At 45.0% G+C, this 72089-nt stretch overlaps 2 protein-coding genes across 3 annotated transcripts in view; one reads left to right on the plus strand and one right to left on the minus strand.

The window, feature by feature from the left end:
- LOC110520495 (cystathionine beta-synthase) overlaps nucleotides 1–554 on the plus strand; it is a 20166-nt gene extending 19612 nt beyond the window's left edge. The window contains exon 14 of the mRNA XM_021597866.3: nucleotides 1–554. This exon is cut by the window's left edge and continues 1054 nt beyond it. The gene's annotated coding sequence lies outside the window, so the exon portion shown is untranslated.
- Nucleotides 555–30952: 30398 nt separating this feature from the next.
- sik1 (salt-inducible kinase 1) lies at nucleotides 30953–44010 on the minus strand. Of its 2 annotated transcripts, XM_036975048.2 has the most exons (11): nucleotides 43657–44010; nucleotides 42805–43004; nucleotides 42493–42609; nucleotides 40231–40294; nucleotides 39714–39875; nucleotides 38979–39103; nucleotides 38719–38842; nucleotides 38251–38477; nucleotides 35418–36138; nucleotides 35080–35275; nucleotides 30953–34967 (listed from the first exon to the last, which is right to left on the minus strand). In XM_036975048.2, the coding sequence occupies exons 2-11, from the start codon at nucleotides 42955–42957 to the stop codon at nucleotides 34388–34390; spliced, it is 2469 nt and encodes an 822-aa protein (XP_036830943.1). In that variant the 5' UTR covers nucleotides 42958–43004; nucleotides 43657–44010; the 3' UTR covers nucleotides 30953–34387. The 2 variants fall into 2 exon arrangements, with proteins under 2 accessions (XP_036830943.1, XP_090086398.1); XM_090230272.1 differs by lacking the exons at nucleotides 42493–42609; nucleotides 42805–43004; nucleotides 43657–44010 and adding an exon at nucleotides 42300–42355.
- Between the last annotated feature and the right edge of the window lie 28079 nt (nucleotides 44011–72089).

Consider the following 72089-nt stretch of genomic DNA (forward strand, 5'->3'; position numbering starts at 1 on the left):
CTTGTATTGAAACAAGACATTGAATAGTTGGCTGGTTGAAAGTATTTAAAGTAGCCATACAGTGCAGGTCTTTTATATCGGCCTGTCTGGGGCAGGTTGTCTAAGTTGGGTTGTTTTGACCTTTTTTTTTTGTGCTACTTTTCTGTTCTGTTTGACTTCCTGTTTTAATCATGACTGTGTTATGTTATATGCGACAATGGACCCAGAGCTGTTATGATCTATTCATTAACTTACATCCACTAGCAGGGATGGAGGTGTAAGTATGACTTTAGTGTCATATTTGCGTGAGGTGGAGCATGTTATGGTTATGAAAGTGATATTTGAACAATATTCCCTGTCATTATTTCCACTCTGGGTTCAGCTGTTCATTTCATATTTCTCTTGATTTGTCGATTTCAGGTTATTTTGTGACAACTATTATTACTGGCTTCCATTAAAGGCCCTTTCTCTTGAGCAAGTAGTATTAGTCATACTGTATGTACGTGATCAGTGGTGACCAGTCATTCAGGCAAAATGTTTTGAGTTAATAAAGCTGCATACAAGCATGGTCTCTATTTTGTGTTTTGTTTTCTTAAGGCAGCTCCAGAATGCAGGTGTTTCAGCCTAGCTCAGTGCCTTCTGTGTTGGAGGGGCAGCCAGTGGAAAATACAGAGCGTAGGGGTTGGTTATTGCGCCGTGATTGGCTCACTTTTCTTTTACTCATGGGGACACTGTTACCACAAAATCTACAGGGAGAGCTAGAAAGTTCAAGCCCCTTGGGTGCTGCCATAGATTTACATTAGAAGTGCCCATCCAAGAAGGCTCAAGGTCATTGGCCACAGATAAAATGACATCAAATCATGTTATATCTACCGTAGCCTTGATTGGACTGATAATTTCAAAATCTTAGCTAGCAAGCTAGACGAGCAGTCATCTTCATGAATCATGTCGTCAATCTACTGGAAAATCCTTTTCAATCCTTGTCGTATGAAAAATTATAGATAAACTTATCAGTGCTCATCGGCCATTGGACATAAACATTACCCAACAAGTTGTAAATTGCAAATTCAACAATGGGTGGTTTGGAAGGAATCAGTGACTAACTGCAAGCGTTGCAAAGCAATCACTATTTTGCTTGCCCTGCTATTCATTGGAAAGGGTGTATGGTCCAAGTCTGGGTTTAAGGCTCTCTTTTCCAAGTTTAAAAGGATAAACATTCACATGCAACACCACGGGCCAGAGAAGGTTGAATACATTGGCCATGCTGTCAATCAGTGAGTTCAAGACAACTGGGAACTCTGGGGCTCTGTAAGAGCTTTCATTGTCTGCTTATATACCCCCTTTATTTATCCTACGGTTCTGACTTGGTGTACAGGGAGAATACTGTAAGAACGGCCCATATTCTGAATTCTGTCACTGTATATTTTAAAAGTGCTGAACAAATTGTTTTATTGACTATGTCCGTCTTAGCTCATTCATATCTTCATCGAAATTAGTGATTGCCTCTTATGCGCTCATCATTCCCTTATGCCATTGTTTGTACATCTCAATTGTCAGTAGAAACCACATTTGTTTAAGCAAGTCAGCCATATCAGCTATGTTTTTTAATTAGGCAGTAAATGAGGCTGAATGAACTGTTTCGCTGACAGAAAAGGCTTTGCTAATAGCCAGGTGTAGTGGCACTAAATAGTGCTGAAACTAAAGCTCTGCTGTTGGGAGAGCTTTGTGTAGGTCCTAACAGTTTTTGGGCACCGTTTGTGACCGTTATAGTGCAATTAATGTATTGGTTAGTGTTGTGTTGTGTAGTGGCTTGCCCCACCAAGATTTATGGTAAAATCGCCACTGTACGGGATACACATGGTATACACCGTCCGACAGAATGCTTACTTGCAGGTTCCTTCTCGACAACATAACAAGAAATAATAAAAGATAAGAATACAAACAAAAAGTAAATGGCTCAGTAGAATAGAAAACATTTTAGCATAAGTATAATACAGGAAGGCACAATTTATTGTCCAATGTTTACATGTTTTGGGGAAGAGGGAATTGGGGGGGAAGTGTTTAAATTGCACAGTATTTAGCAATAAGAGTCTGGTACCAGCAGAGGTGTATGTGTGTGCTAAGGTGTGAGGGTCAGTGCAGGTGGTCAGTCCAGTTCAAGTGTTCAGCAGTCTGATGGCTTGTAGATAGAAACTGTTGGTATCAGACCGACCGTAAGGGAGTGAACAACTTGTGGCTGGGGTGTGTCGGGTCCTTGATTATGCTGCAGACCTTCTTCAGGCACTGCTTCAAGTAGATGTCCTGGATGGGTAGGAGCACGGTCCCAGTGATGAACTCGGGCATCTTCACCACCCACTAGAGGAGGGCCTTGCGGTTGTGGATGGAGCAATTCCCGCATCAGGTCGTGATGCAACCGGTCAGGACGCTCTCAATGGTGCAGCGGTAGTATTTGGAGAGGACCTGGGGTGGCATGCCAAATTTTTTCAGAGGCCATAGGAAGTAGAGATGCTGTTGCGCCCTCTTGACAAGAGTGATGGTGCTGTTGATACATGTCAAGTCCCCATGATGTGGACGCTGAGGAACTTAAAACTCTACTGCAGTCCTGTTGATGTAGATCAGGGTACGTTCCATGCTATGCTTTCTGAAGTCAACAATCAACTCCTTTGTTTTGTTGAGAGGCTGTTCTCCTGACACCATAATGCCAGTTCACTTACCTCCTTCCAATAGGCTGACTCATCGTTGTTAGTTATCAGGCCTACAACCGTGGTGTCGTCAGCAAACATGATGACGGGGTCCTGCAAAGCTACGCAGTCGTGGGGGAACAGGGAGTACAGCAGAGGACTGAGGACACACCCCTGGGGGGCCTTGGTGTTAAGAGTCAGTGTGGAGGAGGTGTTATTGCCAATTCTCACAGCATGTGGTCTGCCCATCAGGAAGTCCAGGATCCAGTTGCAGAGGGTGGCACTGGGATGATGGTGGTCTCCTTGAAGCAGGTGGGGACTACAGCCTAGGACAGGGACAGTTTAAAGGTGTCCGAGAAGAAGCCCACCAGCTAGTCAGCACACACTCTGAGGACGAAGCCAGGGATGCCATCTGGGCCGGCGGTTTGTGAGTATTCACTCTTTTGAGAGTTTTGCTCATGTTAGCCTCGGAGAGAGTGAAAGCACCTAGTCATCCAGAGCAATGAGAGGTTCCTGGATGGCAGTGTGTGGTTCCTGGATGGTGGTGCATTGAGTTAGCGAGAGAGCTATTGTGCATATGTGTGGATATGTTTTCCTGTTTATCACAGTTTTGCATGTGCGTAGGAGGTGTGTATGTATATATTATGGTCATAGTGGGAATTCCGACACGTGTTTAGTGAGCGTTAAACGTATTTGCCTTTTTAATTTACTTTTCTATCTATGTGTATTCTGACCTTGAACTTAAGCATGAGAATGATATTCTATTCACCCGCTCGCTATTCTTTTGGGGTGGAGATGAAAGAAATGAAGGTGTAGTGGAGGTGTTTCTACATGGGGAGTGTTGCTGCTCAGCTATTTTCAGGTCTCTCCAGAGATGTCAAAATCAAACTTTATTTGCCACATGCACCGAATTCAACAAAAAGTAGACTTTACCGTGAAATGCTTAACCAACAGTGCAGTTCAAGAAGAAGAAAATATTTACCAAGTAGGCTAAAATAAAAAGTCATAATAAAAAGTAACACAATAAGAATAGCAAGGATATATACAGGGGGCACTGGTACCGAGTCAGTGTGCAGGGGTATAGGCTAGTTCATCTGTACAGGACATGTAGGTGGGGCAAAGTGACTACGCATAGGTAACAAACAAACAGTGAGTAGCAGCAGTGTACAAGGGGGGGGGGGGGGGGGGGGGGGGGGTTTGAGAAGCTGTTGAGGAGCCTTTTGGTCTTAGACTTGGCGCTCCAGTATCGCTTGTCGTGCGGTAGTAGAGAAAACAGTCTATAACTTGGGTGACTGGAGTCTCTGACAATTTTATGGGCTTTCGTCTGACACCGCCTATTATATAGGTCCTGGATGGCCGGAAGCTTGGCCCCAGTGATGTACTGGGCCTTTCCCACTACCCTCTTTAGTGCCTTACGGTCAGATGCCGAGCAGTTGCCATACCAGGGGGTGATGCAACCGGTCAGGATGCTCTCGATGGTGCAGCTGTAGAATCTTTTGAGGATCTGGTGGCCCATGCCAAATATTTTCCGTCTCCTGACAGGGAAAAGGTTTTGTTGTGCCCTATTCACGATTGTCTTGGTATGTTTGGACAATAATTGTTTGTTGGTGATGTGGACACCAAGGAACTTTAAACTGTTTGATCGGGTTCAAGTCCCGGGCTCTGCATGGGCCACTCAAGGACATTCAGAGACTTGTCCCGAAGCCACTCCTGCATTGTATTGGCTGTGTGCTTAGGATCGTTGTCCTGTTTGAAGGTTAAACTTTGCTCCAGTCTGAGGTCCTGAGCGCTCTGGGGCAAGTTTTCATTAAGATTCTCTCTGTAATTTGCTCCGTTCATCTTTCCCTCGATCCTGACTAGTCTCCCAGTCCCTGCTGCTGAAAAATATCCCCACAACATGATGCTGCCACCACCGTGCTTCACCATAGGCATGGTGCCAGGTTTCCTCCAGACGTGACGTGACGCTTGGCATTCAGGCCAAAGAGTTCCATCTTGGTTTCATTAGACCAGAGAATCTTGTTTCTCATGGTCTGAGAAACTTGAGGTGCCTTTTGGAAAACTCCAAGCGAGTTGTCATGTGCCTTTTACTGAGGAGTGAATTCTGTCTGGTCACTCTACCATAAAGGGCTGATTGGTGGAGGGCTGCAGAGATGGTTGACCTTCTAGAAGGTTCCCCATCTCCACAGAGGAACTCTGGAGCTCTGTCAGAGTGACCATCAGGTTCTTGGTCACCTCCCCAACCAAGGCCCTTCTCCCCATTTGCTCAGTTTGGCAGGGTGGTAGTTTGGTGGGGGTTCTAAACTTCTTCCATTATAGAATAATGGAGGCCACTGTGTTCTTGGGGACCTTCAATGCTAAAGAAATGTTTTGGTGCTCTTCCCAAGATCTCTGCCTCAACTTTTGACCTCAATTCCTTTGACCTATAAATGTAGCACTGTAAAACTGCTGCCATTTCTTCCGGTGCCATTTTCAGTTCTCATAGCTTTATTTTTGCTCTAACATGAACTGTCAACTGTGGGATCTTATATAAACAGGTGTGTGCCTTTCCAAATCATGTCCAATCAATTGAATTTACAACAGGTGGACTCCAATCACGTTGTAGAGACATCTCAAGGATGGTTAATGAAATAGGATGCACTCAATTTCCAGTCTCATAGCAAAGGGTCTGAATACTTATGTAAATAAGGTATTTCTGTAAAAAAATAAATATACAGTTGCAAAAATGTCTAAAAACCCGTTTTCATTTTGTCCTTATGATCAATTTTAGAATAAGGCTGTTATGTAACAAAATGTGGAAAACCTCTGAATACTTTCCGTATGCGCTGTACGTGGCTTTCTTTCATTGATCCCTAATATTCTGAACCATTTTCTCCATATATTCTAGTGAGTCTGTCAAAGTGTCTAGTTAAAAGGTACACCTAATTTAAAGGGATGGTTTTAGATAAATGTACTGAAATCCCTCACAAAGTTTTCATTTAGGGTATCTGCTGGCCATCAAGTGGGAGGGTTTTCAGCTGTTGAATTACATTTACTCAGTGCGCACAAGGGAACCACACCTGCAAAACCCGTTACGCACCGGCATTAAGTAAGTCTGAATACCAACTACTGAGGAGTGCATAGGAAAGGAGTGCGTAGGAAAGGAGTGCGTAGGAAAGGAGTTCATTTCCTAAATCTAAATCATCCCATCATGCTTGTGAAAGAATTTCAGTGAATGACTGTCAGTATGCAGTTTCCACACAAGGGGGCAGTAATAGCACATGGGTCCACTCTTCCATTGATGTGAAGACTCATTGAAGACTGGCCCTTATGATTTTTCCATGCTACAGTGGACTTGCTGTCTAGAATGCTACTTGGAACTACAAAACAATTTTAACCCTAACTCTTGGTCTAACCTTTACACCTAACCCTGAATTAAAAACAAACATCTGACGTAGGCTTCTTTTTCAGCTCATGATTTTGCCTGTAATTACTCTGGAGCATGCACGAAGACTCAAGGGTGACCGACTGACTGACTGACTGACTGACTGACAACTTTCTTCAAAATCTGTTGTTTAAGCGTTACTTTAACCTACCGATATCCTGAAAAGTGAATTGTTTTGCTCATTGACAGAATAATCTAAAGAGGATGGATGGTCATGGAGTTTTGTTCAGGTCAACGAATTACATTCAATGCGTCAAGAGGAAGTTTTAAGTGGTTTGTGTACAGAGAAAAGCACATTTTCATTTATGTTATTTGGCCATGGTCATTTGATCTTTGCTCAAAAGGACAGAACAACCACATGATCGCTAATCCCTCTCCCCTCCTTTTCTCTCCTCCTTTCATTCTCCCCCTCTCCAGGCCTGTGGGTAATCGATTATTTACCCAGGATTCAGTGGGAGGAGGGTGACATTGGTTTGGAGTGATTCAGTGTTTAAGCCACTTTAATATCTGTCTCATATCTGCTCTGTATGTATGTTCCCCGGACAGTCGGATACGCTCTGCTCTGTTCCTCCTGCTAAGAGGCTGCTTTACTCAAGCTTGTCCTCTTACTGACCCCACATACAGTAGACAGATTACATTGTCTGGATCCCTGACCCACTAAGCTTCCCCTATGTCATATAGTTAGATTGTTCCTATGACATTTAGTTCAGTTGTCCATAGGACATGTAGTTAGGTTGTCCCTATGACAAGAAGTTAGGTTGTCCATAGGACATGTAGTTAGGTTGTCCCTATGACAAGAAGTTAGGTTGTCCATAGGACATGTAGTTAGGTTGTCCCTATGACAAGTAGTTAGGTTGTGTCCCAATCTTCACAGAGGAGCTCTGGAGCTCTGTCAGAGTGACCATCAGGTTCTTGGTCACCTCCCTGACCAAGGCCCTTCTCCCCCAGTTTCTCAGTTTGGCAGGACGGGAGTATTGGTGGGGGTTCCAAACTTCTTCAATTTAAAAATGATGTAGGTCACTGTGTTCTTTGGTACCTTCAATGCTGCAGAAATGTTTTGGTACCCTTCCCCAGATCTGTGCCTCGACACAATCCTGTCTCGGAGCTCTACGGATAATTATTTCGACCTCATGGCTTGGTTTTTGCTCTGAAATGCACTGTCAACTGTGGGACCTTCATATAAACAGGTGTGTGCCCTTCCAAATCATATCCAATCAATTGAATTTACCACTAGTGGACTCCAATCAAGTTGTAGAAACATCTCAAGGATGATCGATGGAAACAGGATGCACCTGAACACAATTTAGAGTAGCAAAAGATCTGAATACTAACGTAAATAAGGAATTTCTTTTTTTAAATGTATAATACATTTGCAAAAATTCTGAAAACCTTTTCACTTTTTCATTATGGAGTATTGTGTGAGGAAAAAAATGAATTGGATCAATTTTAGGATAAGGCTGTAACGTAACAAAATGTGTAAAAAGTGAAGGGGTCTGAATACTTTCTGAATGCAGTGAATATTGTGTTCCCTATAGGTTATAGAAAAGAGCAGTCCTACCTACCTACTACAGGTTACTGACATTTTCCCTTTAGTATTTGTCCAGCAGGTTTCCTGAAGGCGAAAGCCCCCACTTCTATGTCAAAGATTATAAAACAAAAACACAATAGTAAATGCTACAGTAAATACTAAAGTAATGTCTGATAAAACAATACAGTAAATACTACAGTATACTACTCTGTAAATACACTAAAGTAATTACTCTAGTATATACTATTTTGTTACTACAGTATTTATACTAAACTGTAAATACTACAGTATACTACAGTCATGTCCGCAACACCTTAGTAAATGTTTTTGCGGACTACAGTAAAGTCAGCAAAACGCTACAGTGAATAAGATAGTATTCATACCATAGTATGTGGATGTACATAACACAATGACTGAGTTGTGACGAATGGAAAGTAGCAGACAAGTTTTGCTCCCCACCACTAACCACTTGGTGTCTGTTCAACTGAATGTAAAGTGTGACGCTAACCCTAACCCTAACCCTAACCCTGACCCTAACCCTAACCTTAACCTTAACCCTAACCCTAACCCTAACCTTAACCTTAACCCTAACCCTAACCTTAACCCTAACCCTAACCTTAACCCTAACCTTAACCTTAACCCTAACCTTAACCCTAACCCTAACCTTAACCCTAACCTTAACCCTAACCCTAACCCTAACCCTAACCTTAACCCTAACCTTTCCTCTAATCACTCAAAACTAATTTCCTCTAATCCTTCCTAACGCTACGCCATGTCCACTGACATTAGTTTGGTCTCCGCAATGAGTCTGGATCTGAGTAACTCCCTGTTGCTTTCTAGAACGCAAACACATTCTAACCGTTCTGATTGGTCCCAGAAATCGTTTTGGAAAACACCCCTCATTTTGAAGTCACCACAAACGACTTCAACAATGATAGTCTCAGACTGAGGTATGTAGCGAACATAGAGCTGTGGGAAGAATTCAGTTTAAGTCGCCGGGACATCTGTCCTCTTCCCTCCCTTTTACTTGAATGACTGATTGTGGAGAACTCCACTTCCTCTCCTCCATCAACATCATTCATGTCAGCAACTCTTCTACATGTTCCTGTTCATCTTCCTGTTCTCTGTTTGAGTGCCTTCCCCTCTTCCTCCTCTCTTTCCTGATCTCCCCCATCTTTCGCAGAGCTCGTAATCACACTGGGCCTTATACAAAAATGCGTTACATACACATAGGCTTGGACGTACACAACCTTCTTTATACAGACAGACAGACATAACCCTAAAATACAGACTCTCATTCATGCTCACACCATGGGCACGAAACACGAGAAAGAGATAAATATATATATTTGACACCTGTGAGAGGGAGAGAGTCAAGACACTGTATTCATAACAGTAAATGTATAACAGAGCGAGCGAGAGAGATGCGCGCACACACACACACACACACACAGGTGGTGTGGATAACATGTCCCTGGGGTGTCTCTTGGTTGCACTAATTGAGCGCTATCAGTTTCAGCACTGGCAAAGGGGTGTAAGCGATGACGAAGAGTGCTCGTAACTGGGCCCTCGGTGTCGGTTATGTCACCCGGTTAGACGCAGGCTACCTGTCCCTGAGCGCCAACCCCTCCGGTACACCTGATCACCGCCTCAGATCTGCGTTAGCTCATGCCAGAACAGTCACATGATCTTACCACCAGGGTCACAACGCCTGTTACTGTGCCTGTCATTGCCATGTACACGCTGTAACTGACGTACGTCATGTATGATGCACTGAGGACAGACTCTGATGTTTGTGATGCTGTTCTTTAAAGAAGGCATTGATAGAATCAGAATATTCAGTTTGTGCATTAGAGGATGAGACAGGGTGTTGGTGTAGAGGGAGACGGAGAGTGGAGAGATGATGATGGGATGTAATGTGAGCACCAGACTGTGCTGTCTGTCTCTCACGGGTCAGTGGGCCTCCCTTCTGCCACCCAAACACCCCTCCATCCCACCATTCTACCCTCAGGGAAACGGAACAGCCTCAGGTGATGATGTAGACCAGTGTTTCCCAAATTCGGTCCCGGGACCCCCCTGGGTGCACATTTCGTTTTCTTGCCCTAGCACTACACAACGCATTCAAATTTGTTATCTGACTCAGTTTGTTATCTGAATCAGCTGTGTAGTTCGAGGGCAAAAACCAAAACGTGCACCCAGGGAGGGCCCCAGGACAGAGTTTGGGAAACTGATTTCGAGTGTGAGGGTGTTATGTGTGTTGAGGTCTGACTGTTTGCCTTTTTTTTGCCTCTGTTCTGTTTGTGAGAAGTGTGTCTGTTTGCACGCGTGCGCCCGGCCATGTGCACACCTGTGTGTGTCTATCTCTATGGACACTGGCCAGTTTACACATACTGTAGGCTACAGTCCTTATCTGTCAATCATCATCAGAGTAACCTTTTCCCTTCACTCACCTCCCTCCCTTGCTCAACATTCAGACATCACGTCCACCATTTTCAGGGGCCAATCCCTACCGGGAAATGGCTCTTTAGCCAGCAGGAACAGGGCACAATGGAGCACGTTGTGTGAAATCACAGGATTTTTATAAGGACAGACCAGGAAGCAGAGCAGGGGAAGAGAGCATGTCTTTGGTTTTCTTCACCCCCCTTTTGCGTCCTTCCCCCTCAGTCAAAGCATATAAACCAAAACGCCACATCTCATGCAACGTCACCCTCCCTTCTCCACCTCCTTTTCTCTTCCTTCTCTTCCTCCTCCTTCTCCACCTCCTTCTCCTTTCTCCACCTCCTTTCTCCAGTTCCTCCTCCCTCAACCTCCTTCTCCATCTCATTCTTCTCCTCCCTCCACCTCCTCATTCTTCTCCTTTCTCTACCTCCTAATTTTTCTCCTCCTTCCATCTCCTCATTCTTCTCCTTTCTCCACCTCCTCATTCTTCTTCTCCTCATTCTTCTTCTCCTCCCTTCTCCTCCTCCTTCCTCCTTCTCCTCCCTGTCCTCCTTCTCATTCTTCTTCTCCGCCCTTCTCCTCCTCCCTCCACCTCCTCATTCGTCTTTTCCTCCCTTCTTCTCCTCCTCCTTCTTCTCCTCCTCCTTCCTCCTTCTCTTCCTCCCTGTCCTTCTCCTCCTCCCTGTCCTCCTCCTCATTCTTCTTCCCCCCTCCTTCCTGTCCTCCTTCTCCTCCCTCCTCCCCATTCTTCTTCTCCTCCTCCCTCCACCTCCTCATTCTTCTTTTCCTCCCTTCTTCTCCTCCTCCCTGTCCTCCTCCTCCTCCTCCCTGTCCTCCTTCCTGTCCTCCTTCTCCTCCCTCCTCCCTGTCCTTCTCCTCCTCCCTGTCCTCCTCCTCATTCTTCTTTTCCTCCCTTCTTCTCCTCATCCTTCTTCTCCTCCTCCCTGTCCTTCTCCTCCTCCCTGTCCTCCTTCTCATTCTTCTTCTCCTCCTCCCTCCACCTCCTCATCCTTCTTCTCCTCCTCCTTCCTCCTTCTCCTCCTCCCTGTCCTCCTCCTCCTCCTCCCTGTCCTCCTTCCTGTCCTCCTTCTCCTCCCTCCTCCCTGTCCTCCTCCTCCTCCCTGTCCTCCTTTACACCACCTCTGTTTTCTCTAACTGTACAGAGTTTGACAGGGTTCTGTAAGACAAAGAGGGAGAGGGAGTGAGTGAAAAAGCAAGACGAGAGAAGATAAGCAAGAGAGTTACCACAGATAGAGAGAGAGAGAGAGAGAGAGAAGAGAAAACAGCTGTTTTTAGTTTACTCTCATTTGCATGTTTGTGTCAAACACAGGCCCTTGGGGCAGAGACGAATAGCTAATATCTAACCTCTGAACCTTACAGTGGGAAGTGGGTTGGCTACTGCAGGGATGTCTACTACAAGTCTGTATACTGTTACCTAAAGCACGACTAGCACACACACCTCCTCCCCACCACCTTCATTCTGTGTGTCTTCCCAAAGGCCCTCTCAACGCCTGTGACCTGTCTGCTCTGTGGAGTGACCAGGGGAAAACGGAACAAACCACTAAGTGGCCATGTTAATAACCTCTCAAAGGGATTCTCACTGACCCATGAAGATTGACCTTGACCAAATGTGGTCATACCATCACAGAGGGCATCTAGAGAAAGATTTGACCCCAACCCACACTGTTCAATAGAAGCTGAGGTGGCGAAAATATACTCTTTGTTGAAGCATGATGCTCAGATTAAATTAATTTAAAGTGCAAATGTAAAAAGATACACTGCACAATGTTTTTGCCTAGTTCAGATATATTATGGTTCACAGATATCTCTGTTAACATGATAGAACTTTGTTAGAGAGAGAAAGTGAGAACTTTCTGTCTCTGTCTCTCTCTGTCTCTCTCTGTCTCTCTCTGTCTCTCTCGGTCTCTCTCTGTCTCTCTCTGTCTCTCTCGGTCTCTCTCTGTCTCTCTCTGTCTCTCTCGGTCTCTCTCTGTCTCTCTCTGTCTCTCTCTGTCTCTCTCTGTCTCTCTCGGTCTCTCTCTGTCTCTCTCTGTCTCTCTCGGTCTCTCTCGGTCTCTCTCTGTCTCTCTCTGTCTCTCTCTGTCTCTCTCGGTCTCTCTCTGTCTCTCTCTGTCTCTCTCGGTCTCTCTCTGTCTCTCTCTGTCTCTCTCTGTCTCTCTCGGTCTCTCTCTGTCTCTCTCTGTCTCTCTTGTTCTCTTTCTGTCTCTCTCTGTCTCTCTCGGTCTCTCTCTGTCTCTCTCTGTCTCTCTCGGTCTCTCTCGGTCTCTCTCTGTCTCTCTCTGTCTCTCTCGGTCTCTCTCTGTCTCTCTCTGTCTCTCTCGGTCTCTCTCTGTCTCTCTCGGTCTCTCTCTGTCTCTCTCTGTCTCTCTCTGTCTCTCTCTGTCTCTCTCGGTCTCTCTCTGTCTCTCTCTGTCTCTCTCGGTCTCTCTCTGTTGAAACAACAGTAACTGGCTCACAGGCCCACAAATGCGCACGTAGGGGCATACACAAAACACACACACACAAAACACACACAAAGCTGCTTCCGTGGAGAGTTTGATGCTGATGAGGGGTGAGAGGCAGAGGTGGTGGATGAGAGAGAGTTTAGTTCTGTCTGTCATGAGTCAGACTGGTTGTACTGCCAGCTCAGACAAACACTGTACTCTGTTCTCTAAGGGGTAGCATCATCTCTCTACATCACAATGCCTCTGATTGAAGGACAAGCTCTTCCATTGATGCTCAATCATAATTCAATCACCATAATAATTGCTTTCCCAAAACAGGATTATTACAGGGTTTAAAATTAGCATGCAATTAATGCAAATGTTAATATCAAAGTTCAGTTCATAATAAGATGCTGCCCATGACATCTAAAGTAACAGTGATGACCTTTCCCATAAACACTAGAGGTGTTCTGTGTTCACATTCTGTTCTCAGACAGAAAATAACCCTTTGATACGTTGTGAAGCCTTAGAATAAATGGCAACTGCCTAGACTCCAATGCTTTGTTGCAGGGTTGTAGCGCTTGTTGTCAACCTCATTTAACCCAATCAATTCAGGAAGTGAACTGAAATTCAACTCATGGATTCATGTTCACATTATTGAATTCTCTCATCGATCCGGTTTCTAATAGCAATGCTAACCTGTGTGTAAGTCTAACACACATCACAGGTGCTTGATCTCTGCCATGCTGTGTACCTTAGTTCCTCTGCTATCTGTGACCTTGCATATCATACCCCAATGTTATGTAAGTCTCCTTTCACTCAGGTGTAAAGTGGGCTGCTGTCACTGGAGAGCAGATGAGGCTGGTGGAAGGAGCTATAGAAGGATGGGCTCATTGTAATGGCTGGAATGGAATTAATGGAACTGTATCAAACACATAAAACATATGGAAACCACATGTTTGACTCCGTTCCATTTATTCCATTCCAGACAGTGCAATGAGCCCATCCTACTATGGCACCTCCACTGACGTAGAGGCAGGCAGGGCTCCATCAGGGCCAGAAGGTCCATAGTACTGTGTGACCTAGTACTGTGTACTAACTAACTTACGACATTACCAGGCCTCTCATTTACCTCTTCTGATTATCTGGTTAAGAGCCTGTTTGGCGTGTTACCTCACAATCTTTATGGTTGTCTTTTGCATAGGAGAAGCTGATTTTAGATCAATTTGGGAAGAATTTCTGATGAAAAGTGGCAGGAAGGTGTGAGAAAACATCTGAGCCAGCCACCTCTTTGTGCTCTGGAGACACTGATAGAAGAGTTTCTCTGTGTGTGTGTGTGTGTGTGTGTGTGTGTGTGTGTGTGTGTGTGTGTGTGTGTGTGTGTGTGTGTGTGTGTGTGTGTGTGTGTGTGTGTGTGTACTGTATGTGCTAATGGAGTAGAGTGCATATTTTTTTTCAGTCAGACAGAATGGACAGTTATTCCATTTTGGGAGCTCCTGTCCACCCACCATGCTTTACGTCAGTGGATGTCAGGACCTGCACGTCACAGAGAGAAAGGGCTCTCCCACTCCACAGTGATCCTCTGTCTACCTGCTTCCAGCCCTGCAGGTATTCATATCTATTTTAGCCCTCACTAAAGATACAGGCTGACTGGCTACTGCAGTGATGAAAATCTTTAGTTGAAATTACAAATATATACTGTACAGTGTGTTTAGTCCTTTTTGGAGTGCTTTTCTAATATTGGTGGTGTCTGTGTGTCACTTTTAGAGAGAGAGAGGGGGGGGGGGGGTGGCAGCTAATGTCACCAGATTCAAGAGGGCCACATCTACCTCTCCTCCAATCAGATCATTCGATGCCCCCACCCTGGCCCCTCCCACGCTTGACCCACTTCCCTGCCCAACCTCTGTCTGGTTATGCAAACACAGATGACCCACTTCGCATGGTCCAGTGGAAAAAAAATGGAGAGATACTACAGTGCCTTTGGAGAGTGTTCAGACCCTTTGACTTTTTCCACATTTTGTTACGTTACAGCCTTATTCTAAAACGGATTAAATAAAATGTTCCTTATCATTCTACACACAATACCCTGTAAAGACAAACAGATTTGTAATTTTTTTATGCAGACCCTCTACTCAGTACTTTGTAGAAACACCTTTGGCAGCAATTACAGCCTCTGGTCTTCTTGGGTATGATGCTACAAGCTTGGCTCATCTGTATTTGGGGAGTTTCTCCCATTCTTTTCTGCAGATCCTCTCAATCTCTGTCAGGTTGGATGGGGAACGTCGCTGCACAGTTTCTTTCAGTTCTCTCCAGGGATGTTTGATCAGGTTAAAATCCGGGCTCTGTCTGGGCCACTCAAGGACATTCAGAGACTTGTCCCGAAGTCACTCCTGATTTGTTTTGGCTGTGTGCTTAGGGTCGTTGTCCTGTTGGAAGGTGAACCTTCGCTCCAGTCTGAGGTCCGGAGCGCTCTGGAGCAGGTTTTCATCAAGGATCTCTCTGTACTTTGCACCGTTCATCTTTCCCTCGATCCTGACTAGTCTCCCAGTCCCTGCCGCTGAAAAGCATCCCCACAGTATGATGCTGCCACCACGATGCTTCACCGTAGGGATGGTGCCAGGTTTCCTCCAGGCATGACGATTGGCATTCAGGCCAAATAGTTCAATCTTGGTTTCATCACACCAGAGAATTTTGTTTTCATGGTCTGAGAGTCCTTTAGGTGCCTTTTGGCAAACTCCAAGCGGGCTGTGGTATGCTTTTTACTGAGGAGTGGCATCCATCTGGCCACCACTACCATAAAGGCCTGATAGGTGGAGTGCTGCAGAGATGGTTGTCCTTATGGAAGATTTTCCCATATTCACAGAGGAACTCTGGAGCTCTGTCAGAGTGACCATCAGGTTCTTGGTCACCTCCCTGACCAAGGCCCTTCTCGCTCAATTGCTCAGTTTGACCGGGCAGCCAGCTCTTGCCAGTCAGCTCAGTCTTGGTGGTTCCAAACTTCTTCCATTTTAGAATGATGGAGGCCACTGTGTTCTTGGGGACCTTCAATGCTGCAGACATTTTTTAGTACCCTTCCCCAGATCTGTGCCTCGACACAATCCTGTCTCGGAGCTCTACGGACAATTCCTTTGACCTCATGGCTTGGTTTTTTGCTCTGACATGCACTGTCAACTGTGGGATCTTATATAGACAGGTGTGTGCCTTTCCAAATCATGTTCAATCAATTTAATTTACCACAGGTGGACTCCAATCTCAAGGAGGATCAATGGAAACAGGATACACCTGAGCTCAATTTCAAGGCTCATAGCAAAGGGTCTGAATACCTACGTAAATAAGGTATTTCTGTTTTAATAATTTAGCAAAAAAATCCTCAAAACCTATTTTCGCTTTGTCATCATGGGGTATTTTGTGTAGATTGATGAGGATTTTTAAAATTAAATACATTTTAGAATAAGGCTGAATACTCTGAATGCACTTTACATGAAAGAGATAGTTGTTAGTTTGAGTCAGACCTGAAAATGTGTAAAGTGCCTTTGTATTCACTGAGTGGTGGTGTGATGTCAGAGCAACACTGGGGGGGTTGTCACTAGGCTGAGCCTGGTTCTGCTGTGTCCACTGTTAGCCTGGGGAGGTGACAGACAGACAGACAACCATTGCAGCTACCATTACAGCTATCAGTAAAGAGGGAGGGGTGGGGTAGAAAGGGAGGGAGAGATAGGTGGGGTAGAAAGAGAGAGAGATAGATAGAGGGGTTACCATCACAGTCACCAGAGAGATGGAGGAGAGCTAGAGGGTGGGGTTAAAAAGGAAGAGACAGAGAGAGAGAGAAATTACCATCACCGTCATCAGAGAGATGGAGGAGGGCTAGAGGGTGCGGATAGAGAGATGTGGGGGGGGGGGGGGGGTACTAGAAGTGGGGAGTGAGATATGAATAGAGGTGCTAAATGACCTTGAAATATTGCGTTGCACCCCCTCCATGTTCTATGTGTGTTATTTCTTTGCTTCCCATTCTAACATTTTGTTTTTGCATCTTTTACTTTCAGGTTTTGTACACCAGCTTCAAACAGCTGAAAAAAAAATTCACAGCAGTTTACATGGTACAATGATTCTCTAAACTATACTTGATAGTTTTGTGACATTAACTGGAACTAGGCAAACTTTTCTAATTTTAGCAACCAGGAAATGGCGGAGCGATTTCTGCATAGTGCATCTTTAATGTGAAATAACTATTTCACAGTCCTGACAACTCACCAAACTATTCCTGAAATATTCAGTTACTAGAAACAATTTGAATATCAAACTCACAAAAAGTATAATTATTAATTACACACATGTCCATAACACTGGCATTTTTTTATGGAAGCCATTTTTTTAAGAACCAGGAAGATAACGTTGTCAAGGTCACATCCCCACACGTGATGTAATTTAAAAGCATGTATTCTCAAAGGGACAACATGATTAATACAGTGGCTTGTATGGCCTCATAGATATGGATCAATAAATGAATGGCTTGGTATCAGGAAGATATCATGGAAACGCGCATGTGAACGTCGCTTTTTACATGTGCCATACATTAAAAACATTTCTCATCCACTCTTGTGATGGTCTGATGCGTGATGAAAGGTGCGAGCTCCCTGGAGATTTACCAGAGAATCTACCCGGTGGTCGTGCGCGAGCCGGGTGACGCACCCTGGTCCCTCTCTTCTCCCTCCTCTCCCCCCCTTTTCCCCTCTCTTCTCCTCCAAGTTTCCATTTGACAACGTGCGCGCAGCTATCCTCTCTGTGCTGGTGTCATTGTTGCTACAGGCCCCAGATGAAGCAGTTAGCTTGGATTCAGTCTAGTGACGTCAAACTGTATCGCAAGATAAAGAGCCCATAGGCATCAATGTATGTAGCCTACCACAATCTGGTTTAACAGGAGAGAGCGAGGTTATTTTGATTGGTTATCAAAAAAGCGAGTATTGTCTTAAAGGAAACAGCAGACATTAATATATCGAGGTAATCTGTATGGCGGAAGAGCCGCAGTATAACGCGATTGAAATTTAATGGGACAATCAGTAATTGAAACAATAACAAAAGTACTCCCTGCCGTTTCGGTAAAACGCTGCGGGAAGGGGCTGGAGAAATGTTATCACTCTCAAATGTACAGACTACTATAACTACTGCTGTAGGCTACGCTTCTTTTTATTCATATACTGTCAATACCAGGGATTATTGGAGTCAGGTGAGTTAGCTGGGGCTAGGGAAAAGTGTGACACCAATCTTGCCCCGAGGACTGGAGTTTCCCATCCCTGGTATAGTCTATACCAGGGCTGCCCAACCCTCTTCCTGGAGATCTACTGTTCTGTAGGTTTTCACTCCAACCCCAATTTAGCATATCTGATTCAGCTAGTTAAGGTCTTGTTGAGCAGCTAATTAGTAGAACCAGGTGTTTTAAATTAGGGTTGGACTGAAAACATACAGGATGGTAGATCTCCAGGAAGAGGTTTGGGCAGCTCTGGTCTTTCCACACCATTATATATATATTTAACATTTTAGTCATTTATCCAGAACGACTTACAGGAGCAATTAGGGTTAAGTGCCTTGCTCAAGGGCACACTGGCAGATGTATTACCTAGTCCGATCAGGGTTTGAACCAGTGACCTTTCAATTACTGGTTCGACCTCTTTGGTATTGCTCGTTCTGATATATATACACTGCTAAAAAAATAAAGGGAACACTTAAACAACACAATGTAACTCCAAGTCAATCACACTTCTGTGAAATCAAACTGTCCACTTAGGAAGCAACACTGATTGACAATACATTTCACATGCTGTTGTGCAAATGGAATAAACAACAGGTGGAAATTATAAGCAATTAGCAAGACACTCGTTCTCTGGTTGGGACAAGAATGGTGGTCCCAAGCTCCAGCGATGGGATTGAGCCAGTTCCTTAAGGGTTTTACCGCGAGTAACATCATCAGCAGGATTGTTTATGCTATCAACATACCTCCAGTCCTGGACTTCTGTTAGGTCTTGGATTTCCGCAATGCGAGTTCCGACGAACACCTTATACCTGCAGGACTCCGACTTGAGCCAGGTCAATACAGTGGTCGAATCACTCCAGTAGATGACCCTTTGGATTGACAAGGTGAGCTCGGCTCGCAAGGTAGAGGCCAACTGGGCTCCGGAAAGGGCAGCACTGAGTTCCAGCCTAGGCATTGACAACTGCTTCTTGGGTGCGACCCTGGACCTGGCCATGACAAAGGAGACATGGGTGTGGCCTGCCTTATCCTCCACTCTAAGATAGGAAACCGCCCCATAAGCTCGCTCCGAAGCGTCACAGAACACATGCAGTTCCAGGCATGATCCCAGTTGGTCAGCACAGGGTGGTACATAACATATTGGCATTTGAGCTTCAGAGAGCTATGATAACTCTTTTTCCCTTTCCACTAGGTCAGCCGGGTGTATCGGTTCATCCCAGTCGCTCTTGGTCGGCCACAGGTCCTGGACTAAGACTTTGGCCCGGGTTGTGTATGGCAGGATATACCCAAGGAGATCCTATTTACTGGCCAGGGTCCGATAGATGGTGCGCAGAGTGGGGGTTTCGGTACTCATGGCTGAGCGATGCTTGTAACCAAGGGTATCCGGTATGCAGCTCCATCTCAGTCCTAGAGTGGGCTCTTCTGGGTTAGCACCAGACTGTGTTAGCCATAGTTCACTGCTACTGGACCTAGCTTGTGGCGGGATGTGCTGGATAACCTCCGCTCTGTTACTCACCCCACTGTCGGATCTCAAATCCCCCCTTGGACAGCAGATTCCGTACTTTATCAAGGAGTGCTTTCACTTCAGCCGTGGATGGGATGCTCTGTCAGCAGTTATCCACATAGAAGACATTTTCCACTGAATTCAATACTTCTGGGTCACTGTCTGGATGCTCCCGTGCGTGTCTCTGCAGAGCGTATATGGCACAACAAGGACTGCTGGTGGTGCCAAATGGGAGTACTTGCCATTCATAGATGATGGGCTCTGCGTCTCGTTCCATATATCGCCATATGAACCGGAGCAGTGTGGTGTCGGAAGGCAGTAAACGAATCTGATGAAACATGGCTTTGATGTCTCCACTGATGGCTGTAGAGTGCTGCCGGAACCGGAGAAGGACACCAAGCAAGGAAGGACCTAAGGTTGGTCCGGGGAGTAGACAGTCATTCAGGCTTTGACCAGCAGCTTGGAATGAACAGTTGAAGACAAGTCTGTACTTCCCACTGTATTGCTGGATAACATGGTGAGGGAGATACCAAGATTCACGGAGTGCGTTTCCCTCTTCATGAGCTGTCACTTTAGTGACATAGCCTGCCTTCACAAGGTTATGAATCTCTCTGTTATGAACTTCTGCAAGCTCAGGGTTCTTCACCAGGCGTCGCTCCGTTCCACGCAGTAGTGGGAGTACAGCCCGTGTCGTGGTTGCCAGAGGAGGATGGTTGGGCACCCGTAGCAGTGGGGTCTCATACCTGTGAACGCCATACATTTCAGTGGTGGTGGTGCTCTTCTCCAGGAGGTCTAATGCATAGGAGTCATGTTTCGAGCGAGTGACCTCCTGTAGCTTCCGGTTGGAGAAGGTGTCCATCTTCCAGAGCATCTCAACATTCCGAAGGAGGTCAGTGGCTGCACAGGGGAATGGATCTGGATTGCTTCTGGTGAAGAGGAGTAGATTGCTTTGGCCCCTTGATGATCAAGCTAGGTCGTCGTGTGGAAAAGCACTGGGGCATGCTATTCAAGTGTTTGACAACTAGATGTGTCCACCTGGACCTACTGGAGAGTTTGGATACTGAAGCCTTCCTCATGGCCCTATGGCGGTTTATCTCCCGGCGGGGGAAACCCTACGAGATCCTGGCTGACAGAGGTACAAACTTCAAGGCAGGAGAAGCCAGGTTGGAGGAAGCCTTCCAAGCCATGGAACCCAGCCTACAGGATCAGCTGATGGACCAACAAATCTCATTCAAATTTAACCCTCCAGGAGCTCCTCATTTTGGAGGAACATGGAAGCGAGAGATCAAATCTGTAAAGACGGCCTTACGAGTCGTACTAGGGGAACAAACTGTCACTGAAACTGTCTTGAGGACCGTCCTGATAGAGGTGGAAGGGATACTGAACTCCAAACCCTTGGGATATCTCTCTGCAGACATCGCTGACCCCGATCCGGTTAGACGAAATATGCTCTTGATGGGACGCCGAGATGCGTCACTTCCTCAAGCCATGTATGCTGATACCAACCTCGTTGGCAGACGCTGGTGGCGACACAGCCAGATCTTAGCTGACCATTTTTGGGCCCGATTCATTCGGGATTACCTACCAAGTCTACAGCACAGAGGGAAATGGCAGAGAAGAATGGCCAGCCTGGAAACTGGCCAAGTAGTAATGATGGTGGACCCTCAGCTGCCTCGAGCCGTATCACTAAGAACATGCCTGGGACTGATGGTCATGTTAGATCAGTGGAGATCCAGGTGAAGAACCGGACATATATCCGGCCAGTTGCCCGACTAATTCCTCTCTCTGAGATGACATAGGACGGGGAGCAATGAGCCTTTTTTGAGGAGTGTGGAATTTATAACAAATTTCCGGGGTGGCTGTAGAAAAGGCCCATGGAGTTGGTGGAATAATCCTTTAATTCATTGCCACTTACTCAGCTGGGCCAGGGGCGCTTTAATTAGGTCAGGTGGAAATGTCCGACAGATCTCAACTGCATAAAAGGAGGAAATTGCCATCGCCTGATCTCGCTGCTTTCTCTTCCTTAACTCCGTCTGATCCAGAAGTTCTGTGCGTCCATGAATCCACGTAGGTCCACCGACTCAGTTCAGATGAAAGGTAACAATCTGTTGCGATCCGGAGAGTGGGCCATCAGTTATTGTTTATAGTTATTACCAAGGAGCGTGGCTTGGAGCGCACGCTTCAAACATATTGTGTAATGTGAATTGTCAATGATCACGGCCCTACGTATCCTCATAGGCCAATTATGCAATCGATATGGTTAATATGTAATGAAATTACATGTGGAATGGAATTGGAATGGAATGGAATTACATGTACACATTAAGACAATTGAAAGGGTGAAATAAGAAACGTCATTGTTTGCTAACTGATCGACTTTGATATCAAAATAATGGGGATTATAGATTGAATAACCATTCACTGTTTGTGTTCTTTCATGATTGATGATAAATAGTTACGAGCCTAAATGACTCACGGATGATTACTATTGACTTCTTAATTAATTGGATTGTTGACTCCCCTAATTATGTTAATCATGAATGATTGTTATGTGATCTTTGGGATGAGGAATTTGATTGGATACATGTTATTTGTTTCCTTTGTGATGCAGCACAGACTAATCAGTAAATATACCACTTTATGGTTAAAGGAATTCCTGCCTCAGTCTCTTCCATTCCTCTGTCACCTGACACGTGACCACCTGTTCACCTTTACTGTCAGTCATCCTACCTGTCTAGCTACCCACACAGATTCCACTAATCTTTTAGTGTGAGTGAAGGGAGGTAGGGAGTAGAGAAAGTGACAACATGAATGGAAGTAGGGAGGAGAGAAAGGGACAATATGAAGAGGTAGGGAGGAGAGAAAGGGACAACATGCAGAGGTAGGGAGGAGAGAAAGGGACAACATGGAGGGAGGTAGGGAGGAGAGAAAGGGACAACATGAAGGGAGATAGGGAGGAGAGAAAGGGACAACATGAAGGGAGGTAGGGAGGACAGAAAGGGACAACATGAAGGGAGGTAGGGAGGAGAGAAAGGGACAACATGAAGGGAGGTAGGGAGGGAAGAAAGGGACAACATGAAGGGAGGTAGGGAGGAGAGAAAGGGACAACATGAAGGGAGGTAAAGAGCACTGAGATATAGTTGCAAACAGCAGGTGTCAGTTTCAGTGCGGGTGGTCATGTTTTCCTCTAGCTCGCGATCCTGCGGCTGAGCAAAGAGGAGATGCTGGGTGTTTGATATGCAGCACTGATGGCAAGGTGCAGAAACGTGCAGAGAAATGTGAGACCAGATTGGGGGGGCTTGCGTGTGCAAAGAATGTCACCCTGGACGGTACCCAGGGCAATGGTTGGCTTGTGGTATCTCATTCCCTTGTGGATCTACACACACAAATATGCACACACACACACACACACTCTAGCATACAGTACCAGTCAAAAATGTGGACACACCTACTCATTCAAAGGTTTTTCTTTATTTTTACTATATTCTACATTGTAGAATAATAGTGAAGACATCAAAACTATGACATAACACATATGGAATCGTGTAGTAACCAAAAAAGTGTTAAACAAATTTAAAAATATTTTATATTTGAGATTCTTCAAAGCCATCCATTGCGTTAATGACAGCTTTGCACACGCTTGGCATTCTCTCAACCAGCTTCACCTGGAATGTTTTTCCAACAGTCTTGAAGGAGCTCCCGTATATGCTGAGCACTTGTTGACTGCTTTTACTTCACTCTACGGTCCAACTCATCCCAAACCATCTTAATTGGGTTGAGGTCGGGTGATTGTGGCGGCCAGGTTATCTGATGTAACACTCCATCACTCTCCTTCTTGGTCAAATAGCCCTTACACAGCATGGAGGTGTGTTGGGTCATTGTCCTTTTGAAAAACAAATGATGGTCCCACTAAGTACAAACCAGATGGGATGGTGTATCGCTGCATAATGCTGTGGTAGCCATGTTGGTTAAGTGTGCCTTGAATTCTAAATAAATCCCAGACAGTGTAACCAGCAAAGCACCCCCACACCATCACACCTCCTCCATGCTTCACGGTGGGAACCACACATGTGGAGATCATCCATTCACCTACTCTGCGTCTCACAAAGACACGGCGGTTAGATCCAATAATCTCAAATTTGGACTCATCAGACCAAAGGACAGATTTCCACTGGTCTAATGTCCAATGCTTGTGTTTCTTGGCCCAAGCAAGTCTCTTCTTCTTATTGGTGTCCTTTAGTAGTGGTTTCTGTGCAGCAAATCGACCATGAAGGCCTGATTCGCGCAGTCTCCTCTGAACAGTTGATGTTGAGATGTCTGTTACTTGAACTCTGTGAAGCATTTATTTGGACTGCAATCTGAGGTGCAGTTAAGTCTAATTAATTAATCCTCTGCAGCAGAGGTTACTCTGGGTCTTCCTTTCCTGTGGCGGTCCTCATGAGAGCCAGTTTCATCATAGCGCTTGATGGTTTTTGCTACCTCATGAAGCTGGTTGAGAGAATGCCAAGAGTGTGCAAAGCTGTTATCAAGGCAAAGGGTGGCTAATTTGAACAATCTCAAATATAACATATATTTTGATAAGTCACACTTTTTTGGTTACTACATGATTCCATATGTGTTATTTCATAGTTTCGACGTCTTCACTATTATTATACAATGTAGAAAATAGTAAAAATAAAGAAAACCCCTGGAATGAGTAGGTGTTTCCAAACTTTACTGTATATATTCTATGTGGCTCTGAATCAACAACACTAACAGTACATCTAATTTATTTTGAGCACTTGCGGTTGCCTTTTTGTTCAAGACTCCTCAGAGGCATGCTGCATGTGTGAATCGTTTTCAAAACAGCCAGGCACATCCCACAATTATACTTTGAGATTAAAGATGTTTTACTTGTTAGTTTTAAATGATCCAATTTGGGATAAGTCATGTTTTTCTGCAGGTGTTATTGTTTATGACTCAGAGATGGAAAAGGAAATGGACAGAACATTTTTTTTAAATGACAGAAAGACAGAGAGAGGAAATGAAATTATTAATTTCCAGGGAAAAAACAAGTCTTGAGAGATCTAAAATGGAATAAACAGAGAAGTGGAGTGAGAGACAGAAAGAGAGTTGGAGGGAGAGAAAAGAGAGGAAAAAAAACAGAGAGAAAAAAAGAGAGAAGGGGTAGATAGGAAGAAAAAGGGGAGAGAGCAGAAACCAAGGGGGTAGAAATGATGGAGAGAGATAAAGAGATAGATAGAGTGAGCAAAAGAGAGAGATAGATATAAAGAAGGAGAGAGATGAAAGAGAGAGACAGAGAGAGAGAGCAAGAGAGAGAGAGAGAAAGAGAGCAATGGAGAGAGACAAAGATATAGAGAGATAGAGAGAGCTAATTCGGCACACAGCTGCTTTGTGAACTCAGTGAGAGAGGTCTGTAATGGAATGCTCATGCAGACGCCAGAGCCTCCTGTACAATATTAACCGAGCCCAGTGTGCGTCATACCGCTCACAGCTGACCCCGGGTGTGTGTGTGTGGGTTTGTGTGTGTGTGGCACTCTGACTCCCTCTCTCTCTAACTCTCTCACGCTCTTACTATCAGTCTCTGTTTCTCTCAAGTATACTTTGACAGTTCAGTTCAAAGTTAAAGCCCTAGTTGGCACGACTGTGGATACAGCACTATATCAGCTCAGAGTGTGAGTTCTAGAAATAACAATGGACAGATAAAAATGTGTCTGAAAGTGTAAAGAGATTTCTCGTTACTTTGGTGCAAATGTAATATCTCAAGTAGGCCCACCCACTTGAGAGCCAGGCCCACCACTGGGGAGCCAGGCCCAGCCAATCAGAATGGGTTTTACTCCCCCCCCACTGACAAATTCTCTAAAACGATGTTGGAGGTGGCTTATAGTAGAGAAATGAACATTCAATTCTCAGGCAACAGCTCTGGTGGACAGTGTGTGAAATGTGTGTGTGAATTACTATAAACTATACTATAACTGAACTATATAACTAAACTATAACTATCAAGACGCAATCTTACATTTCATTAAAATCTAGGTCATGAAGAAAAAGACTACAAAGATTTTGATACAGTCGACACAGCTGACATTCTACAAATGAAGTGTAAACATGTATGAACTAACTCTCCATCCAGCTTTTCTGAAATGCCAATTGCCTCTCCCTCAAAACTGGAGACATCTCTGGCATTGTGTTGTGTGACACAACTACACATTTTAGAGTAGCCTTATGCTGTCCCCAGCACAAGGTTCACCTCCATAATGATCATGCTGTTTAATCAGCTGCTTGATATGCCACACTTGTCAGGTGGATGGATTATCTTGACACTTTACACATGAAACATGGGACCAGCACTTTACACATGAAACATGGGACCAGCACTTTACACATGAAACATGGGACCAGCACTTTACACATGAAACATGGGACCAGCACTTTACACATGAAACATGGGACCAGCACTTTACACGTGAAACATGGGACCAGCACTTTACACATGAAACATGGGACCAGCCACTTTACACATGAAACATGGGACCAGCCACTTTACACATGAAACATGGGACCAGCCACTTTACACATGAAACATGGGACCAGCCACTTTACACATGAAACATGGGACCAGCCACTTTACACATGAAACATGGGACCAGCACTTTACACATGAAACATGGGACCAGCACTTTACACATGAAACATGGGACCAGCACTTTACACATGAAACATGGGACCAGCACTTTACACATGAAACATGGGACCAGCCACTTTACACATGAAACATGGGACCAGCCACTTTACACATGAAACATGGGACCAGCACTTTACATGATGCGTTTATATTTTTGTTCAGTGTAGATAACTATGCAGCATGCATGGATTCCCACTGTATGACACAATAATACATTTACTTATCTCTTTCATCCCTCATGCTGAACAAAGAATCCACCAATGTGTTACTGTTGCATCGGTGAAGACCTAGCATAATGTCCACTTCTGGAGACATTTCAATATCTCTCTCTGTCTCTGAGAAGGTGTATTGTATTGAAGCATCTTGTCGTATGGCTTTTGTTCTATGTGTTAGTCACTTTGGTAGTTTGCTGTTTTGTGAGTAGAACAGAATGTTCTTTCAGCATTCCTCCTTTCTGCACTTTGCCTAAACCTAAAACGTCCACAAATCCTCTGGTATTCACACTTCCCCAGCCAGATAGCTTGATTGTGAGCAATGGCACAAATGTGTGTGTGAACTCATACACAGTCGATCATTAAAGGCTGCTTAGCTGACTACAGGGGGTAAAGTACATGTAATCCCCCCTTGTTGAACTCCGTTTGGGTCCCTGTGTGTGTGTGTGTGTGTGTGTGTGTGTGTGTGTGTGTGTGTGTGTGTGTGTGTGTGTGTGTGTGTGTGTGTGTGTGTGTGTGTGTGTGTGTGTGTGTGTGTGTGTGTGTGTGTGTGTGTGTGTGTGTATGTGTGTATGTACAGTATGTGTGTGTGTGTCCTGTGGCAATCTCGGCACCAGCTTGGGCTTTATGGTTAACAGGTTCTTGTCTCAGCTTGGTATGAAGAGTTAATATATCTCTCTCTAGATTGTGTTTCATAACATTTGAGTCTTTTGATCAGAGAAGTTGCCAGCCTCTTAACCTCCTCCTCCTGTCTTCACCTCATCTCCTCTCTTCTGCTTTCACACAAGGAAACTGAAAAAGAACATTCCTCTGTGTGCTTTCATGGTGATAACACATTTACTTATTTAGAGTACTAGGACACTTTTATAGCAGGGCTTGTCTGGAAGCTTGTTTGAAATCCCACATAGAGAGTGTGTGTGTGTGTGTGTGTGTGTGTTTGTGTGTGTCAGATGGTGAGCAGAGACAGATCTGTCTAAGTGCTCTTCACACTTAAGTGCGCAGACCTGAGGTCTCAAACCCCAGAATGCTTTGCAAGGTTCATCTTAGTCCGAAGTCTCAGGCTGGGGAATTTCCTCTGAGTGAGTCAACCACTACCCAGTAGTGATGTGTGGGTAAAATCACTGAGGAGGCCAAGCCAGTAGAAAAGCCATATTACAACCTATGTTGTGATAATCACATTGTTTCCTCTATAACCCATTTGTTCATAGACCACCATGATATACAATAAGGCAGTGACAACAAAAAGACAACAGTCACACAGTGGCAAAATAAATTACATACACAAACGTTCAAAAGTTTGGGGTCACTTATTTTTTTTACATTTATTTAACCTTTATTTAACCAGAAAGGGCTCATTGAGATTAAAATCTCTCTTTCAAGAGCGCCTTGGCCAAGATAGGCAGCACCAAGTCATTACAAAAAAATTACAGACAGACAACATGAAAAACTACAAGTAATCTAGTAAAAACCATTCAATTCACAAGAGTATAAAACAGCAAATTAAAAACATTGACAGGTCAGGGAATCAGCCTCAAAACCCTTCATCAGTGATTTAAAAACACCAATCGAGACAAGTTCTTCCAGTTTAAAAGTATTTTGTAAGGTGTTCCAAGACGATTGTGGCAGAGTACATAAAAGACCTTTTACCAAATTCAGTTCGGACATTTGGAACAGTTAGCAGGATAAAGTCCAGCGAACGAAGAGAGTACCCACCACATTTCTGAACAATAAAAATGCACAAATAAAAAGGTAGTAAACCCAAAATGGCTTTGTGACTGAGCCTACGAGTGACTAGAGAAGGCCTGGTTCTTTGTTTTTAGCCATTTTGAGCCTGTATTCAAACTCACAAATGCTGATGCTCCAGATACTCAACTAGTCTAAAGAAGGCCAGTTTTATTGCTTGTTTAATCAGAACAACAGTTTTCAGCTGTGCTAACATAATTGCAAAAGGGTTTAATAATGGTCAATTAGCCTTTTTAAAATTATAACGATCGGGGTGTAGCGGGTGAGAAGTCAGGCGCAGGAAGCAGAGAGTTCAGGGTAGTGCTATATCGTTTCATGCACAAAAACCGGAGAACATACACCAACCCCACGGAGCACCAAAAACAAATGCCCCAAACACGGGGGACTTAAACCGTTCAGCAAAACCCAGGAACATGGGCAAACCGAGACACACAGACGTGTACACACATACACCAAACAATCCAGCACAACCAGCAGGCGGGCCTGCTGGATAATAAAGCCCGACCAATCAGCCTAAAAGGAACACAGGTGAAACCGATAAACAGAAAGGGGGAAAAGGGATCAGTGACAGCTAGTAGGCCGGTGACGACGACCGCCGAGCGCCACCCGAACAGGAAGGGGAGCCATCTTCGGTAGGAGTCGTGACAAAAATGATAAACTTGGATTAGCTAACACAACGCACCGTTGGAACACAGGAGTGATGGTTGCTGATAATGGGCCTCTGTACACTTATGTAGATATTCCATAAAAAATCTGCTGTTTCCAGCTACAATAGTCATTTACAACATTAACAATGTCTACACTGTATTTCTAATCAATTTGGTATTATTTTAATGGACAAAAAAATGAGCTTTTCTTTCAAAGACAAGGACATTTCTCAGTGACCCCAATCTTTTGAACGGTGGTGTACGTTTGATCCATCACAAAACCAGAGAGCAACATCTGTCTGGTGAAGTCCACAAAGCAAATATTACATGTAAAAACAGTTCTATCACCTGCAGCGTGGTCAAGCAAGTTCATGTTTTCAAAAGTTTACTAAACAACTAGTGATTTAGAACCACAGATTTACCGCAAGTCAGCACAAAGACAACAGGAGCACTGCCTCCGCTGTTCCAGCACCATTTACACTCAGGCCAACACACTATTAAAGCACAGACACTCATGCCAACACAGCATCCCAGAGACACAGGCCCTCAGGCCAACACAGCATCCCAGAGACACATGCACTCAGGCCAACACAGCATCCCAGAGACACAGGCACTCAGGCCAACACAGCGTCCCAGAAACACAGGCACTCAGGCCAACACAGCGTCCCAGAAACACAGGCACTCAGGCCAACACAGCGTCCCAGAGACACAGGCACTAAGGCCAACACAGCGTCCCAGAGACACAGGCACTCAGGCCAACACAGCATCCCAGAGACACAGGCACTCAGGCCAACACAGCGTTCCAGAGACGCAGGCACTCAGGCCAACACAGCATCCCAGAGACACAGGCACTCAGGCCAACACAGCGTCCCAGAGACACAGGCACTCAGGCCAACACAGCATCCTAGAGACACAGGCACTCAGGCCAACACAGCATCCCAGAGACACAGGCACTCAGGCCAACACAGCGTCACAGCTGTGATGGCGAGTTCATTAGTCAGTACAAGGTCGTGTCCACAGCGGCAGGATGGTGATGGACGGTTGGTAGGGTGACCTGATCGCTAATACACAGCATTCCTATCAAACACACCAGGCACACACACACACACACACACACACACACACACACACACACACACACACACACACACACACACACACACACACACACACACACACACACACACACACACACACACACACACACACAGAGGGAAAAAACAAGTGTTTTGCTTTTGCTCTTCCTATCATTCTACATGTTGTGGTTAGATAAAATCTGCTTCATAAGAGGCTCATCAGCCCAGGTGTTTGTAACTATGTCTGTGTCACAGCTTGTTAGCTGTTGATTAGAGTGTATTTAAATGTGTGTTAGCACTTAGTCTGAGTGGTTTTAGCACCAGATAGGCCACTTAGGATGTGTGAATCATGATTGGTTTGCCCACTGTCGTGTCCCCTTCCACCCTCCCACACATGTGTCCCTGTCCTCCATCAGACATCTGTCACTGTCCGCTGCCTTATGGGTATTAGACACACAGCAGGGTCATCAAGGGCAATCACATCATCAACCAGCGTCACCATCACATCATCACCCAGCGTCATCATCACAGAGAGCTACAAAATCATCACAGAGGGCTAGAACACCACCACAGAGGGCTACAACATCATCACAGAGGGCTAGAACATCATCACAGAGGGCTAGAACATCATCACAGAGGGTTAGAACATCATCTCAGAGGGATAGAACATCATCACAGAGGGCTAGAACATCATCACAGAGGGATAGAACATCATCACAGAGGGATAGAACATCATCTCAGAGGGTTAGAACATCAGCACAGAGGGTTAGAACATCATCACAGAGGGCTAGAACATCATCACAGAGGGTTAGAACATCATCACAGAGAGCTAGAATGTCATCACAGAGGGATAGAACATCATCACAGAGGGTTAGAACATCATCACAGAGGGTTAGAACATCATCACACAGGGCTCAAGCATCATCTCAGAGGGCTGGAACATCATCACAGATGGCTAGAACATCATCACAGAGGGATAGAACATCATCACATAGGACTAGAACACCATCACAGAGGGCTAGAACTTCATCACATCAGGCTAGAACATCCTCACAGCAGGCTAGAACAACATCACAGGAGGCTAGAATGTCACCAGAGAGGGCTAGAACATCATCAATGTGCATCATCAGCAGGTGAAGAGGACGATGTGTTTCTTGTCGGCTTTCAGAATGTGGCGTTCGAAGTAGTTTTCTTGGGAACATTTTCTGCTTCAGCTCTCCATGTCATCCATTTTGATTTGACATCAACTATAGTGGCTGTTGATCAGCCTACTTTTAATTAATAAATATTAGCATGTATTGTTATGTGACTAATGACATTTACACAAAATTACGATGAACAACTGGAATTTATGTTTAGGAAGTGAATTTTATTCAAATAAATAGCCACATAAATAAACAATCTTTCTATATAACATTCATACAAACACACACACAGTCAAGTAGCAAATCAGGAAAATCATAAAACATATTTCTTCACATCCAACATTTTACCAAAAAGGACATCTTACAGATGTAAAATGTTACTAGTGTTTCAATAGTTCAGTCAAACTACGTTTGTGACCAGTTTTCTCAACTAACAGGAAAAACAAAACCTATTTCAGAAATGAGAAATATTCACTGTAAAGTGCAATGCTTATTTTTTTCTTTAATACAGCAAGTTAAATCAAAGTATGAAAACTGGGTCTTATGAGTGTCTGGCCCATGGCGGGTCCACCGGTTTTCACTGTGTGCTGATTGGAGAAAAGCAGGGATTCTCTGAAGGTATGGTGTTTGTTCTGAAGAAGGCACAAGTGTTGGTGGTGAGTGCAGTCAGCCGAAATGAAATGTCATTTAGAAATATTAACAATGCTTCTTTCAGAGAGAAATCTATCAAACAACATTTTAGCTTCAGGCTTCAAACACTTTTCCCCTTCAACATGTTGTTCAAAATGAGACCACTTCACACATAAATAGGCCTAACACATAAACCCAAACATGCTGTGCACAACTCTATCTAGATACTGTACCTTTACCACCTACAGACAATTCATTGAAACAACTTTTCTATTTCTTAGAAAATACATAAACAAATACAGCCATGGTCCTGCATAAGCATCTAGTGGCAGAAGCAGCTTTCTCATAGCAGGAACCACACAGAGTATGCCATGAAAGCAACATTTTGAGTCAACGCTTTCACAGAGGAAAGTCTCTTACTCCGCTGTTCTCTCTTTGGCTAATCTCGAGTTCTGCCATCATGCAGTAGCAGGCAACCATGTTGTCGATAGGGAAAGCACTGTGAAATGGTTTGGGTCCTTTCTCCTAAACATATGCATTTCTATGTTCAACAAAAAACAGAAGCCACCTACCACCTGCTCTACTCAGCTAGCTCCCTACGAAGGTCGGAAAACCTTGTACATTCACACAAAAAGAAAAAAAACAACAATCGAATGAACACCAGCAGGCAGTTACTGTAGTATCTTATGTCATCTCTCTATCTCTCATTTCTTCTGCATTTCAATGTGAAATATTGCACTATAGTCCCAAAGTCTTTGTTCTGGCTGTGTGAAAGCACCACATCATGTAGCATACACGTAGCCCATATGAGGTGAAAAGTATAGTGGGTAAAGCTTTGTTATGGAAATGGTTGCACTCACTACTGTAAGTGGTTCTGGATAAGAGGGTCTACTAAACAACTGAAATGTAAATGTTTTCCCCTGATAGGGAATGACATCATGCTCATAGGTCTTCAGGGTCTTACATATTGACAAATTGAGACATATAAAATGACATACATACAGAGGGAATATGAGTAGAAAGTAACCATACATGAGTAGAAATGATTAATTGAAAATCAACCTTTTTGTAAGGTGCACAGACACATACACACGCATGCACACACTGCTTGCTAACAGCAGTACCTATTGTGCTTTAGTCACACAGCAAGTCATTGTTTCTTCTCTGGTGAAAGCAGTATAAGCTCAGCTAGAATCTCGCACAAACAAATCACAGTTTGTGAAATCACAATAACATTGTCTTCAAAGAAAGTTTGGAAGTTTAGAATAGTTATGATACTGCATGTTTGTAGGATGGCTACAAAATAGGCGAGGTCAGTACAGGTGCATCAAAGCGGGGACCGAGAGACTGAAAGGCCATCAAGGCCATCAGACTATTAAATAGCTATCACAAGCCGGCCTCCACCAGTACCCTGTCCTGAACTTAGTCACTGTCACTAGCCAGCTACCACCCGGTTACTCAACCATGCACCTTAGAAGCTGCTACCCTATGTACACAGACATGGAACACTGGTCACTTTAACAATGTTTATATATCCCATTTTACCCACTTCATATGTGTATACTGTATTCTAGTCAAGTCCATCCTATTCAACTATTGCTGTACATATACTATTCTATCCACGTATTCTTCAGATATACTACATATTATATCTACATACTGTCCACAATGTCTATTCATCCCATCACACATATGCGCTCATACATACAGTACCAGTCAACAGTTCGGACACACCTACTCATTCAAGGGTTGAGAGAATGCCAAGAGTGTGCAAAGATGTCATCAAGGTAAAGGGGGACTACGTTGAAGAATCTCAATTATAAAATATATTTTGATTCGTTTAACACTTTTTTGGTTACTACATGATTCCATATGTGTTATTTCATAGTTTTGATTTCTTCACTATTATTCTACAATGTAGAAAATAGTAAAAAGAAAGAAAAACCTTGGAATGAATAGGTGTGTCCAAACTTTTGACTGGTACTGTATATATGTGTATATATATATGTGTGTATATATATATATATAATTATAACACCAATATACTCCTACTCCTAATGTTACTATATTTCTAAATTCCATTCTTTTACTTTTAGATTGGTGTGTATTGTTGTGTATGGTTAGATATTACTGCACTGCTGGAGCTAAGAACACAAGCATTTCGCTACACCCACAATAACACCTGCTAAACATGTGTATGTGACCAATAAGTCATATCTTCTCCAAAAGACAAACAAAGTAAAAATAAAGAAATAACTTTGGTCTTTTCTAATTAAGTGAAAACAATAAGTAATAAGTAATTAAGGTCTATATACAGTGAGCAAAACTGGAAAAGTAACACAAAACAAAATCAGGAAGACTGGATCCTCCTGTTTTCAAACTTGATGAAAAAAATAAAAATGAAACTGTTGAAATAGGTCTTAAATGATCTAGTATGGTACATTGATACCAGTCCTCGTTGGGGTTTCAAGACTAGTCCTTCACTCACCCCTCCCCAGCGGGACAGGGGTGAGTTGGGGTCCCCATCAGGGACAAAGGAGAGGAACGGAGGTCCCCTGTTGTGTTGAGGGGGTCCCAGACCTTTATTGCTTCTCTGGGGGTTCGGATGAGACCTCAGAGCCGTCACTCCAGAGTTTGGTTATTGCTTAATTCTCAGCTTATGTGATCACACACAGACACACACAACTAGATGTGTGTTTGCATGTTGTTCAAGAGTGTAGATTTGTGACTTGCATCAGTTTAAAAAAATCTATCTCCACTTTGCTCAGTTTTTCTACCCAATTGTTCTCTTTTCACACTTTTAGAGGATCTGATCTGTCGTCATCTGCTCATCATCTGATGGTCTGTGAGAAGCTCCACGTCTCAAAGTTCTGTTCCCACTGTCAAAAAGCGCTTACCCTTCCTGTCCATCAGTGATGACATCACCAGGACATTTTGTCCTCATGCAGAACAATCACTCTGTTCCAATAAGAAGTTGTTGTTTTCTGCTTCTCCTTTCTTTCCCCCCATTACTTCACCATCACACAGCTTCTCAGCTGCTGCTGTCCACCGCAGCCCAGCTCCTGCATCTCAGACTCTCTCCCGGAGGCTGAATCCAGACTCCACATCCCCTGCATAGGCATGAGGGGGAAGGGGCCCTTGGTGAAAGCCTGGGTCTGGTCCTGGGCTTGGTCCTGGGGGTTGGTCTGGTGGTAGAGGTTGGTCTCGAGGTAGAGGCTGGACTGCTGGCTTATGTGCAGTCGAGCCTCGAGGAGGTAAGCAGCAGTACCCACAGGGGAGAGAGAGGAAGAGGAGGAGCAGGAGGAAGAGGAGGAGCAGGAGGAAGAGGAGCCATAGGAGGGTGAAGATAACTCCAGAGGTTGCTGCCAGAAGGCATGCTGGAGAGCCAGGGGGCTCTGGTGGGAGGGCAGGGTGTGTTGGGGTTCCCCCTGGAGGAGGGAGGGGGCGGGGTTGTCGAACAGGGTGGAGGGGGCGGCGAAGACTGAGGTGGGGGAGGGGGGCTGCTGCTGGGTCAGGAAGAGCGGGGGATTCTGGGTAGGTGCTGGCCAAGGAGGCTGAGGTTGGGGCTTGTGCTGGATCTGGAGCATCCTGTAAACAGAGACAGAGAGGTGGGGTTAGAATGACACTTACGGTGACTACGTGTCTGTGATTGTATTTATGTGCAGGTGCGTGTGTAAGGTTGTGTGTGTCTCCCTCTTACCTTTGCTGGTGCAGAACTTCCTCCAGCATGCTGCGGTGCTCACTGATGGTGGGGCCTAATGATCCCCAGGTGCCACGGCTACTGCGGTCGGAGGTCGGAGGGCAGACCTGCCTCGCCAGACCTTTGATCTTATTCAGACCCAGAAGGCCTTTAGTGCGCGTGTTCTTTCTCAGCTGTTGGCGGAAGGCTTTCAGACCTGGGGAGGTGCACAGAGAGAGAGACAGGCAGACGATTGGTTAGATGATGATGTGACTGATACATTTCTCTGTAGTAATGATGATGATGAGGATGATGGGACTGATGCATACCTAATGGCTATAAACTGACATCATCCATACCTTGTGTCAGGGAGGTGTCGGAGGCTCTGCGGCCCTCTTGGAAGCTGGCAGCCTGAGCCTGGGGGAGGAGGTGACAGGAGAGGGCCGGTGGGCTATCGGCGGGGACCAGTGCCCCAGGCTCAGTCCCAATGGCCAGCACGGCTGACAGGCCACCTACAGCGGGGTGCAGAGCGGGGTTGGGGGTGGACGAGGACCTCAGACAGCTGTCAGACGACGCACCATCGGAGGGGCTGACAACGATGCAGGGGGGGTTGCACTGGTGGAAGCGAGCAGAGACCTCGGCCAGGGTGTGTCGCCGGGAGGTGGTGGTGGGCAGGACGAGGGCCGAGCAGGTGTGTGTGACCTCCTCCTCCAGGTCGCGGGGCCGCACCTCTTCACTGATGCTGGTCTCCACCAGGCTGTTGGGGGAGATGGAGCGGTTACACAGCAGTCGGTTCAGACTGGCTTCCACCGGGAACACCACACGTTGGAACAATGCACCTTGGTCATATTCCATCTCCGCGTGCATGGGAGGGGTACTCTTGCATTGAATGGGGTAGGCTGAAGGTCTGAAGCTGTCCTCCATGATGACCTCTGGGGTACCGGAGTCAGAGGTGCTCCTGGGTCTCTGGTTCCAGGGTCCACACTGACGGCTGAGCTGCTGGGCTCGGTGCTCCCTGATCCTCTCCAACAGTAAGTAGTAGATGGCTGAGAAGTGGTTGTAGCTGCTGCTCTGCAGAGACTGGGGCAGAACAGAAGGACATGTTAGTCAGCCATTTTGGTCCAAAGGGTATCATAATATAAGGGGCTGTATTAGCCAGCTTTTCACTGTTCCTCTCCCTGTTTGTCTCTCTCACTCTCTCTACATATATTTCTCTCTCAGATAGGTCTGTAGCCCGTCAGACTGCGTTCACCCAGACTGATCTCATGAGAGACTGCTGTTGGAGCTCATCTACTCACCGCTAACTGTGTCAGGCTTTAAAAGCAGATGCCAGTTATCCCCCTAATTCTCCCTACAAAATGAGTATTAAGTCCCCCAGGTGTACAGGGATCCAGGGTGTGTTTGACTGTGGTGCCTGCCTGGGAGGCAGCATAACATACCCTGCTCTACTGCCAGACATGACTAACTGTCTCAAAGCCCCACCACTTTCAACCCAGTACCCAACCCCACTACCTCAGTCTTTACAGTATACTCCAAATACTGTATTCCTGTGGTACTATGTGATCTGTATAACCCATAACCTATAACCTGTAACTTGTAACCCATAACCTATAACCTATAACCCATAACCATAACCCGTAACATATAACCTATAACCCATAACCATAACCCATAACCTAATACCCATAACCATAACCCATAACCTATAACCTATAACCCATACCCCGTAACCTATAACCTATAACCCATAACCCATAACCTGTAACCTATAACACATACCCTATAACCTATAACCCATAACCATAACCCGTAACCTATAACCTATAACCCATAACCCATAACCCATAACCTGTAACCTATAACACATAACCTATAACACATAACCTATAACACATAACCTATAACCTGTAATCTACAACCTGTAACCTATAACCCATAACCTATAACACATAACCTATAACACATAACCTATAACCTGTAATCTACAACCTGTAACCTATAACCTATAACACATAACCTATAACCTGTAACCTATAACCCATAACCTATAACACATAACCTACAAACTGTAACCTATAACCCATAACCTATAACACATAACCTATAACCCATAACCCATAACCCATAACCTGTAACCTATAACACATACCCTATAACCTATAACCCATAACCATAACCCGTAACCTATAACCTATAACCCATAACCCATAACCCATAACCTGTAACCTATAACACATAACCTATAACACATAACCTATAACACATAACCTATAACCTGTAATCTACAACCTGTAACCTATAACCCATAACCTATAACACATAACCTATAACACATAACCTATAACCTGTAATCTACAACCTGTAACCTATAACCTATAACACATAACCTATAACCTGTAACCTATAACCCATAACCTATAACACATAACCTACAAACTGTAACCTATAACCCATAACCTATAACACATAACCTATAACCCATAACCCATAACCCATAACCTGTAACCTATAACACATAACCTATAACCTATAACCTATAACCCATAACCATAACCTGTAACCTATAACCTATAACCTATAACCCATAACCCATAACCTGTAACCTATAACACATAACCTATAACACATAACCTATAACACATAACCTATAACCCATAACCCATAACCTATAACCTATAACACATAACCTATAACCCATAACCTATAACCTGTAACCTACAACCTGTAACCTATAACCCATAACCTATAACCCATAGCCTATAACCTGTGACCTATAGCCCATAACCTGTAACCTATAACCCATAACCTATAACACATAACCTATAACACATAACCTATAACCTGTAATCTACAGCCTGTAACCTATAACCCATAACCTATAACACATAACCTATAACACATAACCTATAACACATAACCTATAACCTGTAATCTACAACCTGTAACCTATAACACATAACCTATAACCTGTAACCTATAACCCATAACCTATAACACATAACCTACAACCTGTAACCTATAACCCATAACCTATAACACATAACCTATAACCCATAACCTATAACCTGTAACCTATATAACGGCCCAGCTCCACTCACTCCTACCCTCCTCTAATCCACCTTTTAGGACAATAACACCAATAAACCAATTAACCAATCAACCAATTAACACATCAACCAATAAGCCACTCACCTCAATGGTCCTGTGGCGGTCAATGCCCAGGGTTTGCATGATGCCCAGGACAGGCTCGCTGTAGTCCCCCAGGTTAGAGTTGTAGTCTGTGAGGGGAAGGGTCATGCTGAGGGTCTGGTGAAGAGCTGTGGGGTCAGCCAGCATCCAGCGGTGCTGCTTGATCTGGGCCACACTGATCCTCTTAGCTGGGTCTACCACCAGCATCCTACGGATCAGGTTCTCACAGTCTGCGGGGAATAAAGAGGGAGGAAGAGGGAGAAAGGAGGGAGGGAGAATGGAGGGAGAAGGGAGGGAGAGATAGGGAGGGAGAAGGGAGGTAGGGAGGGCGATAGAAGGGAAAGCAAGGTCAGTCTGATGCTACAGCATATGCTTTTATATAATATAAACCAGTCACTTTATCAATCAATGTATCAGTTCAATCACACTATGAAATGTGTCACTGTGTGGTTGCCATGGTGTGATGGGTACCTTGAGACATGAAGAAGGGGATTCTGAAGCGCCCCTCTGTGACTCTCTGTCTGAGAGCAGGGAGGCTGGGCCCGTCGAACGGAAGGGAACCGCACACGAGAACGTACAGAACCACACCCAGACTCTTTAGAGGAGAGACACCAGGAGGAGAACGTCAACAAATGGCCTCTCCCTTTACTTCACTATTCATTGGTTTGACATGAAGATGGTAGAACTACGGTTCAAAACACATTGTGTACAGTTTCCCTGTCAGCCCTTACCCAGATATCCAACTGTGGCCCTTCGTACTCCTTCCCCTCGAACACCTCGGGTGCTGCGTAAGGGGGGCTGCCGCACCACGTAGACAGGGGCTCGCCTGCGTTGTAGAAGTTACCGAATCCAAAGTCTGAACGGGAAGGAGAAAGAGATTGGTTAGTTTGTGAAACTCGTGGTTGTTTGAGTCCTGTATTCCCTGCTGGCTACAGAGTTTTTTCTTGTTGATATTGCGTAATGTTAATCACATAATGACAGATAAAAGGCCAGATAGCATCTGAGCTAATATCACCCTGGGCTCTGACACAGAGCTCTGATTGTCCTGCCACAATGAGGCACTGAGGTTGACCCGCTGGGCACTGTCTTGCTTTCTGGCAGTGTGTGTGTGTTTGTTTGTGTGTGTGTGTTTACTGAATACAGATTGTCACCCTGGCTCTCTGTGGCATCAGATCAGGCCTGCTATGACCCTGCTATTTCACCATAAAGAACCTTCTAGTTCTTGGCAGTTGGCAATTCATTAGCACTCAGACCCAGTAACAATCTTTTAATTACAGTGATGCAGGTATTCTCTTCAGTAGAGAGATTAAGAAGTCTGGGAATCACGTAGAGAACCATAAAGGATAGAGGGGAGTCTGCTATCTATTATCTCCCAGACAGACTCACAGCCAGTTTGATGTTCATGTTATCTCCCAGACAGACTCACGGCCAGTTTGATGTTCGTGTTATCTCCCAGACAGACTCACCGGCCAGTTTGATGTTCATGTTGGCATCCAGCAGTAGATTCTCAGTTTTGAGGTCTCTGTGAACGATGTGGTGCCTGTGGCAGTAATCCACTGCCGTCAGAATCTGCCCGAACTTCTTCTGCGCCTCGTCCTCGCTCATGCGCCCGTTTGAGGTCAAGTAGTCTGGAGGACAAGAGGGAGAGAGAGGGAGAGAGAGAGAAAGGGCGTTTTAGACTCAGATGCCTAAACCATTTATACATCCTGGGTGAGGGACGAACTTCATATCTATTTTACCCCTTTTATTACCTAAAAAGATACTGCACAGCCAGTGGAGGCTGCTGAGGGGAGGATGGCTCATAATAACGTCTGGAATGGAGTCAATGGACTGGTATCAAACGTCTGGAAACCACGTCTTCGATGTGTTTGATACCAGTCCATTGACTCTAGTCCAGCCATTATTATGAGCTATCCTCCCCTCAGCAGCCTCCACTGTGCCCAACACAGGTTACAACAAAGGGATATTTTATTTGATCCTCACCGAACATCTCTCCATTTTTGGCGTATTCTGTCACAATGTACAGCATATCTTTAGTCTCCATTACCTAAGAGAAACACAAAGAGAGACATAGAAGAGAAGTTAGCTAAAAGTATACACACACAAACATACCGTGATGACGTGAGGAGAGAGAACTTTTCACTCCGTGAGTGTTTTAGCAGAGCCAGGACTGAGCACTGGGGACATTTTCTGGCAACCTTCATTTTCCTCTGACCACACTACCCCCTTCCTGTTCCATAACTTCTGTCACACACACACACTGGGCATGCTGACTTTCCATGATATGAACTGTTGCATAACAGAGATGACAGGCACTTCCTGTATGCTCTTTATTTATAGGACACGAACACGATACGAACAAGAGTCCACACAGGCAAAAACACACACAACAGTTCAAACCCGTGTTCCCACTAAACTGTGTTGTCTGTCACCAGTTGTTGTTGTTGGGAATGTTGTGTCACTACCACTTCTTAGGAATGAAAGCCTGATTAACATCACTGCCAGGACTCAATAAACCAAAACCTAACGCTAGCTAAGTCACGAATCAACAACAATGGCAGTCATTTCAAAGCCTCGTTTAATTTCCAAACCAGTTTCTCTTTAATTTTTCTAACTGCGTGAGAGACAGAGAGGTCCTGGGCAGCCGTAATGGTTAGGGATACACAGACGCTCCACATAGTCTCTAGTCTTCGTCTGAGAGAGATGAGCACCACTCTTTGTCCTTCTCACCCTAGAGGTGCTGCTGATGTCATACAGGCTTCCAGGGAAGTGGTCTGGCACGTCAAGGGCCCCTCATACTGGCCCCTTGAAGAGTGGTGTGTGGGGGAGTGTGTGAATGAGAGAGAAAAATAAAGAAAGAGAAAGAAAGAAAGAAAGAGAAATAGACAACAGGCTGTGGTCATCTCCAGAAGTAGAAAAAAGTGTCATTTTGTTCACAAAAGAGCATTCAGTATCTAAAGGTCAGCATATCTAAAGGTCGAGGTTCAATACTTTGGTGTTGTTTTTGAGTTTTTTTTTTTGGTGGTGGTGCATCAGCTTTAATATTGCAAATAGATTGTGGCTTTTTTCAATGCAATTGTCTGCCTCATTTCCAATCCCCCACTGTTTGTTAGTGTAACAGAAGGATGAGAGGGAGAGGATGTGACCTCCGGATCACAAGGTTGCCTTTACTGCACTACACCTCCCCCTCAGTGGGCAGATGAGGGGGTGTCACAGGGGGGGGGGGGGGGGGGGGGGACGACCCGGCTCAGAGCCATTAGTCATCCAGTGACTCGTCCTAAGTGAGAAGTTTCCCTGGCTTTCCCCAGCAGCACTGTCAGATCTGGCCCTGTGAGCCCTGATTGGAAATGCTGATTAGCTTTAGGAGGACTATCCCTCAGTACTAATTTGCTCACAGTGGTGGCTCGTCCTCTGGAAGACATATGACACATCAGGCTTTCCTGTCCAACTCAAAGCGTTGTGTGTGCGTGTGCGTGTGCGTGTATGTATGTGTGTGTGTGTGTGTGTGTGTGTGTGTGTGTGTGTGTGTGTGTGTGTGTGTGTGTGTGTGTGTGTGTTTGTGTGTGTGTGTGTGTGTGTGTGTGGGAGAGGGGGGGACCTTCTAATAAGATCTTTCCCCAGGATTTTGGGTGTGGAAGGGAACACAATTTCGCAATCTCAGCAGTCACCCTCTTAAATCCCTCAGCAGTCACCCTCTTAAATCCCTCAGCAGTCACCCTCTTAAATCCCTCAGCAGTCACCCTCTTAAATCCCTCAGCAGTCACCCTCTTAAATCCCTCAGCAGTCACCCTCTTAAATCCGGACATCCAGTAATCCTCAAAACCAGCAAAACAGCACAGAACTGAACAAAGGGCAGAAAACTGCTGATTGAAAAAAGACGTGTGTGTGTATAAACCCAGTGTATGTACCATAACACAAACAGTGAAACCTTCCTTTCCATTTCAGCCATACATTTCATCTCTTCCAAGCCACCACACGTCCATCCCTACTCCTTGTCCTTTAAGTTCAATAAAGGTCAAATAAAAAATATATACAAATAATAGGCCCTCTACCTCTCTTGTTTACTGTGCATGTGTTATTCGTCCCCGGCACCCACTCAGCTCTTGTGTCTCTCTGTGGACACATAGCCAAACACACAGCCCAGTCACTCAGCAATATCCATGATGGATAGCGTGTCAGTCAACACACCTAAAATAACAGACCCCCCCCAGTGGAACAGTGGATCATAATAGAAACAACACACACCTGGTAGAGTTTGATGATATGGGGGTGGTTAAGCAGCTTCATTATCTGGACCTCCCTGTAGATCTTCTCTAGGTTGGATGGGTTTAGTCTCGTCTTGTCAATGATCTTTATGGCCACCTGGCAGTGGACAACCAACCAACACAGCAAACTGTAAACACACGATAAGGTCTACTATATCCAGGACAAATGCACTGTGAGAGGCTGATATGATTCTACCAAATGTTTTTGTTCTTTTCAGATGTGTTCGTGTGATTTAGAAATGAATAAAATATGACATGGAACCATTGGTAATGAAAGATTTGGGATGCTGACCTGTGTTTTGGTGACTTTGTGCCTTGCCAGTTTGACCACGGCAAAGTTTCCTTTCCCCAGCGTGCTTATGATCTCATAGAAGCCGACCTGGAGAGGCCTTCCCTGGGTATGGTTGGGCTGGGCCCCCTGGCTGCTCTCCGTCATGATCACCATGATGATTATTATATTCCAAAGGATAGGATAAAAATTGTGTGTAGTACCTGCGTTACAAAAGTACAAATTTGAAATATCAAATGCGCATACGTCTATGATTAATGGCATTGTTTTATTTTTTATTGTAGGCCTATTATTTGTGTGTTATCATTTGTTAGGCCTAATGCATTACATTATCAATGTATTATTGTCATTATTGATAATAACGTTATAATTATAATCATTAGGCTACACATTTAACTAGGCGTAGTTCTTCCACAATTACTATAAAAAAAAACGCAAAGATTCTGAATTAACATTTCCATTGCATCATCATGCACAAAATAATTCAAGATAGAGCACATCATTTCATGTCTGTCAAATCTTCAAGTTTGCACTAAATTGAAATACTGCTCTAACCATATATTAATTCTATTAAATACGTCTTTTGAAGCGTTGGCGTCATACTAAACATGCCCAAATATGAAAAGTCTATGCTTAATAGACATGTAGACATTTATAACATAACACACAATACAGAATTGTTAAGTGTTAAGAAAATGGCAATGGCAGCTCCGCGCACACAGGCTGCCCGAGTAAAACAAATAAAAACGGTCTCAATAAATAAATAAAACATTATTATATATGTCCATTATAGATCCACTTTGAAATACAAACCAGATTTTTCCAAAGAATCATAAGAGCATTGCCGTGTCTTACCTTATTGGATGTAGGTGCACCAGCTCCTCTCACAGTTTAATCGGTTGTTACAGACAGCTATACAAGTCATTCTATAAGGATATTAGTTGCAGTAAATATGAGAAAAGTATAATGAAAAACAGCATTTCACTTTTTTTATTTTCCTTCTTTTAAAGAAATATCTACATAAATGTACACTGAAGTGTACACTAAAGTGTGCCAGCCGTATCAGTTAGAACTATTTACAGGTTAATTTGGCCGGTCACAACCCCGGCTACCGCACTGTTCGGTCTGCCTGTGCGCTCCTGTGGAATGCAGACAGCCACAGTGTTCATGGGAAACTCCTCCTCTCTCGCTGCTATAGGCTAACAAATTGATACCCACCTCATTAACGTCACACTCGCGTCAGAACTTCGAGCGAAGCACAAGCCTGGGCGCAAGCGCAAGGCAGAGGTTGCCAGGCAACCGTGCGGCTCGGCGCGCGGTGACGCGAGTGCTGATGGAGAGGTTGCTTGGAGATGGGGGCGATGACGTCAGTCCCGGAGATGTGTCACCACGTGATGTTTCCTCCCAAGCTGTTGTTGTATAGCGGAGCTCGAGCTTGGGCTCGCTTATCGCTGCTGGAAAGCTTTTGAGTGTGTGCGCTCCTTCGACTTTCAGTTGACTTTCGTCTCCTTACTTTGGGAGAAAAAGTGAAATTGGTTCTTAGTAATTATGAACCTTTTAAACTGGTTATACATGGCATGTTTTCAAACTTTTTGCATTAAGTGCACACATCATTCTATACTATACCACATAGCTTGCAAAACTGTGTAGTCAACATGCACTTGTTTTATAATGTAGGCAAGATTGCAGATTTGGAGCTGGGTTTCTGTTGGATGCATGCATGCTTTTCCTTGTGGTCATTCACTGCATTTGACCCTGAAAAATCACCAGAACCTCCACTTGGACCTCTGTATTACTCACATGGGAGAGAGTATGGTTTAATAGAGGAGGAGTGTAGAGAACATAAGAGAGGAGTGAGAGAGGGAGGGAATGAGAGAGAAGCTAAGAGATAAGTAGAGGGGGAGGGAAGGAGAGAGAAGCTAAGAGATAAGTAGAGGGGGAGGGAAGGAGAGAGAAGCTAAGAGATAAGTAGAGGGGGAGGGAAGGAGAGAGAAGCTAAGAGATAAGTAGAGGGGGAGGGAAGGAGAGAGAAGCTAAGAGATAAGTAGAGGGGGAGGGAAGGAGAGAGAAACTAAGAGATAAGTAGAGGGGGAGGGAAGGAGAGAGAAGCTAAGAGATAAGTAGAGGGGGAAGGAAGGAGAGAGAAGCTAAGAGATAAATAGAGGGGGAGGGAAGGAGAGAGAAGCTAAGAGATAAGTAGAGGGGGAGGGAAGAAGAGAGAATAAGAAAGAAGTAGCCTAGAGGGAGCTGGGAGAGGGGGAGGGAAGGAGAGAAAGGAGGCGAGAGAGCAGAGCAGAGAGATTGGGGAAGGTGAGAGGGGGGACTGAGTGGAAAGGTACTCTGCATTTGGTGTGCTGCATTCAAACACACACTCACACTTTTTCAATCCAGTCAGACAGATGAGAGAAAGGCATACGTGCAGTACACAAGGCTGCCTTCTAAACAGGTCAACAGCCCAGTGCATTCATTCCATAACTGTTTTTGACAGAGTTTACAGTCGTGGCTGTTGGCACACAGCTCAAATTGGGAACGTTCATAGTTCCCTCTGTCAAAAAGAGAGCCAGAGGCAACCATAACTCTGACACCTCCAATTTATTGAACATTCCAGGAAGTTTCCACCCCCACTCCAAAGCCAACCTGGGGGATATTAGTTCTGTTGACGTCAACATATCTGTCATTTCTCCTTTCACTGTGTGTCAGTAATTACAGAGTGATGCTACTGGGCCTCCCAACAAATGTCATTCCTCTTTTCTTAATGTCCACACAACTATTGATTTATGCTATTGGACAATCTACATATCTGTCGTTTCTTTTCTCTCTGTGCCGGTACCTTTGATTGATGTTGTGGGGCATCGAAATATCAATAATCTGTCTGTCACTGTCAAATTGATGCTATTGGATGTGTACTGTACATAGCGCTTAGCATTCCATTGGGCTGATACTCAGTCAGGGAGGGAGGGAGGGAAGGAGCTGTACACTGTACCGCTTCAGCTACAAACAGCTTCTTGCTTCTTTTGTAAACCACATCCATTGTAGCGTTGAAGCCTCATCATGATCTCTTGCAGATGTGAGGATGCAGTGCAAGAGGCTTCCGCAGGATAGTGCTCAGATGTTGGTGGTCTGTCTCTACCACCACTGTTCGCCCGTATATGAAATCATGAAACTTCTGACAGGCGAAAACAAGGGTCAACATCTCTTTCTCTATCTGAGCGTAACACTGGTGAAAACAAGGGTCAACATCTCTTTCTCTATCTGAGCGTAACACAGGTGAAAACAAGGTTCAACATCTCTTTCTCTATCTGAGCGTAACACAGGTGAAAACAAGGGTCAACATCTCTTTCTCTATCTGAGCGTAACACAGGTGAAAACAAGGGTTAACATCTCTTTCTCTATCTGAGCGTAACACAGGTGAAAACAAGGTTCAACATCTCTTTCTCTATCTGAGCGTAACACAGGTGAAAACAAGGGTCAACATCTCTTTCTCTATCTGAGCGTAACACAGGTGAAAACAAGGGTTAACATCTCTTTCTCTATCTGAGCGTAACACAGGCGAAAACAAGGGTCAACATCTCTTTCTCTATCTGAGCGTAACACAGGCGAAAACAAGGGTTAACATCTCTTTCTCTATCTGAGCGTAACACTGGCGAAAACAAGGGTCAACATCTCTTTCTCTATCTGAGCGTAACACAGGCGAAAACAAGGGTTAACATCTCTTTCTCTATCTGAGCGTAACACAGGTGAAACAAGGTTCAACATCTCTTTCTCTATCTGAGCATAACTGTCTCAGTCTCCGTCTGTGCTCTTGATGCAAACACCACTGGCCTACATTAACTCTGTATTTGTACCCCCTGTATATAGTCTCGCTATTGTTATTTCAATGCTGCTCTTAAATTACTTGTTACTTTTATCTCTTATTCTTATCTGTGATTTTTTAAACTGCATTGTTGGTTAGGGGCTTGTAAGTAAGCATTTCACTGTAAGGTCTACACCAGTTGTATTCTGCGCATGTGACTAATACAATATGATTTGATTTGTTATAAACATACTGCTCCGAGACCATGCTGGGACGCATCTGCAGATAGGACCACTGGTTTGCCCACTGCAGCCCACATCATAGTACTGGAGCACTGCTGTGCTGGACAGCAGTTCTTTCAGTTTGGTGAAGGCAGGGTCATGTTGCTCCTACCAGCACCATTCAGTGTCCTGATGGAGGAGCTGGCGGAGGGGCCCGTCACCTGCTGCTGCAGGGCCTGCTTCTCTTCTGCCTGATGGCCTCTGTCTTATTTCTGGGTGAGGTTTCACCTCGTCGGCTATGAGAAGGTGACCGCCGTAAGGAACCTCATGGAGATCTGCCCTTCTCTGGATTCAGCTTCAAGTTGACAGCCCTAATCCTGTTGAGGACCTGCTTGAGGGGCTCATCGTGTTTACCTAGTGGGCCTCCCCACACCAGGATTTCATCCACCACAATCTCACATGGCTGCCCAACAAACAGCTACTCCATCGATCTCTGGAAGACCTCACTGCCAGTGGAGTAACCTGAACCTTCCAACAGGATACATGAATGTGGTTAGTTTAGAATATTTCTCATCGAGAGGAATTTGCCAGAATCCACATTTTTCATCAACAATGCTGACCACTTTTGCACCAGGCTGTTCTGTAGTTTCATGGTGGTGTGGCCTTAGCAGTACTTTTTTCAGGTGCACTGGGTTCATGCATAGCCTGTCAGAGGCATTTTTTTTAAAATAGAAGCTACCATGGCGGAAACACACTCTCTGGCTTCATTGCCAGGGATTACAACACCGAACCCCAACATCCTGTCAATTTCTTTCATCACTTTCTCTTTCATTGCTATTAGTCTGTCTGTTACTGTCCCATTTATACTGTTGGATGTGTACTGTACTTAGTGCTGAAAAGTACCCAGCATTTGATTGGGCTGATTCTTGGCCAGGGAGGGAGAAAGCGAGGGAGGAGGAAAGGGAGGGAGGGTGGGAGGGAGGGGTGATGTAGCTGTACAGTAGTAGGTGACTTAGTGGCATATTATTGTTCACACATCATCATGCCACAGCTTTATGAACAGGGCCTTGACATTAATTAGGGGGTACCCCTGCAGAGGTGTCAAACTCCTCCACTCAGAGAGACAGCCCAGTCAGCTCTGAAAGGCCCACAGAGGACTTTTGCAACTCCTGCCATAACTCAGGTATACCCACTAATGCCAGAGTAGAAGAATAATAGCATGGGTATAGCTACAATCAATATAATAGAATAGAACAGAATAGAATAGAACCAAATTGAACAGAATATAACAGAATATAACAGAACAGAATAGAATAGAATATAACAGAACAGAATAGAACAGAATAGAATAGAACAGAATATAATATAACAGAATATAACAGAATATAACAGAATAGAATAGAATATAACAGAATAGAATATAACAGAACAGAATAGAACAGAATAGAATAGAACCAAATTGATCAGAATATAACAGAATATAACAGAACAGAATAGAATAGAATATAACAGAACAGAATAGAACAGAATAGAATAGAACAGAATATAATATAACAGAATAGAACAGAATAGAACAGAATAGAATAGAATATAACAGAATAGAATATAACAGAATTTAAAAAACGTCATTTTAGGAGGTATTCTTTACGTACACAAATAAGTATGCCACTACCGTAACAGACACATTTGAGTAAGAGCAGTAAGAATGAAATGCAAAAGAACAAACCTCAGAGGAAAAGTGCAATGACGTTGTTATACTATGAACATATAATAGATGCCTGGGGAATAACCATCCCTCTGTGCCCCATGATAACATAGAGGTAAAAACACACTTGTGACACAGATCATGAGAGGGGGAAATGAGAGAGAGAGAGAGAGAGAGAGAGATATTCAGATTGAGAAATAAAGATAATGAGAATGACAGACATAGACAGAGAGAGAGATATTCAGATTGAGAAAGAAAGATAATGAGAATGACAGACAGAGACCAAGCGTGATAGAGAGATGGTGAGAGAAAACCAGAGAGAAAGAGTGGGTGGAGAGAGTAGGAGTAGGTAAATATCACATTTCACCGCACAACCTGATCCCAGAGCATTTCGTGTTAGTCTGTACGTAAATCCGAGACACTTACATTTCGTATGGTACAATTGAAGACGGAAGTTTACATACACCTTAGCCAAATACATTTAAACTCACTTTTTCACAATTCCTGACATTTAATCCTTGCAAAAAATCTCTGTCTTAGGTCAGTTAGGATCACCACTTGATTTTAAGAATGTGAAATGTCAGAATAATAGTACAGAGAATGATTTATTTCAGCTTTTATTTCTTTCACATTCCCAGTGGGTCAGAAGTTCACATACACTCAATTAGTATTTGATAGCATTGCCTTTAAATTGTTCCCACAATAAGTTGGGTGAATTTTGGCCCATTCCTCCTGACAGAGCTGGTGTAACTGAGTCAGGTTTGTAGGCCTCCTTGCTGTCACACGCTTTTTCAGTTCTGCCCATTAATTTTCTATGGGATTGAGGTCAGGGCTTTATGATGGCCACTATAATACCTTGACTTTGTTATCCTTAAGCCATTTTTCCACAACTTTGGAAGTATGCTTGGGGTCATTGTCCATTTGGAAGACCAAATTGCGACCAAGCTGTAACTTCCTGACTGATGTCTTGAGATGTTGCTTCAAAATGTCCACATAATTTACCCTCCCTCAGGATGCCATCTATTTTGTGAAGTGCACCAGTCCCTCCTGCAGCAAAGCACCACCACAACATGGTGCTGCCACCCCTGTGCTTCACGTTTGGGATGGTATTCTTTGGCTTGCAAGCTTCCCCCTTTTTCCTCCAAACATAATGATGGCCGAACAGTTCTATTTTTCTTTCATCAGACCAGAGGGCATTTCTCCAAAAAGTATGATCTTTGTCCCCATGTGCAGTTGCAAACCACAGGCTGGCTTTTTTATGGCAGTTTTGGAGCAGTGGCTCCTTCTTGCTGTGCGGCCTTTCAGGTTATGTCGATATAGGACTCGTTTTACTGTGGATATAGATACTTTTGTACCTGTTTCCTCCAGCATCTTCACAAAGTACTTTGCTGTTGTTCTGGGATTGATTTGCACTTTTCGCACCAAAGTACGTTCATCTCCTTCCAAAACGCATCTCCTTCCTGAGCGGTATGAAGGCTGCGTGGTCCCATGGTGTTTATACTTGCGTACTATTGTTCGTACAGATGAACGTGGTACCTTCAGGCATTTGGAAATTGCTCCCAAGGATGAACCAGACTTATGGAGGTCTCCAATATTTTTTCTGAGGTCTTGGCTGATTTCTTTTGATTTTCCCATGATGTCAAACAAAGAGGCACTGAGTTTGAAGGTAGGCCTTGAAATACATCCACAGGTACACTTCCAATTGACTCAAATTATGTAAATTAGCCTACCAGAAGCTTCTAAAGCCATGACATAATTTTCTGAAATTTTCCAAGCTGTTTATAGGCACAGTCAACTTAGTGTAAGTAAACTTCTGACCCACTGGAATTGTGATACAGTGAATTATAAGTGAAATAGTCTGTCTGTAAACAATTGTTGGAAAAAGTGACTTGTGTCATGCACAAAGTAGATTTCCTAACCGACTTGCCAAAAAAAAAATCATACTCGTTTGAGTGTGCCGGATTTACGTTTACTATGTTACGTCTAGTCTACAAGACCAGACTGCACCACAGTAGAGATAAGTAGTCTTCCGCTCCCACGCTCTACATTACTATGATGGAGGAATGCAAACTGGATGCAAAGCATCCCGACCCCAAAAGGTCACAAAGCAACCTTTCACTATTACACTTTTACAGCCAACCACAGTCTACCCTTCTCTTTATGCTGTCTTTGTTTACTCAGTCTGTCCAATTGTTCTAGCTTCAGTCTATTCTAGCTTCAGTCTGTTCTAGCTGTTCTAGCTTCAGTCTGTTCTAGCTTCAGTCTATTCTAGCTTCAGTCTGTTCTAGCTGTTCTAGCTTCAGTCTGTTCTAGCTTCAGTCTGTTCTAGTTGTTCTAGCTGATCTAGCTTCAGTTTTATCTAACTGTTCTAGCTTCAGTCTATTCTAGCTTCAGTCTGTTCTAGTTGTTCTAGCTGATCTAGCTTCAGTTTTATCTAATTGTTCTAGCTTCAGTCTATTCTAGCTTCAGTCTGTTCTAGCTGTTCTAGCTTCTGTCTGTTCTAGCTGTTCTAGCTTCAATCTGTTCTAGCTTCAGTCTGTTCAGTCTGTTCTAGCTGATCTAGCTTCAGTTTTTTCTAACTGTTCTAGCTTCAGTCTGTTCTAGCTTCAGTCGGTTCTAGCTGTTCTAGCTTCAGTCTGTTCTAGCTTCAGTCTGTTCAGTCTGTTCTAGCTTCAGTCGGTTCTAGCTGTTCTAGCTTCAGTCTGTTCTAGCTTCAGTCTGTTCTAGATTCAGTCTGTTCTAGCTGTTCTAGCTTCAGTCTGTTCTAGCTTCATTTGCATCTGTCACAGCTTTTCATGTTCCAGTTGTTGTTGTGTTTGTGTCTGGTTGACATATCATTGGTTATGTAACTCTTACAGCTTGAGAGGGACCCACATGGTGGGACAGCAGGTTTGAAAGTGTGAACAGTGCCAAACCGATAGTGGGGTAGACATAAACATAACATTTCTTGGCCACAATGCCAGACTGTGAAAGTGCCATTTGGGTAAATTCATGAATTTGTCTCTAACAGTAGGCTACAATCCCCATAGCTAGAGCTCAGAGGAAGGAGAAAGCTAGGTCTGTACATCGAGGGTTACGTACTGTATGTAACCACAGTTATGTGAGCTATATGGATCACTCAAATATATTGGTATCACTCCGCGGCAGAGGGATACATCCGAGGTGAGGATTTACAGATTTACTCTTGTGTACACCTGTGTCACGGCTGGGGTCCGCCCCATATATAGACCCCAGGGCCGCGACACGTTTTCTACATCATTTTTGAGGCGCCTCTAGCACCGTAGAGGATTGGAGTTACATACGTAACCTCCGTTATGTTTCACTATATTGGATCACTCCAATATATTGTTATACCCGTACCAGATTAGTCGGTGCTAGAGAGACCTGGCCAGCCAGCGGTAAAGTTCAAGCGCGGGACTGAGACGCAGGGGCTGTTAATGTGGAAGGAGGTCCCGGCACAGTCCCCGGAAGGGAAGACGACGCCCAGGACCACTGAACCAACCGCAGAGGGAGGTGCCACATTTACCCGATAATACCTAGCAAAGGTGCAAGAGGAAGCACAGCTGGCCGCAGCACAGATGTCAGTGAAGGGCACTCCTCTCAGTAGAGCCCAGGATGCAGCCACACCTCGTGTTGAATGTGCCACCACAGATCCCAGGACTGGCCTGCCAGCCAGGCGGTATGCTGTTGTAATCATGTCCATGATCCAGTGAGACAAAGAGCTGGTCTGCTCCACATAGGCAGCCAGTGCCCTCACAGGGGATAGCATGCCGCAGGGATGCTTGGTTTCTCAAATGATTGCCTCGCTTGGTTCACCAACTACTTCTCTGACAGAGTTCAGTGTGTCAAATCGGAGGGTCTGCTGTCCGGACCTCTGGGAGTCTCTATGGGGGGGCCACAGGGTTCAATTCTTGGACCGACTCTTCTCTGTATGTATCAATGATGTCGCTCTTGCTGCTGGTGAGTCTCTGATCCACCTCTACGCAGACGACACCATTCTGTATACTTCTGGCCCTTCTTTGGACACTGTGTTAACAACCTTCCAGGCAAGCTTCAATACCATACAACTCTCCTTCCATGGCCTCCAATTGCTCTTAAATACAAGTAAAACTAAATGCATGCTCTTCAACCGATCGCTGCCTGCACCTGCCCGCCTGTCCAACATCACTACTCTGGACGGCTCTGACTTAGAATACGTGGACAACTACAAATACCTAGGTGTCTGGTTAGACTGTAAACTCTCCTTCCAGACCCACATCAAACATCTCCAATCCAAAGTTAAATCTAGAATTGGCTTCCTATTTCGCAACAAAGCATCCTTCACTCATGCAGCCAAACATACCCTTGTAAAACTGACCATCCTACCAATCCTCGACTTCGGCGATGTCATTTACAAAATAGCCTCCAATACCCTACTCAACAAATTGGATGCAGTCTATCACAGTGCAATCCGTTTTGTCACCAAAGCACCATATACTACCCACCACTGCGACCTGTACGCTCTCGTTGGCTGGCCCTCGCTTCATACTCGTCGCCAAACCCACTGGCTCCATGTCATCTACAAGACCCTGCTAGGTAAAGTCCCCCCTTATCTCAGCTCGCTGGTCACCATAGCATCACACACCTGTAGCACGCGCTCCAGCAGGTATATCTCTCTGGTTACCCCCAAAACCAATTCTTTCTTTGGCCGCCTCTTCTTCCAGTTCTCTGCTGCCAATGACTGGAACGAACTACAAAAATCTCTGAAACTGGAAACACTTATCTCCCTCACTAGCTTTAAGCACCAACTGTCAGAGCAGCTCACAGATTACTGCACCTGTACATAGCCCACCTATAATTTAGCCCAAACAGCTACCTCTTTCCCTACTGTATTTATTTTATTTATTTATTTATTTTGCTCCTTTGCACCCCATTATTTTTATTTCTACTTTGCACATTCTTCCACTGCAAATCTACCATTCCAGTGTTTTACTTGCTATATTGTGTTTACTTTTTTTTTTGCCTTTACCTCCCTTATCTCACCTCATTTGCTCACATCGTATATAGACTTGTTTATACTGTATTATTGACTGTATGTTTGTTTTACTCCATGTGTAACTCTGTGTCGTTGTATGTGTCGAACTGCTTTGCTTTGTCTTGGCCAGGTCGCAATTGTAAATGAGAACTTGTTCTCAACTTGCCTACCTGGTTAAATAAAGGTGAAATAAAATAAATAAATAAAATAAAAAGGGAGGCCCAGACTCCCCTGCCACTGCCGGGGCGGTTGTAAGCAGACAGGTTAAAAACAGATGTTCACATGCCTGTCTGACAGAACCTCTGGGAGGAATGAAGGGTTAGTGCGGAGAGACACACTCCTTCCCCCAGTGTCCATCCGGTAGGACTCAGAAGTTACCGAAAGAGCATGGAGCTCCACCCTCTTCATGGAAGTAATCGCTACCAAGAAAACCACCTTCATAGAGGTGTTTCAGTGAGGCAGACTCCAACTGTTCGAAAGTCGGCTTTGCCAAATCTGCCAAGACCACATCCAGATCCCAGCTCGCCATTGTGCGGGTCCTAGCTGGACGCAGGTGACGAACCCCCTTCATAAACCTGGAGACCAAGGGATGGCACCCCACTGGCCTGTCCATCCACCCCGCATGGTAAGCAGATATAGCGGCCAACTACTCTCTCAGTGTAGAGGCCGCCAAGCCCTCATCCAAGTGAGACTGCATGTATTGGAGGACATACTGCACCCCGCATGACTCGGGCACAACCTCTGCACCAACCAATACCACTGCACCAAGAGCAGAAAAACCGCCAGCGCAACTGGTATGCCGTGGTTGTAACCAGCGTCCTTGCACTCTGCATGGTGTTCATTACACCCTCCTGTAGTCCTAACATGGACCATTGGTGCCGTTCAATGGCCAAGCCCACAGACTGTGGCGGTGCGGCCTCAGATGCCACAGAGTTCCCCCGACCTGAGGCAGCAGGACCGGTCTCACGAGAAGTTGCCAAGGTGTTTCAGACAACAGGGACAGGAGAAGGCTGAACCAGGGTCGTCTGGGCCAGTATGGGGCCACCAGAAGCAGACGATGCTCTGGCATCCTGGTCCTGTCCAGCACAGCCTGGATCAGGGGAAAAGGGGGGAATGCTTAGATGTCCCTGAGCCCAGAGAAGGTGCTCCCATGCCATAATATGGAGGCGGTGAGACCTCAGTCCACCCTGATGGTTGATGTAAGCCATCACTGTGGTGTTGTCCGTTCTCACCAGGAAATGTCTTCCCTTCAGAAGTGGAAGGAAAGACTGCAGGGCCAGCAGTACAGCTCAGAGCTGTAGTGTATTGATGTGCCTGCCACTCCAAGGGGGAAGCCAACAGCCGCTGGCCGACCTACCCTTGGTCACCCCCCCCCCCCCCCCCAGCCGATCTGGGAGGCGTCTGTGCTGACCTGCGGCGGCACATCCTCAGCATCTCCACCCCATCTGAGAGAAAGGAGTGACAATGCCCTGAGGCACTGCAGTTACCTGCAGCTGGCGGTGACAGTGGTGCTTTGGGTGCAGATGGTGGGAGTTGAACCATCGTTGAAGAGGCCGGAGATGGAGCAGGCCCAGGGGAATAAACAACGAGGCCGCCATCAGCAAGCCCAACAGGCATGGTTAGAGCGGATACCACCCGCCCCTGCCGAAAGTAGTCGAGGCAAGATAAGATTGCCTGAGCAGGCGTGCTCTCATGAGGACTGAGTCCAGTTCCATGCCAATGAAGGCCACCCTCTGTGTGGGCATCAGATGACACTTGCCATTTACAGTAATGCCCAGCCCACCGATGTGGGTCTGGAGCACGTCTCTGTCTGACAGGACCTGGGTCCTGGTCAGGGCACAATCAGCCAATCGTCCAGGTAATTGAGGATCAACAATCCTCGGTACGTGAGAAGTGCCAGGACAGCGTCCATGCACGTTGTGAAATTGCAGAGTGCCAAGGAGAGGCCGAAGGTAAGAACCATGAATTCGTAAGCCCTCCCTTCGAAGCGAATCAGAGGTACTGCCAATGAGCTGGGTGAACAGGAACATGGAAGTACGCATCCATCAGGTCCAGCATAACAAACCACTGGTCCCTGGACACGGCCTGCAACACACGGGCTGGGGACAGCATGTAGAACCTCAGTACCTTCAAGTGCCTACTGAGGTTGCAGAGGTCCAGAATCGGTCGAAACCCTCTCTCTCTTTTTGAGACCACAAAATAAGTGGAGAAGAACCCACCTAGCCGTTCTGATGTCTAAATCCTGCAGACGACATCCAGGAGTGAGGAAATCTCCAGCCGCAGGGTTTTCTTCAGGGGGTTGGCCACCGTGGTGACACGAAGGCCCCTGAAGAACAGAGGCTGGCACCGGAATTGGAGTCAGTACCCCTCGAGCATTGAGGACAACACCCATGAGGTCAACACCCATGGGGACTCCACACAGTCCTCCCACCTTGCCCTGTGAAACCGGGAGAAGCGGCCGAGGCTGGGGAAGGGTGTGTCAGGGGACCTGCTGGGGCCCGCCTCTCCTCTGGCGCCCCGAGCGCGTGGGTCCCCCAGGCATGTCCCTATGGCGGTGATGCTTGACACCCTCACAGCTGTCACAAAGGGAAGCCATAAGCTCAGCCAAGCCAACAAGGCCACGGAGCAGGGGTCCGAAGCCCTGGGAGAGCTTATGTCATCACCCGCTTGGAGGAATAGGAACCCGGTGAGGGATAAATGACCCAGTACCTCTGCAACCCACCTTCAGTCGCAGGTTCAGCCCTGGCAGAGGCCCAGCTCTCCTGCAAGGCCTGGCGGAACTCAGCAGAGATGGGGACACATGGAGAGTCCTCACTGTCCACCCGTTGATGTCCAGTGCAGTGGTTACCCAAGTGAGTAGGCCTCTCACAGCCTCTTGAGCCACTGGGGGCGATGATGCTCCGCTGGTGGCTTTTGATGGCCTGTCAGCCTGGTATCCCCGCTCATCTGGTGAACAGTGCCAGCATCATCCCCCAGGAGCAGCCTATCACTGGCCAACAGGGAACAGCTGTCGTTGCCATTGAAGCTATCAACCTCCTGACGCAGGGCATGCACCCTCCGTTCCAGGTGGTCCCAACGGTTCAACTCATGCCCCCGTCTAAGACTGGCAGCAGATGGGCTCTGCCTGCGGTGGCTCTGGCCACGCTTCCTTGGAGGGGTACTGGGCCCAGTAGAGGGACTAACAGCTCGCTGCCGCACCACTCCTGAGGGAGGGAGCTTGTCCCCAGCCTGAGCCCCTGCCTGGCCGACCTACTTGCGCATGGCGTCCAATCGCGCCAGGTGCAGGCGTTCTAAGAACACCACACAAAACAGCATCCAGTATGGCTCAAACCCAGGCTGTGGCATTGAGCTGTTAGTCCCTCTACTGGGCCCAGTACCCCTCCAAGGAAGCGTGGCCACAGCCACCGCAGGCAGAGCCCATCTGCTGCCAGGTATGCAGATCCCCAGGGGAATGCCACCATCACACCTGTCACAAAGGGAAGCCATAAGCTCAGCCAAGCCAACAATGTCATGGAGCAAGGGTCCGACGCCCTTGGAGAACTATGTCGTGACCCACTTGGAGGAATAGGAACCCAGTGAGGGATAAATCACCCAGTACCTCTTCAAACACAGGGGCTGACCCCTGTGGGAAAAACAGGCAGCCTGTCACGCCCTGACCCTAGAGAGCTTTATATGTTTCTATTTTGGTTTGGTCAGGGTGTGATTTGGGTGGGCATTCTGTCCCTTTTTCTATCATTTGTATTTCTGTGTGTTTGGCCGGGTGTGGTTCTCAATCAGGGACAGCTGTCTATCGTTGTCTCTGAATGAGAACCATACTTAAGTAGCCTTTTTCCCACCTGTATTTGTGGGTAGTTGTCCATGTATAGTTGCCTGTGAGCACTACGTTGGCGTCACGGTTTCGTTTTGATGTTTATTGTTTTGTTGGCGACATAATATAATAGAGAAGTATGTGTGCTCACCATGCTGCGCTTTGGTCCACACCTTCAGCAACAGACGTCCGTGACACAGCCAAAAAAACAGCAACCAGGTAATGAATTTCATTCATGTGTTTTTTGTTTTTGTTTAATACAAACTGCGATTTTACGTAACAGGTTTAATATCCAAGCAGAAAACAAAAAACAGCACCATATGATGGAGTAACTCCGTTAAGGAACTCCAAAATGAATGTCTCCACATAGTGGCAGAACAGAACAAGAACAAGAAAACCATGTAGGGAAATTAGCAGAGATTAGCAGAGAACCCCCGTCTATAGCGCGGGGAAAGCGTGTTAAAACAATTCACAACAAACACAAAACAAGCCAGTCGGCAAGTTGTGTAAGTGAATACAGGTTGTGGCAGCAAGAGCCACCAATATATTAATAGATGCACACAGAGTTGTAATGTAACGCTAACGAAACACAAGCACGACAAACCACGGGCGGAAGATACAGATCAGCTGCAGGCAGCAAGTGTAGCACTCAAGAGGAGGAGCTGGCCAGCTGCTCCAGGCTGCAAACAGCCAGTGAGTATACTTCCACGCAAGATATTACACTTACCAGTACCATACCGACGTCCGCCGAGAAAATGAAAGAGAACGTGTGTCGCGGCCCTGGGGTCTATATATGGGGGCGGACCCCAGCCGTGACACAGGTGTACAAGGGAGTAAATCTGTAAATCCTCACCTCGGATATATCCCTCCGCCATGGAGTGATCCCAATATAGTGAAACATAACTGGATCTGTGGTGTACCCTCTATGGCCTACCATCACGCCAATGCCACCTGATTCAGATCCCATGATGACCTAAAAAACTTCTCCTTCATATTTCCTGGAAATAAAGCACACACACACGCACGCACGCACGCACGCACGCACGCACGCACGCACGCACGCACGCACGCACGCACGCACGCACGCACACACACACACACACACACACACACACACACACACACACACACACACACACACACACACACACACACACACACACACACACACACACGTCTTCCTCTAAGCCCCTGTGAGTGTATTGGCATGTGCAATGATTCACTGCACTCTCCAAACAAGCTTCCCATGACATCAGTACCCATGGTCAATGTGTGTGTGTGTGAATCATTCCTGTGCCCCTGATCAACAACCAACAAAGAGGGAGAGAAAGGGAGTGCAACAGGGGAGCAAAAGATAGGGGAAAAGGGGGTGAGAAAAAAGTAAGAAAGAAAGAAGATAAAAGAGTGCTTTGACAAAGCCACTGGGCACAGACGTCAGTTCAACCTCTGGTTTTGATTTACATTTGGTTGAGTTGTCAACTAACGTGAATTCAACGTGAAATCAACAACAAAAAATCACCATGACAGTGGATTTAGGTTAGATGGGCAAAAAAAAGCCAATATTCCCTCACGTGATGACTTTTTCAAATCCAATCAGTTTTCCATGTTGATTCACATAGATTTGTTTGGTGACATGGACATGGAATCAATGTTGATTCAACCAGTTTTTGCACAGTGAAAACACATCAACCAACTGAGAGGTCATCAAGGCCTAATAGATGACCGGCCATGATGATGTAAGGGAGTTAGGCCATCATCATGGTCTGTCATCCATTAGGCCTTGGTGACCTCTCAGTTGGTTGATTGGGCCTGTTGTGTTGTCATTCGTACTCAGGAGCATAACGACCTTCACCATTCTTCCAAACACTGACATGGAGAGATGGCCAAAGTCAACACTGTTTTATCTTGAACCTCACCTATCACTGTTTACTCCCAAACATACTCCCAAACATCAGTCACATTTTGCTAATTTGTCTTTTATTTTGTTGTCACTTCCTGCTTTTTCTAGGCCATAGGATTGTCTCTGTCTTGGTATGTGCTGATAGTGATAGGAAAATCAAACAAAGGTCGCCATGCTTGTTTCTTGTCTCTTTGGTCTTCAAAGGTCCCATTGGATCAGCATAAGCACAAAAAAATGCAAGACACAAAGAAACAAGATGTTTCTTTTGTTTTTCCAAACTGTGACACAATTTACCTTGGCATCTCGTCTGACATTTTAAATCATTCTCAAATTATCTGATATTTGGAAATACCTCTCTCCTTGTTGTGTGTCACATCCGAACAGCTGTTGAATGTAATAATGTGGTGAGAAATTCACACTTCATTGTGTTTGAACAATAGCTGCCCTGCAGGCACACACTGAGACATGGCCTCGACTGTTCTAACGCTATTCTTGCTTTACACTAGTACACCGCGCTCACGTTACACTCATGCCATACAAAATGTCAAATGACTAATTTATATTGAATTAATCTGGGTGTTATGTGCATGACATCAGCAGCTGTTTATATGGCAACAGGATTCTAAAGAGGTTAGTGTCTACGGCTCAACACATGGCTGAGCTCCCTGCCATCCAGGACCTCTATACCAGGCGGTGTCAGAAGAAGCCTCTAAAATTTGTGACATACTCCAGCCACAAAAGCCATAGACTGTTTGTTCTCTCTGCTACTGCACTGCAAACGGTACCGATGCAGCAAGTCTGGAACCAACAGGACCCTGAACAGCTTCTACCCCCAAGCCATAAGACTGCTAAATAGTTAGTTAAAAAGTTAACGAATAGCTACCCGGACTATCTGCATTTACCATTCTTGCTCTTTTGACTCATCACATATGCTGCTGCCACTGTTTATTATCTATCCTGTTGAGTAGTCACTTTATCCCTAACACAGTGCATTCGGAAAGTATTCAGACCCCTTGACTTTTTCCACATTTTCATACGTTACAGCCGTATTCTAAAATCGATTAAATAAAATAAAAATCATTAACAATCTACACACATAATAATGATAAAGCAAAAACAGGTCATTTTTTTTGTTACAAATTTGTTAAAAATGAAAAACAGAAATACCCAGGCAAGATGGCGTCGACAGAGATGTTCACCTAACTTCTAGTCCTTAGGAAACTATGCAGTATTTTGTTTTTTTAAATGTATTATTTCTTACATTGTTACGCCAGGAAATCTTAAGTCTTATTACATACAGCCAGGGAGAATAATTGGATATAAGAGCAACATCTACTTACCAACATTACGACCAGGAATACGACTTTCCTGAAGCGGATCCTCTGTTTCGACCACCACCCAGGACAATGGACCTAATCCCAGAGGCCGACCCAAAACAACGGCGCTGCAGAAGGGGCAGACGGAGTAGCCACCTGGTCAGGCTCCGTTGACGTGCACATCACCCACGGCTCCCGAGTACACTACTTGCCAATGTCCAGTCTCTTGACAAGGTAGATGAAATTCAAGCAAGTGTTGGCTTCCAGAGAGACATCAGAGATTGCAGCATTCTCTGTTTCACGGAAACATGGCTCTCTCGGGATATGTTGTCTGAATCGGTTCAGCCACCAGGCTTCTCCATGCATCACGCCGAAAGAGATAAACTCCTATCTGGGAAGAAGAAGGGCGGGGGTGTATGCTTCATGATTATCGACTCATGGTGTAATCATAACAACATACAGGAACTCAAGTCCTTCTGCTCACCGACCTAGAATTCCTTACAATCAAATGCCTGCCATATTATCTCGCAAGAGAATTCTCGTCAGTTATCGTCACAGCGGTGTACATTCCCCTTCAAGCAGACAGTAAGACGGCCCTCAAGGAACTTCACTGGACTTTATGTGTCACGTGAGCTCCCTCTCCGGCCTCTAGGTCACCAGGCTGCTCGTTGTGGCGCACACATGTCACCGTTGTGACGCGCACCTACGCATCATCAGACTCATCTGGACTCCATCACCCCCCTGATTACCTTTGCTACATATGTCACTCCCTTTGGTTCCTTCCCCAGGCTTTATTGTTTCTGTTCCAGTGTTAAGTCTCTGCGTTGTTCGTGTTTCTTGTTTTGTTTTATGTTGTGTTTATTTATTAAAACACTCACTCCCTGAATTTGCTTCCCGACTCTCAGTGCACATTGTTACAGAATAACGCCTCACCCAAGGGAAGCATCAGGGAGTGTTTATTTTTTTTGTGTGTGTTAGGTGGAATGACGTCAGGTCCAGGAGCCGCTACAGGCTTTCATGACTTCGCCGGATCGCCAGGCTCCCCTGATTCCTCCGGCTTGTCAGGCTCTCGTTCCTCAGCCGGATTGCCAGGCTCCCCTGCCTCAGCCGGCCTGTCAAGTTCCCGCATCCCTGCCGGTGACAGGTTCCCGCACATCAGCAGGGGTGACCGGTCTGCTCCTGATCCCCGGGATTGTCCCTTGGGTTGGCGTCCTGCAGATGGAGCTGAAGGCACCAGGGAGGGGGTACCATCAGGTATACTCTCTCTCCGGTGCCCTGGGTCTCAACCCCACACTGGGCAATTGGGTCCTGGACTTTCTGACGGGTCAACCCCCAGGTGGTGAAGGTAGGAAACAACATCTCCACTTCGCTGAACCTCAATACTGGGGCAACACAAGGGTGCGTGCTCAGTCCCCTCCTGTACTCCCAGTTCACCCACAACTGCATGGCCATGCATGCCTCCAACTCAATCATCAAGTTTGAAGACGACACAACAGTAGTGGGTTTGATTACCAACAACAATGAGGCAGCCTACAGGGAGGAGGTGAGGGCACTCGGAGTGTGGTGTCAGGAAAACAGCCTCTCACTCAACATCAACAAAACAAAGGAGATGATTGTGGACTTCAGGAAACAGCAGAGGGAGCACCCCCTTACAGATGCACAATTCAAGAGCATCCTGTTGGGCTGTATCACAGCCTGGTACGGCAACTGCACTGCCCTCAACCACAAGGCTCTCCAGAGGGTGGTGCGGTCTGCACAACGCATCACCGGGAGCAAACTACCTGACCTCCAGGACACCTGCAGCACCCGATGTCACAGGAAGGCCAAAAGGATCATCAAGGACAACAACCACCCGAACCATGGCCTGTTAACACCACTACCATCCAGAAGGCGAGGTCAGTACAGGTGCATCAAAGCTGGGACAGAGAGACTGAAAAACAGCTTCTATCTCAGGGCCATCAGACTGCTAGACAGCAGTCACTCAGAGAGGCTGCTGCCTAAATTGAGACCCAATCACTGCCACTTTAAATAAATTGATCACTCATCACTTTAAACAATGCCACTTTAAATAATAACACTTTAATAATGTTTACATATCTTATATTACTCAAATCATATGTGTATACCATCTATTGCACCTTGCCTACGTGGCATGGCCATCGCTCATCCATATATTTACACTACTGTTCAAAAGATTGGGGTCACTTAGAAATGTCATTGTTTTGGATTAAAAATAAAAAATGTTGTCTGTTAAAATTACATCAAATTGACCAGAAATACAGTATAGACCTTGTTAATGTTGTAAATGACTATTGTAGCTGGAATCTGCATATTTTTTTATGGAATATCTACATAGGCGTACAGAGGCCCATTATCAGCAACCATTACTCCTGTGTTCCAATGGCACGTTGTGTTAGCTAATCCAAGTTTATCATTTTAAAAGGCTAATTGATCATTGTTCTGATTAAAGATTAAAGAAACAATAAAACTGGACTTCTTTAAACTAGTTGAATATCTGGAGCGTCATTATTTGTGGAAGGGAGTAGTATCTTCAGTTTTTTTGGCAGTTTCTCACATGGAATGGCCTTCATTTTTTAGAACAAGAATAGACTGACCAGTTTCAGATGAAAGTTATTTGTTTCTGGCCATTTTGAGCCTGTAATCGAACCCACAATTGCTGATGCTCCAGATACTCAACTAATCTAAAGAATGCCAGTTTTATTGCTTCTTTAAAAACTACTTTGTGATCGGTGTCCCTTCCACGGGACGGTTGAGCTAATGTAAGCTAATGCGATTAGCATGAGGTTGTCAGTAACAAGAACATTACCCAGGAGATATACATATCTGATATTATCAGAAAGCTTAAATTATTGTTAATCTAACTGCACTGTCCAATTTACAGTAGCTATTACAGTGAAAAAATACCATGCTATTGTTTGAGGAGAGTGCACAATTTTGAACATGAAAAGGTATTAATTAACAAATTAGGCACATTTGGGCAGTCTTGTTACAACATTTTGAACATAAATGCAATGGTTCATTGGATCAGTCTAAATCTTTGCACATACACTGATGCCATCTAGTGGCCAAAATCAAAATTGCACCTGGGCTGGAATAATACCAGAGCCAGCAGCATACCACCCTGCATGCCACTGCTGGCTTGCTTCTGAAGCTAAGCAGGGTAGGTCCTGGTCGCTCCCTAGAGCTGACAAGGTACAAATCTGTCGTTCTGCCCCTGAACAGGCAGTTAACCCACTGTTCCTAGGCCGTCATTGAAAATAAGAATTTGTTCTTAACTGACTTGCCTAGTAAAATAAAGGTAAAATAAAAAAAATAAAAAATAAATAAAAAAGATGGGAGACCAGATGCTGCTGGAAGTGGTGTTGGAGGGCCAGTAGGAGGCACTCTTTCCTCAGGTCTAAAATAATATCCCAATGTCCCAGGGCAGTGATTGGGGACAATGCCCAGTGTAGTGTGCCGTCTTTCAGATGGGACGTTAAACGGGTGTCCTGACTCTCTGTGGTCACTAAAGAGCCCATGGCACTTATGTACGAATAGGGGTGTTAACCCCGGTGTCCTGGCTAAACTCCCAAGCTGTCCCTCATACCATCACAGTCTCCGAATCATCCCCAGCTTACAATTGGCTCATTCATCAATCTCTCCTGTAACTATTCCCCAGGTCGTTGCTTTAATTGAGAATGTGTTCTCAGTCAACTTACCTGGTAAAATAAATAAAAAATACCTTATTGGCCTTTCTCTTGCATTTCAAAGATGATGGTACAAAATAATACAAAAGAACGGATGTTTTGTCTTTGTATTATCTTTTACCAGGTCTGTTTTGTTATATTCTCCTACATTCCTTTCACATTTCCATAAACTTCAAAGTGTTTCCTTTCAAACGGTACCAAGAATATGCATATCCTTGCTTCAGGCCTGAGCTACAGACAGTTAGATTTGGGTATGACATAACAGGCGAAAATTGAAAAAAAGGTGCTAATCCTTATGAGGTTTTAATCAGGACAACAGTTTTCAGCTGTGCTGACATAATTGCAAAAGGGTTTTGTAATGATCAATTAGCCTTTTAAAATGATAAACTTGGATTAGCTAACACAACGTGCCATTGGAACACAGGACTGATGGTTGCTGATAATGGGCCTCTCTACGGCTAAATCAAATCAAACTTTATTTGTCACATGCGCCGAATACAACAAGTGTAGACTTTACCGTGAAATGCTTACTTACAAGCCCTTAACCAACAGTGCAGTTCAAGAAGAATAAACTATTTACCAAGTAGACTAAAATAAGAAGTAATAATAAAAAGTAATGAGGCTATATACCGGGGGCACCGGTACGGAGTCAGTGTGCGGGGGTACAGGCTAGTTAATGTAATCTGTACATGGAGGTGGGGGCGAAGTGACTCTGCTAGGGTAAGAAACAAGCAGTGAGTAGCAGCAGTGTACGAAAAGGAGGGGGTGGGGGTCGATGTAAATTGTCTGGTGGCGATTTTATGAAGTGTTCAGCAGTCTAATGGCTTGGGGGTAGAAGCTGTTGAGGAGCCTTTTGGTCCTAGACTTGGCGCTTCGGTACCGCTTGCCGTGTGGTAGCAAAGAAAACAGTATTTAACTTGGGTGACTGGAGTCTGACAAATGTATGGGCTGTCCTTTGCACTGCCTATTATATGGGTCCTGGATGGCAGGAAGCTTGGCCCCAGTGATGTACTGGGCCTTTCGCACTACCCTCTGTAGCGCCTTACGGTCAGATGCTGAGCAGTTGCCATACCAGGCAGTGATGCAACCGGTCAGGATGCTCTCGATTGTGCAGCTGTAGAACCTTTTGAAGATCTGGGGGTCCATGACAAATCCCCTCAGTCTCCTGAGGGGGAAAAGGTTTTCTCGTGCCCTCTTCACGCTTGGACCATGATAGTTTGTTGGTGATGTGGACACCAAGGAACTTGAAACTCTCGACCCGCTCCACTACAGCCCCATCGATGTTAATGGGGGCCTGTTCGGCCCGCCTTTTCCTGTAGTCCACGATCAGCTCCTTAGTCTTGCTCACATTGAGGGAGATGTTGTTGTCCAGGCACCACACTGCCAGTTCTCTGACATCCTCCCTATAGGCCGTCTCATCGTTGTCGGTGATCAGGCCTACCACTGTTGTGTCGTCAGCAAACTTAATGATGGTGTTGGAGTCGTGTTTGGCCACGCAGTCGTGGGTGAACAGGGAGTGGACTAAGTACACACCCCAGAAGGCCTCCAGTGTTACGGATCAGCGTGGCAGATGTGCTGTTGCCTACTCTTACCACCTGGGGGCGGCCCGTCAGGAAGTCCAGGATCCAGTTGCAGAGGGAGGTGTTTAGTCTCAGAGTCCTTAGCTTAGTGATGAGCTTTGTGGACACTATGGTGTTGAACGCTGAGCTGTAGTCAATAAACAGCATTCTCACATAGGTGTTCCTTTTGTCCAGGTGAGAAAGGGCAGTGTGGAGTGTGATTGAGATTGCATCATCTGTGGATCTGTTGGGGCGATATGTGAATTGGAGTGGGTGTCCGGGATGATGCTGTTGATGTGAGCCATGACCAACCTTTCAAAGCACTTCATGGCTACCGGCATGAGTTGCATGGGGCAGTAATCATTTAGGAAGGTTACCTTCGCTTCCTTTGGCACAGGGTCTATGGTGGTTTGCTTGAAACATGTAGGTATTACAGACTCAGAGGTTGAACATGTCAGTGAAGACACTTGACAGTTGGTCCCCGCATGCTTTGAGTACACGTCCTGGTAATCCGCCTGGCCCAGCGGCTTTGTGAATGTTGACCTGTTTAAAGGTTTTGTTCACATCGGCTACCGAGAGCGTTATCACACAGTCTTCCAGAACAGCTGGTGCTCTCGTGCATGCTTCAGTGTTGCTTGCCTCGAAGAGAGCATAAAAGGCATTTAGCTCGTCTGGTAGGCTCATGTCACTGGGCAGCTCGCGTCTGGGTTTCCCTTTGTAGTCCATAATAGTTTTCGAGCCCTGCCACATAAGACGAGAGTTAGAGCTGCTGTAGTAGGATTCAATCTTAATTCTGTATTGAGGCTTTGCTTGTCTGAGGGCATAGCGGGATTTCTTATAAGCGTCCGGATTAGTCTCCCACTCCTTGAAAGTGGCAGCTCTAGCATTTAGCTCAATGCGGATGTTGCCTGTAATCCATGGATTCTGGTTGGGATATGTACGTACAGTCACTGTGGGGATGACGTCATCGATGCACTTATTGATGAAACCGATGACTGACGTGGCGTATTCCTCAATGCCATTGGATGAATCCTGGAACATATTCCAGTCTGTGCTAGCAAAACAGTCCTGTAGTGTAGCATCCGCGTCATCTGACCACTTCCGTATTGAACGAGTCACTGGTCCTTCCTGCTTTAGTTTTTGCTTGTAAGCATGAATCATGAGGATATAATTATTGTCACGTTCTGACCTTTATTTCCTTTGTTTTGTCTTTATTTAGTATGGTCAGTGCGTGAGTTGGGGTGGGCAGTCTATGTGTGTTTTTCTATGTTGGGGTTTTGAGTTCAGCCTAGCATGGTTCTCAATCAGATGCAGGTGTCGTTAGTTGCCTCTGATTGAGAATCATACTTAGGTAGCCTGGGTTTCTCTTTTGAGTTGTGGGTGTTTGTTTCCGTGTGAGTGTTTGTTGCCACACGGTACTGTTTCGGTTTTTGGTCATGTTCACATTTATTGTTTTGTATTTCATAGTGTTCAGTTTATGTCTTAAAATAAACTTTATGGACACTTACCACGCTGTGCGTTGGTCCTCCGATCCTTCTCGCTACTCCTCAGAAGAGGAGGAGGAATGTCGTTACAATTATGGTCAGATTTGCCAATATGGAGGGCGGGGGAGAGCTTTGTATGCATCTCTGTGTGTGGAGTAAAGGTGGTTAATGATTTGTTTTCCCTGGTTGCACATGCGACATGCTGGTAAAAAATTGGTAAAACTGATTTTAGTTTGCCTGCATTAAAGTCCCCGGCCACTAGAAGCGCCACTTCTGGATGAGAATTTTCTTCTTTGCTTATGGCCTTATAGAGTTGGTTGAGAGCGGTCTTAGTGCCAGCTTCGCTTTGTGGTGGGCTACAAATAATATAGATGATAACTCTTGGTAGATAGTGTGGTCTACAGCTCATCATAAGGTACTCTACCTCAGGCGAGCAATACCTTGAGACTTCTTTAATATTAGACATTGTGCACCAGCTGTTATTGACAAAAAAGACACACACCCCCACCTCTCATCTTACCAGAGGTAGCGTCTCTGTTCTACCGGTGCATGGAAAATCCCGCTAGCTCTATATTGTCTGTTTCTTCATTCAGCCACGTCTAGGTGAAACACAAGATGTTACAGTTTTTAATGTCCCGTTGGTAGGATATTCTTAATAGTTAATTTTATTTTCCAATGATTGCACGTCAGCAAGAAGAAGGGGAGTTGTGTTTGTATTAGGTAATTACTCGCTCGCCTCCAGATTCTCAGAAGGGTGCCTAATCTGCGGCCTCTTTTCTGTCATCTTTTCTTCACGCAAAAGGCGTGGATCTGGGCCTGTTCCAGTGAAAGCAGGATATCCTTCTCGTCAGACTCGTTAAAGGATAAAGTTTCTTCCAGTCCACGGTGAGTAATTGCTGTTCTGATGTCCAGAAGTTATTTTCGGTCATAAGAGACGGTAGCAGCAACATTGTGTACACAATAAGTTGTGTACACAATAAGTTGTCATTTACAACATTAACAATGTCTACACTGTATTCCGAATACGATTCATGTTATTTTAATGGACAAAAAATGTGCTTTTCTTTCAAAAACAAGGACATTTCTAAGTGACCCCAAACTTTTGAACGGTAGTGTATATGTACATATTCTCATTAAACCCTTTAGATGTGTTTGTATTAGGTAATTGTTGGGAAATTGTTAGATTACTTGTTAGATATTACCGCACTGTCGGAACTAGAAGCACAAGAATTTCTCTACACTCGCATTAACATCTGCTAACCATGTGTATGTGGCCAATACATTTTGATTTGATTTGACCTCATTTACACAAGTATTCAGACCCTTTGCTATGAGACTTGAAATTGAGCTCAGGTGCATCCTGTTTCCACTGATCATCGCTGAGATGTTTCTACAACTTGATTGGAGTCCACCTGTGGTACATTCAATTGATTGGACTTGATTTGAAAAGACACACACCTGTCTATATAAGGTCCCACAGTGGACAGTGCATGTCAAAGCAAAAACCAAGCCATGAGGTTGAAATAATTCTCCATAGAGCTCAGAGACAGGATTGTGTTGAGTCACAGATATGGGGAAGGGTATCAACAAATATTCTGCAGTATTGAAGGTCCCCAAGAACACAGTGGCCTCCATCATTCTTAAATGGAAGAAGTTTGGAACCACCAAGACTGGCCGCCCGGCCAAACTGAGCAATCGTGGGAGAAGAGCATTGGTAAGGGAGGTGACTAAGAACCCGATGGTCACCCTGACAGAGCTCCAGAGTTCCTCACGTCTGTAGGAAACCTTTGACCATCCTTAAGGTGAAGCATGGTGGTGGCAGCATCATGCTGTGGGGATCTTTTTCAGGGGCAGGGACTGGGAGACTAGTCAGAATTGAGGGAAAGATGAACTAAGTACAGAGAGATCCTGGATGAAAACCTGCTCCAGAGCGCACCATACCTCGGACCGTGGTGAAGGCTCATCTTCCAACAGGACAACGACCCTAAGCACACAGCCCATACAATGAAGGACTGGCTTCGGGACAAGTCTCTGAATGTCCTTCAGTGGCCCAGCCAGAGCCCGGACTTGAACCCAATCGAACATCTCTGGAGAGATCTGAAAAAACTGTGCAATGATGCTACCCATCCAACCTGACAGAGCTTGCGAGGATCTGTGGAGAAGAATTGGACAAACTCCCCAAATACAGCTGTACCAAGCTTGTAGCATCATAGCCAATAAGTCTCAAGGCTGTAATCAGTGCCAAAGGTGCTTCAACAAAGTACTGAGTAAAGGGTCTGAATACTTATGTAAATGTGATATTTTTTTATTTTTATTTTTAATACGTTTGGAAAAAAATCCCCCAATTTGTTTTGCTTTGTCATTATGGAGTATTGTGTGTAGATTGATGAGGGAATTTTATTTTTTTATCCATTTTAGAATAAGAATTTTGGAAGAAGTCAAGGAGTCTGTATACTTTCCAAATGCACTTTATCTACCTAATTACCTCGTACCCCTGCACATCGATTCGGCACCCGTATATATAGCCAAGTTATTGTTACTCATTGTGTATTTATTCCTTGTCTTGTTATTTTTCTATTATTTCTCTTTTTTTCTCTCTGCGTAGTTGGGAAGGGCCCTTCAGTAAGTATTTCACTGTTATGTGACACAAAACATTTGATTTGTATCCTCTCTCCTGGAGGATAGAGACACTATTCTTCACTGGTTGTACAACACCCCTCCCACTCCCCTCTTACCTAGAGGGGACCCTGCTCCTTATTGGTCACCACACACCTCAGTTAATCAACCAGATCACGTCCACATGTAAAAGGGGCAGGGCTACACCTTTAAATGCCCCCACCTGCAGTCATTAGTTATCTTTAAACCAAACCAGCATGGACTACTAGAGATCTGATATTGACATCATAGACATCATCATTCTCAATTATCATCAACTGTTACCTGTGACACTGTCTGAAGCCTACAAAGATAAAAGGTCAAAAGGTTACCCTCTCCTTGTGTTCTTGAGGACATACCCATGACGCTACCTCCCACACATCCTATCCAGGCTTTCAGCTATTTGAAATGGGTAATTAGTGCAGCTCTGTCTCTGTTTGTTGATTTTGGCAGACAATTGCTGTCCTCCTGAGGCTGTGCGACAAACTGTCATCTACAAACAAACAAAACCAATGGTGAGAGGCCTTGCAGGTCACACACACAGACACACACACATCTGTACGTACGTACACAGACATATACACGCACAGACTCCAAACCAAAGTCCCCCAACACAGGCAGGGGCGGCACCAGAGGGGAGGGGGCACCAGCCATCCCCAAGTATGATTAGCCACCCTTAGTGCCCCCCGGAGAGAGAAATCAGTGCGTTTATTCTGGAAGTTTAAGGGCTGGCTTTAGGACCTTGCAGATGCCTGTGATTGGCTGACTGGCTTTAGGACTATGGAGAGTATCTGCAGTGAACACAGAACAGCACAACTTCCCTCTCAGTTAAGTTGATGAAGGCAGTGCAGAAGTGGAAGATGGCTAGGTAACTGCTGTTTGACTAGTGTGTAGCAGCTAATTGCTGTATGGCATGTGTTTGTCCTAGATGTTATATACAGCCCTTATCGACTGAGGTGAATGAAGCTACAGCAACCAAGGTGGTAATGGCTGGAGGCATTTTTGCTTGTTTTTGTTGTTCTCCAAAAAGCATTTTAGAGCTTTTACATTTAAAAAAAAAATCAACTTTCTAAAAAATGAATTGGAGGGGGGAAAAATGATTAGAGAGGGAGTTACCACTGAAAAATAATTATCTAACTTGTCTAGGTATTTTTCCCTATGTTCATTTTCAAATGCATTTATTTGAATGAATAAGGACAGATACAAATTACCATTTGAAGCAGTTATTCAACACAATTCATTGTAGCCAATTTTCAATGTTATTTCTGATACAATTTGCTGATTTCTCATGGCCACCAGTGACTGGTTCTTGGTTGCCCCTTGGCCATCCCTTTAAAAAGAAATCCTAGAAACGCCCCTGCACACAAAGGTCCAAGGTAGTTTGTGTTGAATGGAGTGCGAAAGGCTGGTTGAGAACTTAGGACACAAAAAGGCTCTTAGGTCATATAGGCAAACTGGTTCAACCCTTATAATTATGTCATGATGATAGCGCTTATCAATAACAAATCCATTAGCTATTATTGACATCCAGAGGCATAATGACGTCTAGTGACGTCTGTTCTTAGAGTATGGCCTTTATAACGCCAGTCTAAAGAGGTCATGACAGATTACAAGAGCAGTCATTACAGAGTGTTCCCACACTTGTAGCCTGAACTATCACCCCCCCCCCCCCTTCCACACACACACACACACACACACACACACACACACACACACACACACACACACACACACACACACACACACACACACACACACACACTCACTCACCCCCTTCACACATTATTTCTGAGAAAAACTGTAAACCACAATCATAAGGGGAAGCTCAGCTGATGACTGAAAGTGTTGTCTGAAAACAGGCTGAAGAGAAAACAGTTCATATTGGATCACACCCCAAAGCCTGTACAGGAAGCTTATAGTTTTACTGTAAATATACAGCATTGTCTTATTCCTCAGTCTTCATCAGTCTAAGAGTTCACAGGACCATCAGTAAGTCAGTAAGTTACTTACAGTAAGTCAGTAAGTTACTTACAGTAAGTCAGTAAGTCAGAAGGTCACCAGGGATGAGAGATGAGTGAAGTCAATGTATACTGAACAAAAACGCAACATGTAAAGTGTTTGTCCCA

This window comes from Oncorhynchus mykiss, chromosome 3 (assembly GCF_057628025.1).
Source record: "Oncorhynchus mykiss isolate SJ-2025 chromosome 3, ASM5762802v1, whole genome shotgun sequence".
NCBI classification, from domain to species: domain Eukaryota; kingdom Metazoa; phylum Chordata; class Actinopteri; order Salmoniformes; family Salmonidae; genus Oncorhynchus; species Oncorhynchus mykiss.

What these genes read in the sequence shown, in the direction of transcription:
- sik1 (XM_036975048.2), bottom strand. Translation starts at nt 42,957, where the DNA reads ATGGTGATCATGACGGAGAGCAGCCAGGGGGCCCAGCCCAACCATACC. An exon ending in CCCCTTCTTCATGTCTCAAG is followed by an intron (nt 38,478 to 38,718) that starts GTACCCATCACA and finishes TATTCCCCGCAG; the next exon opens with ACTGTGAGAACCTGATCCGT. An exon ending in ACCGCCACAGGACCATTGAG is followed by an intron (nt 36,139 to 38,250) that starts GTGAGTGGCTTA and finishes GTTCTGCCCCAG; the next exon opens with TCTCTGCAGAGCAGCAGCTA.